A 72,089-nucleotide genomic window follows, 5' to 3' on the forward strand; every position below is an offset into this window, starting at 1 on the left:
AAAATTCGTGTAGCAGTGGTTCACTAGCAGTGTTCTTTGAACGAACGTATCTCTCTGTCCGGATATCAGAATTGAGTGCCATCAGTGGCATTCAAAACTAGACATCCATAGTTTTCTAAAGGTGTATAATGCACCTTCTAATTTGAAATGAGTCATCTGTAGTGATTGATCAAAGTCGACTGTCCTGTATGACTGTTCAACCAAGAGCAGAGTAGAAGCTGCAACTTGTGGCTCTATTTTCTCTCATTTTCAAACTGAATTTCAAAATAATTTGTTCTAAAAAAAATCCTTTTGAATCTAGTTTCAAACGCCACTGACCATTCTCAATTTTGAGTTGTATAGAGTGAGATATAGTCCAATTCCCGTACTATACCAAAGCTGGAAAACCCTGATTTTTGCTAGCCGATTGGTCTAGTCTGACTTGGGACATGTTGTTTCGAAAATTTTGGTGTCAAACACCTACCAAAAGTATATTAGATGTTTCCTGGACCTTAGTGTCATCAATAAACCAAATTGGAGTTGATTTCGTTGGGAAAAATGTTTGAAATAGGAAAAGGAAGCAAGAAGGCAGATTTGTCTTGAAAATTCCTTGAACTTTGGTAGTTTTGTTAACTACCTCCTCGTCCGAATTTTCGAATAAATTTTGATAGAGGAATATCCCTCATATGGAAGTCGAATTGTACCAAATTTTGTTTTATTCTAAAACCATTTCGATACCCAAATGATGTCCCAAAGTTTACTTTCAAATCTGGAAAATTCACTGTTTCATAGTGAAAATTTACCAACTTTGAGCTGCTATATTTTGGCACTCAAAACTTTGAATTTAGTTCCATTTGTTGTGTTTAAAACCTTGATTAGAATTCTCATTGTGTTACAAATTTCAGAGGCTAGTTCACTTTTTGTGAATTTTGCCGAATTTTCAAAGTTTGCCGAAAAACATGACCGAAACTGTCTTGTATGCTCAAGTCAGCCACTTTGAGCTGAAATTTGAATGTTTTTCGTTTAGAATCTTGGAAAGGTGTCTTCTACGAGCTTTTAGTATGTTCAACCAAGATTCCAACGGTATAAATTTTTCCAATTTTGGACCTTTTGGGTTCAAGTTCTGGTTTTTCTAAGTTTGATATGTAAAACTGAAATTTTCCGACTCGAAGGGAAATGAGTTTTTAGAAACTCTTCACTACCCTTCAATATTGATTGACTGTTTTACACTTGATTTCAAAGAGGAAAAATCATTTTTCCTTGTGTTATTAAACCCCACTTTTGAGCCTCGATTTACGAGTAATTAAGGCTCTCTTTCATGATATTTTCTTAGATTGTACAAGTGTCCAATCTTCCTTGTTAACAAGGGATTTATAAGCGATAGTGTGTGATAGCCAATTATTATTTGCTCAGGCATTCAAGGGGACCTTCAAGAGGACCTCACAGCGGACGTCTAAACACTTGATTGAGCACTACTCCCTCATTTTTGATTTGTGAGTGTCAAGTGCATGTTTTGTTGCAATTATGTGAATTGCTTCTCATGGACTGAATAATTGATAACTGTCGAGTCGAATGTGTACTTTATCGCACTCGTTCTCTTTTACCTGAACTATATGACTGAACTGAACTGCTCATAACTAAATTGTATTTGGATGACTGGATGTCGTTGGAGTCAATCTCCTCGACTTATAACTTAACTGTGGGGACGCCCAAATCTCAATTGGCCGACCTTGCGACTCGATCCAGCAAGGGCTTGGTCGAGGAGCTTGGTGAACCATGAGATAACTATGAGCTTGATCTTTTGAGAGATCTTGCTTGGCCTACTCGCGTAGTAGTGCATTTTATAGAAGTTCGGGCCCGATGCGGTGTATGGTGGACGGAACTGTGAAGTAAGTGGAGTTCTATGAACTTAAAATGCCGACCCGGTTGATGGAGTGTCATCGCGGGAAGGTATTCGATTGAAGTTTGGCGAAGCAAGTGCAACTTAGCTCCTGAGAATTTCAATATCCTTGAATTGTTTCTGTTTACTTTTCCTACTTGAAATGTCAATTAATTGAATTGTACTGTATACCTACTATGTAAGCATGATTGTTACTTGAACTACGTGTCTGCATGTGTGTTTCTTGGCCTCACAAGCATCCGCTTACCCCGTTAGATTTGTTTTCCTTAACAGGAACTGAAATGGAAGGAGTTATGGGAAAAGCTTACTTGATGGCTCGTTGGACTTGAATTTTAGAATGTATTTTGTCTAGACATCCTTTTGGGAAGTTGTATATTTTGGAAAGGGAACGTATTTTGAACTTGTGACGTAAGATTGAACATTTATGTATAGAAATGACTTCATGCCTTTATTCCGATTTCATCATTAGTATTGTACTTTAAGTTTGGACTGGAATTGTACTGAGTCCTGGCGAGAGCCGGGCAGGCGTCCCGCCGATACCCTTTGGTTCGCCTTAGGGAGAAGTGGGGGCATCACAAGGGCACTGAGGAGGAGTCTTTCGAGGAGGATCCTGAGGAGGACCCTGAGGAGGAGGTTTCCCCTGATAGTCCTGCAGAGGATTAGACTTAGAGTGATAGATCTTTTGACTTGTATAGTTAAGATTAGCTGGGGTGGTACTAGTTCAAAGGCCATTGTATTTTGCTTGATTGTGTGGTCTACTTTTGAGGCACCTAAATCTACTTTTGACGTGCATGACTAATTGCACTTTTGTGGCACTTGTGTCCCATATTTTTGTAAATGCCACATGACTTGCTAATTGTATGAACCTTAACGTGTTAATATATGATAGTGATTGTTATTTCCAATGGTTTCATGTTGGCTCTTATTTTGAGTATTTTCCTTGCGTAATTATTTTATTTCTTGTATTAGGCATAACTAGGATTATGGACGGACGAAGGAGTGGTAGAGGGCATAGGCGTGGGGTTAGGCAAACCCAACGTCAAGGGGATGATCAGGGATCGGCAACTGGACCGACCCAGGGACAAGAAAATATAGAGGGTAACCAAGTGGCTACTGCCATTAATCTGATGACTGATATTCTAGAACGATTAGCAGAGCGACAGGGTCCAGGGCCACTCAACCAATCCGAGGCCCAGGATAGAGGTGATGATAGGGCTTTGGAGAGGTTTCTGAAGTTTGGTCCGCCTAAGTTTATTGGAGGACTTGATCCAAAGCCCTAATTCGGGATCAGATCCTCCAATAAACTTAGGTGGGGCAAATTTCAAAAATCCCTCCAAAGCCCTATCTTCCCCTCTATCCTGGGCCCCGGGTTGGTAAATTGGCCCTGGACCCTATCACTCTGCTAATCGTTCTAGGATATCAGTCATCTGATTAATGGCAGTAGCCACTTGGTTAACCTCTACATTTCCTTGTTCTTGGGTCGGCCCAGTTGCCGATCCTTGATCATCTCCTTGAGGTTGGAGTTGCCTAATCCCACGCCCACGACCTCTACCACTCTTTCGTCCATCCATGATCCTAGTTATGCCTAATGCAAGAAATAAAATAATTACGCGAGAAAATACTTAAAATAAGAGCCAACATGAAAACATTGGAATTAACAATAACTAACATATATTAATGCTTTAAGGTTCATACAATTAGCAAGTCATGGGGCATTTACAAAAATATAGCACACAGGTGCCACAAAATACTTTTAGTCATACATGTCAAAAGTAGATTTAGGTGCCTCAAAAGTAGGCCACACAGTTAAGCAAAATACAATGGCCTTTGAACTAGCACCACCCCAGTTATTCCTAACTACAAAAGTCCAAAGATTTATCACTCCTAGTCTAATCCTCAGCAGGACTGTCAGGCGGGACATCCTCCTCCGGATCCTCCTCAGAAGTACCCTCAGGAACCGGGCTCTCGACTATCTCCACCACCTCATCTATCAACATAGTGGTATCAGCCAATATCCCAGCAGCCCGATCTTTAACCTCCTCGACTACCCTAGCCAGTCAAGCTCTAGTCCTCTGTAGCTCATCAGGAGCGGCCTCAGCGCTAGCCAACTCATCTACTACCGTCCCTTCTAGCTCCGCAATCCTAGTACCCTGAGCGTCAACCATGGCGCCCAACTCCTCAATCTCTTGGAGTAAAGCTCTGTTGGTATTCACCAACTGACGACGCTTATCGTCAATGGACAGTACTAGATCATTAGGGTAAGCGTGTGTCGCCCTACAGGGACAACGGGGAAACCTAGAAGAAGCCGAGAATCGAACGTGAGCCCCTCCACCAAGTGCTCGATAGTAGCTAGGCCTAAGAGGATCCACGTGGCCATTAGCATGTCCATTACCATTAGCAGCGTGTTCTCCATTACCATTCTTCATCCCTACAAAACAACCACAATTTCTGGGTTAGAAACTTAAAGTCACAAACTCGCTCAAACATTACTTAAGGTATAACTAAGTTATCTCATTCCTATTCTCGTGATTAAAGTCTCTAATAGATCTCTAAACCTAGTGCTCTGATACCAATTGTGACGCCCCCACTTCTCCCTAAGGCGAACCAAAGGGTATCGGCGGAACGCCTGCCTAGCTCTCGCCAGGAATCGATACAAATCCAATTCAAACTTAAGGGTAAATAACTAAATAATAAAAGTCAAGGTGAAGAAAGTCGCTTCCTTAATGGAACATTCAAATCTTATATCATAAGTCACCAAAAGTACATCAACTTTCCAAAATACAATCACTAGAAGTCGACTAATCAATTACATTCAAAATCCTTATCAAAAGTCCATCAAGTTGGCTTCTCCAAGATTCTTTCCATTTCGACTCCTGTTAAGGAAAACAAAACTAATAGGATGAGCTAATGCTTAATGAGGCCTAGAAAACATGCAAACACATAGTTCAAGTAGCAATAGCACTTATATGAGAAATAAAGCTATAACATTCAAGTAATTCACAATTTGAAATAAAACACACTCAATAAGGATACAGGAGCTCTCACGAGCTAGATTCCACTTGCTTTGTCGAGTCTCGATCATATACCTCCGCGTGATGACACTCCGTCAACCGGGTAGGTATATTTAGTTCGTAGAACACCACTTTACTTCATGAATCCCGTTCACCGTTACACCCCCTATTCCAGGCCCGCTCATCATTTAGAAAGGCGATACTACTCGAGTATGCCAAGTGAGATCTCTCAAATAGATCAAGCTTTACGAATATCTCATGGTTCACCAAGCTTCTCGACCAAGCCCATGCCGATTCGAGTCACAAGGTTAGCCTATGAGTTGGGCGTCCCCCGAATACGAATATAAGTCGATGAGACAACGCTCCAATCGACGATCACAAATACGATTCACAACCACATCACTTCACACAAGTCGAATATCAATTCACATAGCGGAATTCGATCATAATTTCATTTAAAAGAGAACAATTGCGATAAAGTACACACTCATCTTGGAAATTCTCATTCACATGATTAACAAGAAGCAATTCACGTATTCCACAACAAATCATGCACTTGACACTCACCAAGTCAAAAAGTAAGTAAGTGGCAAATAAGCTTTTAGACATCCGCTCCGAGATTTTCTTGAAAATCCCCTTGAGCGCCTGAAGAATTAACGAGTACTATTACTCACAACCATGCATCAACCAAGAAAGAATGTACACTCATTTAGAATCAAGATAAAGTCCTACATGAGAACTTCATTCTCTAAGAATCGATATTTAAAAGTGAGGATTTAAAGTTACAAGAGAGACTTGCCTTTTCATGAAATCGAGTTTACAACGGTCTATCGATATCAAAAGAAAGTGACAAGTTCTTAAAAACTCATTCCCTAAGAAATCGGGAAATTTCAGCTTTACATGACAAACTTGGAAAAATCAAATCTTGAGTTTAGCACGTCCAAAAATGGAAAAATTTATACCGTTGGAATCTAGGTTCGGAGTACTAAAAGTTTTCAGAAGACACTTTTCCAAGATTGTAACTAAAAAGCATTCATAAATCAGCTCAAAGTTACAGTTCCTAGAAGATAGGTTTGAACCAGTCTTGGTTTTCCAGCAATCTTTGGAAATTCGGCATAATTCACAGAAAGTGAATCAGCCCTTAAAATTCATAAAACAATAAGAGTTCCAAACAAGGTTTCAAACACAACAAATAGAACTAAATTCAGAGTTTTGAGCATCAAGATATAACAGTCTAAAGTTAGCTTATTCTTGCAAACTGATCGGTAAATTTGCAGATTTGAAGAGCAATCTTTGGGGCATCATTTGAATATCGAAATGATATTGAAATTACACCAAATTTAGTACACTTAAACATTCATATGTGGACTACCTCTATATCAAATTATAGGCCAAAAAATCACATGGGAAGGTAGTTAACAAAATGACTAAAATTTATGAAATTTTCAAAGCAAATCTACCAACCCACTCTTTCTTTCTTTTCAAAAGTTTGGTACAATGAAATCAGCCCCAAATCGATCCATTTTGAAACCAAGGTTCTAGAAATATTTAATAAGCAATTGATGGGTAATTTACATCAAAATTTTCGAAACAAAACATCCCAAAATAAACCTGACCATTCGGCTAGCAAGAAGGGAAAAACTTTCCAGTTTCAAGCTTTGTTGCACTTTTAAAATCAGACCACATCTCACTCAATACAATTTCAAATTAAGAATGGTTTATGGCGTTGTAAACTAGGTTCAAAATGCTACATTTCATCAGAAAGAGTCATTTCCAAATCAATTCACAAGTGAGAGAAAATCAAGCCACAAGATGCAGCTTCTCCATTCCTCTCGAACAGACAGTCACAACAGGATAGTCAAATTTACTAAATCATTACGGTTCATTCAGTTCGAACTAGCAGGTGAATTTTATACCGTTAGAAAGCTATGAATGTCTAGTTTCAAATGCCGCAAACAGCACTTGATTTTGACTTTTGTACAAAGAGATATATTCAGACAAATAACTACTGTTCGGCTACATTGATCACCTATTCCAGATTTCTTTCTTTTTCGAAAACCCTAGTTTTGAGCAACCAAATGAAATGATTTTTGAAAGGCACATTCTACACACAATATACAACATATTACCATCAATTTCACAGCCAAACAAGCATAAAAATTTTGAATTAAAACAGAGCAAAATGGACAGAATTTTCGGCCAGCTCACTAACCAAAATTTTCCAACTTTCTCTCTATTTTCTAACCGTAATCCTTTCATTCATCACACAAACAACATTAACCAAGCAACATATCCTCAAGGCAGCTACCTACAAACCTCCTCAAGACCGCTAGCCTAGAGATTAAAGCAAGGTAAATGGTTTCCTCAAGTTCTCTAACCTATTTCTTGCTTAGGGTTTCAAACCCATGCAAAACTAACCATGATTCTTGAAGAAAATGGAAAGACTAGAAGAGTTAAAGGGTTACTTCTAACCCTAGATGAAAATTCAGATTTTCCCACCACAAATCCTCCAAGAACCTCCACAATATGTTGTCTTTCTCCAAGCTAGAACTAATCTCCAAAGGTTTTGTGAGTTGGGTGAAAATTTTCAAGTGAAATGGAAGCAAAATTGGAGCAAGATGAAGAGAGCTTTCTTCCCTCCTTTTCTTTCTTTGGGTCGGCCGAACAAGGAGTGAGAGAGAGAGTGTTCTGAGTGATCAATCTTGCTTTGGAAGCTTGAAGAAAATGTGACCAAGAAGCTTTACAAAAGTCAACTTTAAATAGTGTGGTACACTACCACTTTTCTCTTTTGTTTGTTTCACTCGTGCACTAATCCTCCAATGTAATTCCTTTAACACTGTAATTACTCACTCTTACGAGTCTAGCATAAATTTCTCAAATCCCCACTTAGTCATTCTAACGTGAAATACGCGAACTTTCGATTCGCGCGCGATAGAGCGAAATTTAAAAGCAATTCATGCAACGATAATATAATTAACTAACGCTAGGGTAAATAATTATAAAAATAATTATTTTAAGAATAAAAACATGAGTTCTCACACACTACATGAGTGAGTGTCCAATAAAGAAGAAGAAGAAAGAATGGAAAGTTGAAAGAAAACCAAGATTCAACAACTTCCAAATCACATGGAATGAGTGCAACTACAATGGTGAAATTGAAGAGGAAGAAGAATCTGCTCAAATGGCTTTTATGGCCATTGGAGATAATAAGGTAACAACTTGTAACTCTCAACTTGAAAGTGATGATGAAACTGATGATGATCTTGAATCCTTCATTGAAAAATTGCATGATAGTTTGAAAGAATCTTATGATAGAAACAAGGAATTAAAACACAAAGTTGGTTTTCTTCTTCAGGACAATGTATGCCTTTTTCAAGAAAACAAAAAGCTGAAAACTAAAAATGATTACTTGAAAAGAGGGTGAGATTGATCTACAAAATGAGATTGATAGAAAAACAAGGCTTTGTGAAATGTTCAAAGAGAAACAAGGTGATTTGAAAAGAAGAATGGACAATCTAAATGAGTTTCTCCAAAATAAAAAATAAAATCATTTTCAAGGAAATAGATCAAAGTCTCATCTTGGCACTCATGAAAAGAGGTTAAATTCTGGTGCAAATAAATTTACTATTCATAAGAGAAGAGAAGTAAGATCTATTAAACCTTTTCATATAAATAACTCTTTGGTTATGTGTAATTTTTGTTGTCAAAAATTTCATATGAAAAGTGATTGCTATATGAGGAAGAACATGAGAAGAGGCATAAAATGCATGTGAATAGTTAGACGTAATGCTAACTCTCAAGGAACCAAAAATTAAAGGGTACCAAATATTATTTCTTGAACTCTTGTGTAGGTGAATTTGTTGAGCATCATTAAGAAATCAAAGTGGTTCATAGATAGTGGATGTTCAAGACACATAACCGGTTCATTAAGTTCAAACCAAAATCAAGTGGCAAAGTGACATTTAGAGATGATATGAAAGTTAAAACAATTGGAGTAGGAAATGTTGGTAAGAATGGTGAGACTTTTGTTCATAATATTCTTTTGGTTGATAATTTGAGATATAACTTGCTAAGTGTTAGTCAATTATATAATAGAAATTTGTTTGTTTTGTTCAAGAAGCATGAGTGTTTAGTTCTTGATTCAAAGTTCAACATCATTTTCAAAGGAAAAAGATTCAACGACATCTATATTGTGATTCTTGAAAATATTAATTCCTCTAACTTTCAATGTCTTAAAGTCTCAAATGAAAATCCTTGGTTGTGGCATAGAAGGCTTTGCCATTTCAATATGAATTTTTTAAAAGAAATTTTCAAAAAGGATCTTGTTAGAGGTGTGCCAAAAATTAAGTTTGAAAAAGACAAAATTTGTGATGCTTGTCAATTTGGCAAACAAACCAATGTCTCTTTTAAACCCAAAAATTGTGTTTCTACTTGAAGACCATTGGAGCTTTTACATTTTGATTTGTTTGGTCCTACACAAATTGCTAGTTTGGGTGGTAAGAGATATTACCTAGTAATTGTTGACGATTACTCTAGATACACTTGGGTGGTTTTTCTTGCTCACAAAGATGATACTTTCAAAATTTTTGTTTTCGTATTTGCAAAAGTTCAAAATCTATTTGGTTTGAATATTGATAAAATTAGAAGTGACAATGGTTCGGAATTTAAATTTTGTGGTTTTTCGAAATTTTGTGATCACAATGGAATTACACATGAGTTTTCAATTGCAAGAATCCCTCAACAAAATAGTATTGTTGAAATAAAGAATAGAACTCTTCAAGAAGCCGCAAGAACCATGTTAAATGAATGCAACTTGCCAAAATATTTTTGAGTCGAAACCGTAAATACGGCATGCTATGTAATGACTAGAGTTCTTTTGAGACCAATTTTGAACAAAACTTCTTATGAGTTATTTTTTGGTAAAAGGACAATTGTTGAATATTTCAAAGTTTTTGGTTGCAAATGCTTTATTTTAAATATCAAGGAGCATCTTAGAAAATTTGATAAGAAAATCGATGAAGGTATTTTGTTGGGTTATTGTGAAAACAAAAGAGGATATAGGGTCTATAATAGAAGGACTCTTGTTATAGAAGAAGCCATACATGTCACATTTGATGAAACTAATGATGATATTTTTAAGAGTTGTTGTGAAGATGATGATGTAGGTATTCAAGAAGGATTTATGAAACTCACGGTTCAAGATGAAGAAAATACTCCATTAGAAAAGAATTCAAGGGAGGATGATCTTCAAGAAAATCAAGCGTTAGAAGAAAATGACAAGGGTGTTAGTATACCTAAAGATCTTCCAAAAGCTTGGAAGTTTGTTCAAAATCATCCCAAAAAACTGTGAGAACCCGTAAATTTCCCTTAGTGTATATTATTTTATTTTATTTCCTCGCATGTATTTTTCTTCACTATACCCTATTATTTTGATTTTTTCCAAAGATTTTATAAGTGAGTAGAGTTTTTAAATCATTTTTCTAGGTTAAGTTAGTTCATATTAAGTTTGAAGCATATTATGGACGTGGGACCCGCTAGTGCGGTAAATGCAATATATTTTTGACAACTCGTTGGAGTTTTGTATTAAGTGATATTATTTTACAAGATGCTAGGAGACAATTAGAGGTTAGCTAGATAGATTAACCATTGGAAGAAAGAAGATAAGCTTAAAACATAAAAGGAGCCAAGTGTCACCACACTATTGGAAGATGGACTTTGACTAAGTTTCTTTACCTTTACTAAATCACAAAAATTGACCAAAATTCATCTCATTTTCTTCATGCTATGGCCGAACCTCTTAGAGGAAAAGAACAAGAGAAACTTTCAACCTCAACTTCATTTTCTTGCTCAATCTTGAGTTTCTACCATTAAAATTTCAAATTTCTCCATAGAAACTTCTTGCTATGAAGGATTAAGTGGGTTGGTGGAGTTGTTTTTGTAAGGGAAGCACTAACCTGTCACTCTTCTTGAGGTTTCAAGGTATTTCACTAAAAACTTTCTTTTTACTTCAATTATTTGGTAAGTAGTGGTTTAGAGTTGTAAGTTGTGTAGTTTTATGGAAAAGGTTTGTAAAGGAAGTGGTGTAATGGTAAATTTCAGATTTTCTAGTGAAATTTCTGCCCTTATTTGATGCCTAAGTATTTACCATGGATTGATAGCTTTGTGTTGTGTATTATTGAGCTTTTATATGCTAGTTCTAATTACCTAATGAAATTTCCAGCTTGGGTACAAAAATTCCAGCTTTAGGGTTTCTACTTTGGTCTTGTTTGTGGTTGGTTTTGGAGCTCTCACTTAGTGAGATATGAAGGGTATTTAATGGTTTATGATTTGTATGTGAAGTTGTGGCTGAAATAAGATGAGGTTGGGTGTTATTGTTAGGTTGGAAAAGTAAAGAAAAACAAGGGAGGTGCTGTCAAAATTTTCATAGGAACTTCTGTGCAGTCCCGGGAAATCTGCTATATCTTGATGTAGAAATGTCGGAATTGAGTTCCGTTTGTTGCGTTTGAAACTAGATTCATAGAACTACAAACCGTGAAAATTTCAGACCCTGTTTCTATTTGTACGATTTATGGTGATTTTTCAAATTTAACTGAAAATTGCACCCTGTTCTGTCTTTCACCGGATGAAGCAGCCACTTGAGGCTCGAATTTGACTAACTTGTGGTCTGGATCTTACAAATGTGTCTTCTGAGCAATTGTACGCCTTTGTGTCTATTTTCTAACGGTATAAATTTTACCTATTTGGACTTAAGAATCTTGAGATATGATTTTTCAAATGGAGGTGTGCAAAACTGGAAAATCCTGTTTTCTTAGAATTACTTTTACTTTCATTTTGCACCTTAAGTTTGGAGTTAGTACATCATTGTAGGTATGGTTGTGGGTAGAAGCAAAGGGTTTTTGGATCGTTCATGCTTTTAGGACCAACTAATACCTTTTCACTCCAAAGCTATACCCTTGTGTTGCATTGGTAATTTACTTGGTTGGGCATATGACTCGTAATCAAGTCTCAATTGTTTTACCTTGGTGGTTTAGGACGTGCCGGTGATCCGAGTACTTCGGGAGGAAACGTTTGAAGTTGTTTGTTTGAACTGGTGAGTGTATCACTCCCTTCATTGTTGCTTAACTTGGTAGCTGTACATGCAATCGGTGATTTGAATAACTGTACTCTTTGTTTACTCTGTTGGGGACGAAGGTGTACTTTATCACACTCGATCTCTTATCTATATGCCTATTCACTGTATACATTTGACTCTGTTATCTATGCTTAATCTGATGTCATTTGGACGTTGTATCCAACAACCTTTCTGGTAACGCTGAGCTCAACCTCCTTGGTAGTCAATTGAATTGAGCCAGCAAAGGGCTTGGTCGAGGAAAATTGATAAGCCATGGGGATGATTTCTAGGAATCTTTGGGTATTGAGACTCTTGATTCCGGTATACTCGAGTATTACCATTTCCGTTCTTGTTTGGCGTTCGGGCCCAGTAAAGGGGTATGATTGGTGAACGGGATTTGGCGTTAAAGTGGTGTTCTACTGGACTGGTTTCCTTATTTGAAAGTTGACGGAGGGTCAACGTAGTCGGATCAAGTACTGCAACGGGGATTTGGCTCCTGAGAGCCACCTGTATCCTTTCTATCTAAGTTGTTTGCTCATCTCCTTATTTGGTACACCTATGTGATTAATTGAGCATGAAGTTCCTTGGTTCTTGACTGTTATTATTTTTGGTACCTCATTGAGCGTAAGCTCACCCCCTTCCCGTTATCTTTGTTTTCCTTATAGGGAACAAACTTTGAACTCATGGTTTTTGGAAGAAAAGGGTCGAGCTAATGTATATGAGATTTTGTTAAGCTCTTTCGCAACCGAAACCCTAATTGTATTTTGAATAGTAAGAATACTTTGGCTTGTACTTTAGTTAATTTGTTCAAGACTCCAATGTAAATATATGTAAGTAAGTATTTAACTTTGTTTCTTAATTGTATTCATTTGAGATGTTATGTTTTTATAGCTTTGGTGAACGTCTATGTAACCGTTGGTAGATCGGACGAGCGCGGCGTTTGAACGAGGGAAGAAAGAAAATTTTCTGGCGGGAACTGTTCATCGAATCCGGCCGAGTATCCGGTCAGTTTCTGGCCGGATTAGCAGGGGTTTTGGAAAAATTTTGGATCAACTACTGCCTCCAATCCGGCCAAGAATCCGGCCGGATTGTGCGTGGCGGTTACTGTTCATTTTTTTTTGTTTTCGTTTTCCCTTTTCCTTTTCGTTACAGTATTTAATCGAAGTATCATTGTACCTTATGGTTTAGAAATCATGTTTTCAATGTAATAGTCTCCGATGGTTTGTTTTCTTGGGTTTCTATCGTGCGTACTCTAGGGTTTGTGTGATTCGACTCCGTAGTCCTGGCGAGAGTTGGGCAGGCGGTCCGCCGAGCCCTTTGGTTTGCCTTAGGGGAAGGTGGGGCTGTCACAAAAACTCATTATTGGTGATCCATCTGAAAAGGTAAGAAATCGATCCTCATATAAACAATTAATGGATAATTTTGCTTTAGTCTCTCATTTTGAGCCTAAGAATGTTAATGATGCTTTGAAACATGAAAATTGATTTTTGGCCATGCAAGAGGAACTAAATCAATTTGAAAGAAATAATATTTGGACACTAGTTAAAAGACCTTAAAGTCATCCTATTATTGGTACAAAATGGGTTTTTAGAAACAAATTGAATGATAAAGTTGAAGTTGTTAGGAATAAGGCTAGACTAGTGGCTAAGGGGTATGCTCAAGAAGAGGGAATAGATTTTGATGAAACATTTGCTCCCATAGCTAGACTAGAATCAATTAGAATGCTTCTCACATTTGCATGTTTCAAAGACTTTAAATTATTCCAAATGGATGTTAAAAGTGCTTTCTTAAATGGATTTATTCATCAAGAGGTTTATGTTGACCAACCTCTCGGTTTTGAAAATGAGACATATACAAATCATGTATTTAAACTTTCAAAAGCATTGTATGGGTTAAAGCAAACTTCAAGAGCTTGGTATGAACGTTTAAGTAGTTTTTTGGTTGAGAATGGTTTTAAAAGGGGTATTGTGGATACCACTTTTTTCACTATACAAAACTCCAATGATCTTCTAATTGTGCAAATATATGTGGATGATATTATTTTTGGTGCTATTAATGAGTGTTTATGCAAGGATTTTTCCACTATTATGCAAAATGAGTTTGAGATGACTATGATGGGAGAGTTAAATTTTTTCCTTGGGCTCCGAGTGTTTCAAACTCAAGAGGGTACATTCATTAATCAAGCAAAGTATACAAAGAAACTTTTCAAAAGATTCGGAATGGAAGATTCGAAACAAGTTGGAACACCTATGTGTACATCCACCAAACTTGACAAAGACGAAGAAGGTATGAAAATTGATAAGAAGAAATATAGAGGTATGATTGGAAGTTTACTTTATTTAACTACAAGTAGGCTCGATATTATGTTTGCCGTTTGCTTGTGTGCTCATTTTCAATCTTGCCCTAAAGAATCTCATTTAATTACTATTAAAAGAATTTTTAGATATTTAAAGGGAACCTTGAATTTTGGTCTTTGGTATCCTAAATGTCATGAATTTGCCTTATGTGGTTTTTCGAATGCTGATTTCGGTGGGTGTAGGATAGATAGAAAAAGTGCTAGTGGAACATGTCATTTTCTTGGTAATTGCTTGGTATCATGATTTAGCAAGAAACAAAATGCTATCTCTTTATCTACGGCGGAAGCGGAATATGTAGCCACCGATGCATGTTGTGCTCAATTGTTATGGATGCAACATACTTTGAATGACTTTGGACTAGTGTATGATTGTGTGCCTATGTATTGTGATAACACGAGTGCCATAAATTCGACAAAGAATCCCATTCAACACTCTAGGACAAGCACATAGATATAAAGCATCATTTCATTCGTGATCTTGTCCAAAAGGGTAAAATTTGTGTAAAATATGTTTGTTCGAAAGACCAAATTGCTGATATTCTTACAAAAGCTTTACATTTGGATCAGTTTATATTTTTAAGGACAAAATTGGACGTTTTGGAAAAGACTATCTAAAATTTTTTTAGTCAAGCTTTATCAAACGTCCGACAATTGATGAATGGGCGTCCGATAGTGTTCTAAGCAATTTTCAGAAAAGTTTTGCATCGGATGGTGGTGTCGGACGACTCTCTTCGTTCGGCCGTCCGACACTCAAAAATGGCGTATTATAAAGGGCTTTTCTCTTCATTTGGTTCAGCTACATTCTCTCTCTCGGACGCACCCCTTCTTTTCCCTCCAACTTAAAAAATTCAAATTCGTTTCGTTTCAAGACAAATTTCTAAAAATTGATTCCACAAATAATCTCATAACCTCTTTGCAAACAGATTAGCATCTAAACTTTCTTCTAACTGTCAAACATTCAACTGATCCTAAATTTCATCAGAATAGTTTTTTTAAAAACTAACCCACTTTGGCAGATTTGAGCATTCATCTTCGTCTAGATAGTACAATTAGTCTATTTCATCCATATTCTCATCACATTCTGCAAGAAAATCACTCAGCATTTCACTATGGTGCGATTGAGAGGCGGGTCTTCCAGTACCGGACGCACAACCTCACTCAAAGATGAAGAAGTTGAGGTGCCATCAACAAGGAAATCTGCTCGTCGGTGTGAAAAATGCATTTCCAGTGATACAAGGAAATGGACTGATCAAACCGAATCACAATCTACTACATTGCCCAGATTCATCGATGATGATGCCAGAGATAAATTTGAGTGGATTCACAAAAAGGTTTCATCACTCAAAGAACCATCATTCCCTCTGAATTCCGTAAACTTGACTTAGAACCTGTTCCTAAGCTTTTTGATTTCCAAAAATGGTCTCATATTCTGTCTCTACCCAACACCTACTACCCTGAGATGTTACATCAATTTTTTGCCAATCTTAGGAAGGATAGCTCTCATACTGAACTCATTTCTCGTGTTAATGGAGTGGACGTTCTTCTTACTCCTGATATTGTCAACCTTGTTTTGAAAACAAAAATTGAAGAAGGCTGTCGTAGTAAAATTGCAAATTTTTTCTCATATGAAGAATTTCCAACTGCTTATCATCATTTTCACACTAAAAAACTGATGACTTACTTTCATACTCGCTTTAACACACCTGCTGAGGCCAAGTTGAAGGATCTTAGTTCTCAAAATCTGATCATTTTTGCAATCATTTCCAATCTGTTAGTTCCTACTGATGGTCACAGGACTGATGCAAACAAAATAAAACTTTACTTGTTTTATTGCTTTGTTGAGAAAATCCGAATTGACTTTGGTTTCGTCATGTGTAAATTTCTGCTCAAACTTAGTACTGACAGCCGTAGGAAACTTTTTTATGGAAAGTTTTTAACTCCAATTTTTGCTCATTTCAAAATTTCTTTCACTCGAGTACTTCCAAAAAAAACTTTCTCTTCTGTTTTCACCAAAGCATATTTTGAGAGAAAATATATCAGATTTTTTGATGGCCACTGTTGTTATAAGGAAGCTATCTTGGAGTCTCGAACCAAAAGTCGTCATGAAACCTCTGTTACTCCTAGACCTTCCAAACAGCCTCGTCTTACTTCACTCTTTTCCATTCATCCTCGCAAATCCTCTTCTCAACCCACTTTATCCACTAACGAAGTCATTAGGCAACTTGAGGATCTCAAGAATCATGTTCTTCTTCTTGAAAATGGTCTAATGATGACCATGTCTCCTGAGCAACAGGCTGCATTCTTGGATAAAAGAAATTTGCTTATGCCTCCTGTCCCACAAGAGGAAGAACCTACACATGAAAAGAAGCCACGAACTGATTCCATTCCTCCCACTGCTGAAGTAGATGTCTCGAGCTCTCAGCCTACTGCTCATGATCCTCCAATTTCAGAAAAAGGCAAGGCTCCAGCCACTGAAGGAAGTGAAGCAGATGATGAAGAGACTGAAGACAAATTGGATCCCTCTCCATTTTGTCTTGCAAGGAAAAGGCCCGGATCGTCTAAGATCACACTTTAGGCACTCTAGGGTCATTTGCACTTCATATTAAGATGCATTTTCAGTTTTCTTTTGTAATGTTTTTTATGTTTCTGATGTTCCGTACTGTGTTTCCTTTGACGTTTTTGAATGTTACCATTAATGACTTTTGGCTGATATGAATGTTGGTATCATTGATCTTTATTAATACCCATTGCTATTATTTTTCTGTTGATATTGGCTACTTTTTGATTTTATGATGACAAAAAGGGAGAGAAATTACTGAATGATTTTGAATTGATTATAGATGCTATGTGTAAGGGGGAGTTTTTGATGATATTATGATGGAAATTACTTTGCTCATGGCTTTACTCATGTTGATACTGAATGACTTTGAATTGGTTATGGATGCTATGTGCAAGGGGGAGTTTTTTTGCTCAAAATTTTTTTTCAAAACATCATCCATTGTTTTGTCATCATCAAAAAGGGGGAGAATGATGATCTTAATCCCGATTTTTTTGATGTTTACAAAACAATTGGATAATACTAATATTTTTTCAATGAGAAAGCTTTTCAGCTCTGAAAAATTTTGATTCAAAAAGCAATTGAAAGAAGAAAAAGGAAGTCGAAAGCTGTCGGACGCTCACAATGGCAATACCGGACGTCCGATAGATAGGGCAGATACCGGACGATCATATCGGACAAAGAACATCATCACCGGACGTCCGAAAGAATTGAAATGACTTTTCAAACTCTCTGTCCATTTTCTGACGCAAGCATCAGAAGTATCGGACGTCCGATACTCCCAACGGCTAGTTGACTCTTCAGCTACCTTCTATCCATTGGAAGTCTTAATGAAGCACTTTCTCGGTCTCACATAAATAGTGTATGGTCAGAAACTTCAAAACAACTTTTTGCACAATGAGAATACAAAAGATCAAGAGTAGTTTTAGTGAGAAAATACTCTCCAAGGAACATTTGTACTCTTTGCAATGTAAGATTCTTTGTAAGCTTTTCATTTGTGAGAGAATACTTCAATAGTGTAGCTTTGTGAGGGTTATCCTGAGGGATTACAAAACTTTCTAACTTGACCGAGTGATGCTTGGGGCAAGGAGGAAGTGAGCTTTCCTTTGTACACAAGATTGGTTGTATTTCATCAATTTGAAGAAGCTTGTTTTGTGAATTGATCTTCGAGCTTAAGAGGAGCTTGGTAGTGAATTGGTTTGCAATTCTTCTCTTTTTATTTATTTATCACCTTGTGATCCTTAAATTGCATATCTCTTCTACTTCTCTCAAGTGATATTGCTCCTTTATTGATTGATTCATTGTGTGATCACTTAGAAAAGAGGGTAAATTTTGTATTGAGCAAAAAGTGCCCATAACCTGATTAGTTTTTTTAATCAACCTAATTCACCCCCTTTTTAGGTTGTCTTCGGGTCTAACAGTCTCTTAGGGGTTTTGTCACACGGTTGGCGATGTTCATATCAGAGTTTCTAAGAATTAGAAGTTCTATGTTCTAGTCTTACTATATGTGAGTTTAGCCTACAACTACATGTTAGTATTCATCCTACCATTTGTTAATTAATTATAGTATTGTTGAAATTGGAGAGAACATCATGATTTGTGGGTTGACTTGATTAGGTCTCGAAAAGAAATCTACTACCATACGACACAAAACCAGCTAGAAGTAGAAGGCATGTTAGAGGTATGCTAGGCCAACATCAATGGCCTCTCACGGCCAAACTCTTAAGTCCCTGCCTTTTACTGAGATGTTTTTGGCCTTCCGCAATTATGTTTAATGCTTAGCCCATAGGATCATAGCCACAAGAGATGGAAATGAGGAAAGCTCGGAAGGAACGAGAAGTAATTTAGAGACTCATGTTTATAGAAAACACACGAAACTTTATTGATAGGAGAATGTTACAAAGCAAGCCTAATCTTAAGCCTAATCCTAAGTCTAATCTTAACGAAGCCTAATCTTGATTACAAGCATAGGTTCCATCCTCTTTTATAGGGAGAGTGGTGGATAGAATTACATAAGCCCTGACTTCTAGATATGGTGACTCACCATATCACTTGATGACTCAATACCTTAACTACATGCCATATGTCTAGCTTGGTTCATGATTCATCATACATGCTAATGACTCAGTAGGACACGTGTCGGACTAATACACTAACCAGACAATGACTTATCACTCAACTGCTAACTCAGTAAGACACATGTCAAATTTGCTGATGACTCAGTAAGACACTTGCCAACCCTCTTGATGGTTCGGCAAGACATTTGTCAATATTCAAACTATCTTGACTATGACTCAACATCTTATTACATCATACATGACATCAGCTACTATATTACATCATTCATGACATCACATGTCCATGATGTCTTTGAGTCTTCTTTTGATTTTGGCTATATGCTACTACTTCTGTCTATCTGGTCTAATTTGGACCACTGTTCTAGGAGGTGATCAATTAGATGGTGACATGTCAGTATCATCAGGGTGAAGGGACCAAGATCATAGGGATCTTGAGAGTCCTGCATAGCATGGCATATCTGGTCTGCATAATCACCCTTGGCCCTTTGCACTTGATCCCAATGTACATGATTGAATTTGTAGTTCCACGAACTATGACTTCTTGGCCAAATTTCTAGAGAAATAACTTTATTTTCTTGGAAGAGCTGGCATTGAGCTTTTGAGTATTCTATTTCTATAGCTTGGATGATGTAAGAGAAATGGTGGTACATCAAAAATGATTGTAGTGCTTGTACTTCTAAATCTTGATAGTGAAGTAGCTAGTATAACTGTGCGATCATATAGTCTGAGTGCTTGGTAAAAAGTTGGTTCCAGTAAGAAAAAGGCTTGAACTAGGTCAAGAACTTGACCAAATTGTGAGAGAGCCCCTTCCTAAACAGCGGGTAGTGAAACTCCATAAGGATGTAGAATTGGTGGCATGGTACCAAAAACACCATAGCAAGGGCTAAAGAAAATCCTTGGGCTAGCAAATGAAGATCTAGGAGAAAGGGTAGTTTGGATGGACACCCCAATAATTCAAGATAGATTCACCATAATTTCTAAAGATTTCAAGTTCATGGAAAATCCGTTGCTCTGTAAAGTGTGACTATTTCTAGGGAATGCTTAAGGACAGAAACTTCGAAGGGTACTCTAGTGGAATAGAAGATGATGCTAGAGAGAACATCATGATTTGTGGGTTGACTTGATCAGGTCTCGAAAAGAAATCTGCTACCATATTGAATTTTTCTTTGATGTGCTTGACAACAAAAGAATATTGTGAAAACCACATGGCCCATCAACGGAGTTGTGGGTGCGGAATAGTCTTCTATCTAAATTGAAGCATCTTAGAAAACCACCTCATGTCCATTTTTGCTAAGAAAGAGTGACCGATCAAGTAAACTGAGAACCGTTTAATTCCATATTTGACCGCCAATATTTCCTTGAAAGTAGAATGATAATGTTACTCCGATTCCTTGAACTTTCCACTTGCATACCCACATAGTTTTCTGTCTCCATCCACTTCTTCTAAGAGGATTATGCCCGAATATCTATCGCTTGCGTCAGTCTGCAGTAGGGCTGCAAACGAATCGAGCCGCTCGCGAGCGGCTCGACTCAAGCTCGATCAATATCGAGCTCGAGTTGGTTCGAGTCGAAATCAAGCTCGAACTCGAGCTCAAGATATTAAGCTCGTTAGCTCGCGAGCTCGAGTATATATATATATATATATATATATATATATATATTTTAAGTATATATATATTTTTTTTTTAAGTATATATATATATATATTTTTTTTTATTTTAAGTATATAGATATTTATTTTTATTTTAATAGTAAAATTACATTTATATCCTTAATATTTTATTATTTATTAAGAAAAAAATATTATTTTATTTATTTTTAAAAAAATAAAAATAATTATTTTTATTTTTTTCGAGCTCGAGCTCGCTCGAATCAAGTCGATCTCGAGCTCGAGCTTGAAATTGTCGGCTCGTCAAGCTCGAGCTTGAAATTGTCGGCTCGTCAAGCTCGAGCTCAAGTTCGAGTTCACTAAAATTATGTCAAGCCTATCGAGCTCGAGTTCGAGTTCACTAAAATTATGTCAAGATTCGGCTCGATTAGACCAAAACTTGACTCGACTCGGCTCGTTTACAGACCTAGTCTGTAGGATCAGTTTTCCCGTGTCTAGCATGTGGAGTGTAGAAAGATCCTGTAGTTGGGCCTTGAGCTATTGGACTGCTTTTGTTTGAGATGATCCCCATGGAGGTGCATTCTTTTTTAGCATTTTGGCCAAAGGGCTGATGAGCTTGGCTACATGAGGGACAAAATCTCGGACATAGTTAACAATTCCAAGAAATTGTTGGATCTGCATGAGGGTGAGATTGTCATCTAGAAATTTGAGTGGTTCTTGACCAATATGGGCTTCTAGGCTAAAGGATTCACTAGAAAAGTCCATGCCGAGGAAAGAGAGCTAAGACCATTTTCTTTTCGAAAAGCATGACGCCGAAACCTTTGACTATTTAGGCAAACTCCTCAGATCACTTGTTGACATGGAATGCCTCGCAAGCCATTAGGAGTCTGATTTCTTGATCAAGTCTGAGAGTAGCAGCTCATGGCATTCTGGTTCTACCATCTATAAGTGTTTAGGATTCATTCTAGAATGGCTGGCCTTTGTAGGATTGATATCCTCATTCTTCTTGAAGGGAAGTCAAATGAAGAAATGCGGATTCTTCCATAATGGATTGGAAAACTTTTGGAGGAACTCAACATGAGAATTCGCACAACATTGTTCCACGATGAACTTGCGAAAATTCTCAATTTGTTCAAGTGACTATTGCAGATGGATTCTGGGGACTTCAATAAATGACTTGAAGAACTTCTTGGACTTTATCCAGTTAGGAAGAATATGGAATCTCTTTGATTGCTATTAGAGATCAAATCCAACAAGAATGTCTTTACTAGTTAAATCAGAACCAATGATCTTTGTCTGGACTATGCAATCTAGAAGGATTTGGACAATAATGGACTATTTAGTGATTAGCTTTGTATCAAAGATCTTGCCATCAGCAGTGTAAAATAGATGTTTTTCATACTCCCAAAGTTCTTCAGGAACGATATCCGGGTTCATCATTGACATAGTAGCTTCTGTGTCAAAGAAGGCAATGACTGGGATTGGTTTGTCATATTTGGATGGAAGAACATGAACCACTATCTGAGGCTGCTTCATGACTGGGAGTGCAGTACCTTGTGCTGGAATATCCAGAGAGATATGATAACACAGCTTTGAATCATCATCCGGGACATTTAATGCCAAGACCATCCGATCTGAGGGTCCGTCTTCCTTTGAGAAGAGGGACTCGAGATCATTTTCAGGACACATAAGAATTTTAGTCTGTTGCTGGATATCAGAGATGAGATGAACTCCTTTCTTGTTCTGAGGGAAATTTTGGCAAAATGCCCCTTCTTGTGACAGATGCATTTGTGACAGATGCATTTGTCAGTCTTATGTTTGCAGCCGCTGTAACAAGTCTTTCTCCTTCGAAAATATCTCCATTTCCGTTTGACTGGCACTGAGTGGATGGATAGACCTTTACTCTATTGAATCTCCATTTTGAGGATCTGCAAGAAGTGCATCTTCCCTTGATTTCAAGGTCAGGTCGCTTACATGCTTGATCCAAACAAGGATCTCCTTTGAGATATTGGCACACAAATGTGTCGCTTATGACATATATCGTCCAAAGAATGGAAGGCAACTTGGTGAATTTGTCTAGCAGTTCATCCTAAGATAGATCCATATTTGTGATGAATATACAGCTCTGCTCCTTTGTAAGAGGCTCAGGCAGCGAGCTCAAGAAAGCTTGCTTCAGACTTACTTCTGCACCAAAGGTGTAGAATAACTGGATCATTCTTTTGAAATGTTTATCCAAATTTTTACAATTGTAGGAATGGCATTTCATGTAGAAGAACCCTTTTCTCTTAGCCTCTTTATCTGCTGTAACATCTCCAAGGAAAACCATATGAAGAACACCAAGGACTACTGAGAAATCCTGCTGGGTGAGAAAATGCATCTTGTCTGTTTCTCCTAGAGTTGTCCACCAATCTTTGAGAGTACCAGTAAGTCTAGCAATGAATTTAGAGAGAATTTCATAGTTACTTTCCTTGACTAATTTCTTAGTAGACATCCAGGCTTGAAACTCTTGAAAGCGCCTGGCCCATTTTGTTGGAGGAATATCATCAATCATGAAGGCTTGAGTGCCTATTTTGCTCTTTCCCGATGAATGGGATGGTTCAATAACTTCTTCTTCATCAGGCTCGAGATCTATGATAGTTTCATCAGTAGTTCTCGCCATGTGGATTGCTGGAGCTAGTTCTAAGTTTGGAACTACATCTACAAATTCGCTAGATGAGGATTCTGAAGATTCTGGTGCCAAGGACTCCTCCGAGGAGGGTTCTTAAGGACTAATAGTATGAAGAAGAGAATAAGAAATTTTAACAAAAGTGGAATAAGGATTTTTAAGAGGTAGGGAGGTAGGATTTATCTGTTCAGGTTCGATAGCAACTTCAGGCAAGTAGCCTAGCCTATCTAAATTAGATTAACGGAAAGAGAGAGTTCTAGGTTCAGTAGCAAGAACATTAGAAGATAAAGAAGCCATGAGTACAAAGATTTCCTTTCTTACCTCTCTCAGTTTCCACTCAGCCAATGACAACAAAGGTATGGCTCTCCTTGCTCCTCCACCAACGAGAACAAAGGGCTAACTCTGACACCAGAGAAAAGGAAGTACATACAATGTTTCTCCTAGCAAGTGGGCTCGATTGATTTATGATTAGTTGCCACAGGACTTTCATATTCTCAAGAAAAAGATAATTTTTTCTTTTTTAAGAGAAAAGGTGGATCTGCATTTTTTTGCACTTTAGCATATAATGCTAGTTAGTATAGCCCTTGCTGTGTTGCACTTTATGGTGCTCTTCTTTATTGTGCAAATTTTAGATAACCAGAACCCAACACCAATTTATAGTTATATGTCACACCCCAAAGAGGGAAAAAAAAAAGGTGATGCCACTCATGTTGCAGTATTTTTATTTTGTTGCACCTTATGCTTCCTTTCTTTTCTCTGATTCACATGGGCTCACCATAATCACCATGGCTACCGTTACCACCATCACCAAAACCACCCAAAACACCATCACCATTGTAGCACTACCAATATAAATCACCATGCGTTCAAGGGAAAAGACCAAGAGAGAAAACCCATAGGGAAGGGAAGTAGAAAAAAGGGTGCAACAAAAGAAGTTAGGTAACCACACATGACCAAATAAGTGAGGTAACCACACATGACGAAATAAGTGATGGGTGAAGAGAAAATATGAGAATAAGAGTTATAACTTGCATGGCAGAGAAAGGGATGGGGACAAGAAAAATGGAAGATGAGAATATGTTTGACACTCGGATCGTATGGTGACTCGACCAAACTCAAAGATCAGAGGTCAATTGGTCGAATTCGGTGATGTCATTTTTGTTTCACCCTCGTATCACTTGCCCATCAAATTTGTAAAAGATAACCAAATTGCAAACTTTACGAGTGACAAATGAATATCAATCATTTAAAAGGAATTTTATGTAAAACATAACAATCAATTTTAAAATTAATTGTTAATGTTTCTAAAGTTCCAATGCACATTTATGAGACTAAATTTTTTTGAAAGGACAAGTATTGAACACAATTGAGGTGCATTTATGATGGTATTGTTGCATAGAGAAATTGCAAAAGAAATTTAGGAGTGCAATTATAGTTCTTCAACATATTAGGGGCCAAAACAAAAATATTAGAAAGTGTTAATCATAAAAGGCAATCCCTTGTCTTACATCGCCTTCTCCAGCATTCATCTCCTTTTTACGGTTTCCTTTCTTCCCTTCTCCCTTTTTTTTTAGTTTCTAATTTTTTCGTTGTTTTCGTTGTTTTCTTCTATTTTTTATTTTACATTCATAGATCTTTTTGAAGATGACAATAGCCATAGAGAATGTTGTAAAACTCAACTCGAGCTAGACTATCGAATTGATTGACTAGTGGACCAGTCTACTTTTTTGTCTAAGCAGGCCCTTAAACCCAATAGAGGTAAAAAAAAAAAAAGAAAAAGAAAAAGACACCAACTCAGTATCACTTGATCTAGAAAATTCATAAAATTGAATCGTTGAACCAAAATGGTTTTTAATGAATTGACTCGTTTATTACTCTAATTCAATCCCAAAATTTTCACTGTTGATTAACTAATCTCATAAAGGTGACATGCCTAATTAATCCTCACCAAGTACAATGCATGAACGTGAAAATTACATTTATTGCTTTGTCCAACTACTCTCTATTTCTCTCTCTTTTTCTCATAATTACATTTCTTTCCCATAACGGATTATATTTCTTTGTCATTGTCTTTTATTTCTTTTTCATACCTATTTTACAAATTCCTCTTCATATAATTACCTTTAAATTTAGAATGTAACATAATAATGTAGGAAATTATGTTTTTGTATATTTCTTTTACCTTTTGTTCAATGCAAGAAACTTTTGAAGCTCAAAAACGCAATACTTAAAAATATTAGAATGTAGATTGACATGATTATTTTTAAAATGGAGTAAATTTTCTACATCTATTTGCATAGTTTTAATGTGTCAGAGTTATTAGTTGTATTGACGAAGTACTTGTGACGTTAAGTGCAATTACGGCTAACCCAACATTTTAACTAGCAACCTTTAAACTAGTAGTTTTTTCAGATCAATGAACAGTTTAGATTTCAAAACCCAGATATATATATATATATATATATATATTCTTTTTCTTCCATTCTTGCCATTTGCTTCGAACTTTTCTCTTGTGAATTTCAAATCTTTGTTTGTTGGAAATACGAATTAAGTTTGTTATAGATGAAGAGAATTTTAGGAAAAAAAAAATACATCAATTTTGAACAAAATACATCAATAAAATCGATTTTTACCAATTCCTAATTCAATTGAGTTTTGACTGAATTTAATAGAGTTTATATTGAGCTGATTTTTTAAGTAGACTTAGACCGCAAACCTAGTCGATTTTTCGTTCAATCGATCGAATCGATCGGTCAACTCCAAGTTATAAAACATAGAGGAGGTAGTGAGGTAATATTGACGATAAGACAAATAACAAACAAGAGGGTAAGAAGGGAATACCATATAGTTGAGGTAGAAAACATGTGATGATGGACTTAACACGAATTATTGTGTAGAAATGCATTAATTTATACTCATATGACATTTATCAGCTCTAGAGAAAACACATTACATCTAGTAGTGGTAGGTTATTGAAGGATATGATTCTTAGCTTCATTTCTTAGCTTTAGTGTGAGATTGTTCTCACTTTTTTTCTTACAACATAAACAAATATTCCTATACCTTCTTTCTCCCTTCTTTGTGTTTTTTCTTCATTTGTCCATTTCTCTAGTTTCCGTTGTTGCTCTAATTTTACTCCCAAGGCTCCATTGCCCGTGCTACATTTCAATGTTTCCAAAATTGCAAGAAAAGTCAAAGACACGAATATTACACCTTGAATCATATATAGGTCTTGAACATGCTTTTTACACTAACCTAAATCTAAAGATAAAAAACACCTACATAATTAGGTACCTACATTCTCAACTCCTTAATTTTTTCACCTTCGTTTTCCTTTGATTTTTCCCTAGTGGATTTTGTAGCATGCTTCGAATCAATAACGTCTTGAGGCAGTAGCATCATTTGAATGACTAATATCTTCCCCAGCCCAAGTTTTTGGGCAACAATATCCGTTTCACTCTTTTTACAGGAAAAATTTAGCAAATATCAATTCCTCCAACTGTGTTCTTGTAGACTTTCCCCAGCATGAACACGCACTTATGTGTGTATGACCAAAATCACAATTATTAGCTATATGAGAAGCTGCAAGGCTAATTTATTAGCACTATGTCCAAAAACCTCTCTTAGAATATGAAACCTGAGGCTCTCTTTCTTCCAAAACGTAACCCACAAGATCCAATCATATAATGTATCCTTGCAAATCGATATTGGAAATGACAAAAAAAAAAAAAAAGGAAACATAGTAACAGTGTATCCTTCTTTACAGTTGCGGTGCTCAGCACAACAAAAATAACATCTACGAATTACTGTACACAATCTTGCAGCCTAGCATTGGAAACTGCGAGCTTCCCCATGTAATTTACAATGAAAAACTTTAAACATTCTGTAGTTTTTTATGCCAGATAGTTGTATATTTGAGGGTTATTCTTGTCGCGCTCGAGGTACTCCCTGTCTATGAGGCTTTCAATCCTTTTCTTCAAATCAGCTGGTTTTATTGGAAACTTGAGCTGTCCATTAAAACATACTTTCCACGTTAAGAATCAGTAGATACTTCATTTTTGCCAAGAAAAATTTATAAACACTTACTTGAAAGACTAAATGTTTATTTTCTTATGTTTTTCAACTACCTTTGATCTTACATACGTTCTCTCCAATACAGTGCTACAGTAATATTTTCCAAAAACACTCAGAAGAAACAATCGAAATGGTTATTGCATTTGGCAAAAAGGACTAGTTTGCAGCCAATATGCTTTCTTATGAAGCAACAGCGAAAAAAGTGGTTTCCCGGAAAAAAGTGGTTTCTTATGCAGCCAATAGCCTTACCAGTTTTCCGGAAGAGAAACTAAATAGCTTTGCAGCACACACGTTAGTTGAAAATACTGAAGCCAGATATCAACATGGAAAATGGCAATTAAAGATTCTTTACCTGTTGAAAAAGTTCAGTTATCAAGAGAGTATGACTCAGCACTTTTCTGGTTTTCATTATCCGGACAATAGCTGCATCAACCTGCAAGCACCATCTACTTTTTCAATGTTCCAATCATGGGAATATATAGGATGATAAAAACTCCTCCATCAAAATCTAAAAGAAAAGCTTAGGACACATGAAAATCGTAGACCTGATATTGACGGTCCTGAAACACCCTTTCAGTGGTGCTTGTGTTCTCCTCTACCGTTTCCTTCATCTGGATTGCATTCACCTGTATGTGTTTAACAAAGCATGGCTTCAAGTTGCTACATGAGCACCCATAATTGTAATATTCTGCAAATTCTAAACAAGATTAAGCTTTAAGCTGACAATAAGTATCCCCTACTAGCAGTGTCCCACTTTATACTACTTGATACTCATCCCAAAATTTAGCTTCAAGTGACAATATAAGCAGCAATAATAAGGGTCCCAACCGTGACAGCATTGCATTTGTCACATCTATTAGACAACAGATCAGCAGTAATTTTCATCAACAATATAAACCAGATGTACCTTTATACGGTATAGAGGAGCAGTAAATTGATCATTGAACATGAAGGAATCATCATCTTCTACTTCTCTACCTTTAGGAATCTGTCAGGAAGCTTAGTTCTTTTAGTAAATGTAGTGCTGAAAATGCTTTCAATTATTTAAAGAACTCAGTACCAACAAAGAATGAATAAATCCTGTGACAATTGCACACCTTCTGAAGAACACGAACTTTTCCACATGCAAGTGATTGAAGAGTCCTCCTTAGCTCTCTGTCCTCAATGCCAGTGGATTCCTTGATGTCTTGAAAGCTAAGCTTCTCGGCATCATTAAACAGCATTAAAACAACAGTCTGCAGGATGGAGCACATAAACCAAAAATATATAAATATCTGTTAATCCCCAGAGTATCAGCTAAACAGAATGGACAAAACTATAACATTAGATACAAATATTCAAATGAAACCAACCTGAAATAGGGAAACTGCCAGCTCCTTTTTACCTTTTGGGAATTCTGCTTTCAGCACACAATGCCCCAATGAGTTTTGCCACATCAATCTTCTCCCACTGTACTTGCTTAAATAAAATTCCTTGAAAATATCCTGTAGAAACCATCATAAAGACAAAATATTATTGTAAATAACTGAATAACGGTGCTAATAAAGAAATTGCAGTCATGAGCTGTAACATACCTGATACACATTGAGTTCATGGGGAAGCCGAACATCCATTGGTGGATATGTTGGCCAGTATCTGAAGCCCATCAAAGAAAGATGAATTTCACAAGCTTAAAATTTAAACCATAACAAAAAACGTGACCTTAAATTGAAATGCTGTATAGTGCACAATTCACCACATACCCTGTTGTTAAGACATGGACACTCATCTCAATTCCAGATGGGAGTTTTATCCGAGCTTGGGATGATTGCTTGAATGATTCATTTATTTCTTTCGATAACTCAATGTCCTGGATAATATTTTTGGATTTCAAATAGATCGGTGTTATATGTTTATCATCCAAATTCTATCATCAAAGATACTGTCAAGGCATAAAAAAGTAATTGAAAAGACTAGAAGAATATATTGGGAGTTGAACTTGCCATCCAGGATGATGCTTATCATTTAACCATGTCATTTAGTTGCTTTTCCTCTTTCTTCTTCTTTTTATTTTCCTTGGCAGTTAAGTCAGGAGGACAAAAGGGAAAAATTGCATTTCAGAAACAAAAAGAACAACTTCTATTAGTGCAGTTGGATAACTACCAATGACCACACGTGACATCAGTTATGTGCCTACCTAACCCTATTGCAATTGCCATGTGAATCAGACATTTTTTTGAGAGTAAAATCCCAGGCTGAAACTTGAACTTTAAAACATGAAAGAAAATAATAGTTTTCAGTTAAGTCTAAAGATGGAAAAATCCAAATTGATTAGCATTTATTTATTCTGCATCAAATAACTTTGGAGGAGAAAAATGTTTGAACAACATGATGTTACATTTGAATTAGCACACACCTTGAACATTCCTTCAAGTTTATTAGTAAATTGGCTGCCACACTCTGTCTTTAACTGCAATAATGACAGAAATCTATGAGTGTTGCCACAAAAGCAAAATATTGAATACACTGTAAAAATTTCAAAGCCTTCACCTTGGAAATCATGGACTTCTCTGCATCAATGGATGCACTTTTTCCCAACAGTAGCCTTTTGGCAAGATCTTTCTTATAGAATGCTTCAAATACATCTTTACCCTAAGAAAGAAAAAATGCAAAAGATGTACATCAATGATTGATAAACATTAATGAAAAAAAGAAATTGGTGCAAATAAGTTGGTGTTTTTCCACCTGGTTTCTGTTACTTGCTATTTCATATTTACCTGTATGAACCTGAAAAGAACCAAAACTTTATCAAGTGTACCCTCCAGTTCCTCCTCTGAAGTACCCTTATTCCCAGCGCGGAGCTTCTCGTCCAAAAATTTGGCAATTAGCTCAGCAGGTCGGTTCTAATCAAACGCCAAAAAACCATAATATCAGCACATGACATGAAGTTAACAAGGTCACAATCACAGGCCATTACTTCATTACTTCATCAGAAGGATGCAATCCAGAAGTTTAGTGGGATTTCTAAAAATATATATTAGCTCATGGTTTTCACCTAACGAGGATAAAAACAAAGCTCTTTGACTTTGTATCCACATGTCCACTTGAGAAACCCAGTCAGACAAGTGAAAGTCATAACACCCCAATGCCCCTTAGCAGAAGGCACACCCACATAAGGAGAAAGATGAGTGAAAATACAAGAAAAACTGTAAGTTCAATTCAATCTGATTAAATCTTCAACTTGGAAACTATGCGATGAACACCAGACACATCTTTCTAGGACATCACCAAGACAACCAGTACTTTCTTAAGGAAACAAGGATTTAAGTAGAAGAGAAAGTGACTCATAGTTATGCATAAAACAGAAAACAAGAACCATTTCAAATAAAATTTATGCGTATTTCCTTAGTGACAATTGAGAACACTTGAGTCAGTTAATGGATCGTGATCCAGGAGAATCTTAGACCTTAGTCTTCATTTATTTATTATGGTGGTGGTTGTTGTTGTTCCATTGTTAGATATTATGTGCTCCTAAAAGTTGCAGAAACTTCAGGAGATATTTTGTTTAGCTCATCCATATGTCCTAGGCATGTGACCAGTTAAGTGTATTTTTGTCATTTTCTGTCACTTTACAGCAGCAATATATTCAGAGCCCCATAAATAGCCATCTTATGTACTGCTGCAGCCAGCAGATTTCATAATCACTAAGACCTAAGCTTGGTATCAACTTCTTGGGCTCCTTTCGATCGTAGAAGCTTTCTCCTTCAACCTGTGTGATTTTCCTTCATCAATTTCTGGTCTTCAAAAGCTGCTAACTAAATTTGTTCTCAATTTTCTGCACCAGATTGGTGACCTCAAGATTCGAAATTTGTTTACAAACCTCTATCCATTCAAAACTAAAACAAGCTTTAGAACAAAGACACTTGGACTGGGTCAATGGGCGATCATGAAGGCCCATGGCCTAGGTCCGGTGACTTCCATTGCACTTCGGAGGGGTGCTAGCTTAAGGTCTCTGCCCAAGTAGCAGAGCCTACGTCATAATTTGTGGCACTGGGGGCAGGCAAAGGTAAAAACATTATTTTTTATCATGTCATATACATTTTTAACTACTAAAATACATTTCCAAAGCACATTGTCTAACCCTTCAATCCACTGTGTCAATGTCAATGAAGTAAATATTCATCTAAATTATTTTTCCAGCCAATCGCCTTCTCTAAGGATGAGATTTTAAAGATTAAAAGCAAAAGGACATCAGGTTCCAAGATTATCATAAGGGTACATAGCGTCCAATAAAAAATAGATATATAAAACCCACACCAACCCCGATTCCAATTCCAATTTTGATGAAGCTAACAATGCACATGATACAAATATCTAAAGAACCAGAATTAAACCCACTAGAAAAGAAAGATAAGGGAAAAAAGAGGCAGGTTAGGCCTGTCAATTGGGCCTTTTAGGTCCGGTGTTGCGAAGCCAAGTCCAGGACCAAATATAAACCCCATAATCCGATTCCAGCCTAGCTCATTTGACTGTTATAAAAGTAGAGATTGATAAAAAATGGATTAAGTTGTTTTCTCACTACTTTGTCCTTCCACAAGATTCACCAGGACTCCTCTCTCTCTCTCTCTCTCTCTCTCTCTCTGTGGCCTCTTTTCCCTAAACATTCCTGTTCATCCATATAGTTCGCAGATGCATGATTCTTTCTTCCTCGTAGGTGAAATCACAGCCATTTTGTCATGCCTATCTTGTCCCACATCAATTAGGTATCAAGAGAGGAAACATTCTTGTTCATTAATAAACATGGTTACTAGCAGAAAGTTAAAGTCCTGATTAATTTCAAGGAACTCACTATTTTTTTTCCTAGGATGTCCTGATAGGTCATCCTAGAATAACTATAGATAGCTCGCTTACCAGGAATATTACTTAACTACCATAACCTCACGGCTTAAAACAAAACCCCATTTCGTGACGTGAAACTGGTAAGGTCGAACTGATGAAATACAATGCGGACAATATATTTATAATTGAGGAAATGAGAGAGCTATTCATAGAAGAGTATTTGCCTTCTTATCATCATGAAAAAGCTATTAGGAGAGTTTTATGGTCTCACTGAAAGCACTTTGTTAGAGGACAGCTAAGTGCAAAGGTTTACTCAACTATTAACCCAAATTGTTCAGGAACCTCTTACCCAAAAAAATTGGCAGATTTGTAATCTTATTTAGTCAAATCGAGTTATAAAGCTGCTAGCAAATCAAGAAAGGTCAAAATCCAACAAACAGCTATCGTAGACAGCACCATCACTATCCTCTGATCATCCAACAAACACCTACCATGGACAGCATCAATTTGGTTAACTATCCTGTGGTAAAAGCTGAGAATTCTGCACTTGGAGCTACTGATTCTGACAATGAGTTTAACCAGAACTTTCCAAAATTGGCTGTTAAGTTTCACGAGTTTCCAAGGAAAACACAGAAGTAGCTCTAAAAGATTTTGAAGAGCCTATGTTGGTCGCAGACAAGAATTATCTAGTGAAGAAAGTTCCCAAAAATCAAGTCTGCAGAATACCTTGTTCCAGCCAATGAGGCCAAGTTTGCTGTAGCAGAACACGTGAAAGAGGCGGTCAAAGCATCACAGATTCAGCAAGTTTGCAAGCAAAGCCAAGAAAGGTTCTCTAACAATCTATTTGTTCCAAAAATTGACTGCTACGTCACTCAAGCTCAGGGATGGGTGTCACATAAGAGGGTGTGTCGAATTGTCAGATTCCTTATGCAGTGAAATTTATGATTTGCAAACCTGGCTAAATTAATTCACTTTGGATTCAGGATATGTATGAAATTACAAGTAAATTTATTAGGACAATCGGAAGATGATAAAATATGTGATTATTTCCCAATTTTATAGATGTGAGGAGTTATAATATAATTTATTATAATTATATCGATAGAATCTAAAGTACTACAAAAAAGTTGTGGGAGCTTTATATTTGATTAAAGATCAGAGAAATTAGTGTGCAAATAGCTTTGGTAAAATAAGAAAACCTTATACAACCTCCTCCCAGCCATCAACCCATCATCTTCTATTCTAGAACCTTCCAGAAAAAGCAGCGAACACCACTTCTTCCCCTACAATTAATCTCTCTTCAGACCATTTCCTATGATCATTTTAACGCCATTCTCTCCGGATGAACTCTCTCTTCTCTCCCTCAGCAATGGTCACCTACCTCCACTTCTGGTGACACCAGCCGTGTTGTACCCAATGTCCCACACTCTTACCGATGTCATATCATATCGACATGGGTATGTCAGGGTAAGGTGGCAAGTCTAAGTAACATAGATTGACTGTGTCCCTCAAGAGTTGTAAAATGTTCATCCTCCGAAGCCCCAGCTTTACCGGCTTCTCTCTAAAGTAAATGGGAAGAGAAGTATCTAGGATTGCAGCTGTCCTTTCAACTTACATCAGACCTTTGAGTTCTTTATCATTTAATGCTCAAAACTCGAGGTTGAGTTTTTCTTTCCAGCTATGAGAGAATGATATAGTCAACAAACAGCTCAAGGAAATTTAAGATGGAAGATTATATGAACTTTCAATTAGCAATCCTTCAAATTTTAGTAGCCTATTCGGTAGTTCAAATATGTCAATTAAGAGTCTTTGTTTAGTGCAATCCTAGTAGAATGTTTGTTCTCCTAGTTTAGGTACTTTCCAGAATTTTTTGTCCTGAGGTGTATTTTTGTCTTTCACATTTTTGGTGAGAAATTTCCAACAAACTTGTAATTGAGTACTATCTAGCTATTTGATTATAGTTGTTATACGGAAGTTCTAGAAAAGATTTACAACAATTTTGCTCATGTGTACTAAATAGAAATTCTATTCATCATAGGGTTCTATCTTTTAGGTAATTTATAGCTTATACATTCTATTGTTACAAGACACGTGGAGATTAATCAATAAAGAAATGAGTTGTTTGCTTATTAGTCTGTTTGTTCTTTCTCAGAATTCCCCTAACTTCCCATCCTTTCACCCCCTATTATCCCATGTTACTGTTTACATGCAATACACGGGTCAAAAAAAGGCCACACTTCTGCTAGATCTAGCAGATGAGATCACCCATATCTTGTCCTACATCACTATATAATCAACTTCTATGCATTTTGTGTCAAAACGCACTCAAGGGAAAACTAACTCTCTTTATCATCAGTCTAGTACTCCTACAAGTTTACTTCCAACAGCACTTCCTTGAAGCAGGTAGTCATATATGCTATCAGCAAATAATCACAACTGAAAGAAAAATCATTAGGTGAAACCATGATACCTGCCGCAGATTAATCAGATGCTCGAATGCATCTTTGATGGTATTGCTAAATGCCTCATTCTTAGAAAAGCTTTCCTCCCATATCGTATCAAGCGATGCCTTGAATTCTAGTAGGCTGGATACCATATCTTTGTCTTTTTCCTCATCCATGACAATGCCCTGCCCAGTTCTTCGGATGTAAGAGCTAAGGGCCTGTCTCAAGGACTCAAGGGCAATAACCCTAGAGAAGAGTGTATACACCCTTTGAAGGTCCTCGTTGCGATGGCCATCCATCAGCATTGTGAAACCCTGGAAAGCACAACAGTTCAAAGATGTAAACAAAAACATAGAAAGACCATCTGCAACACAGGAATCAGAATTTAAAAATCATGTTGCACACTTTGTCAAGAATTGCAGCAATATGTCGTTCAAGAAGTTGTCTTTCTGCAGTAGCCACCAATGGCTTTCTTGTACTTCCGTCCAGGTAAAGTAAACACCTTTCATGTTCTTCATGCAACCTTATCTGCAAGAAAATAGATACTAGCACATTATAAAGCAATCATGAGAAACAAGACTACAGAACATAATGGTTAACTAATAGATGATTGAGTCACGGAAAAAATTAACGCCTGATTTCAGAAAGAAAGCAGACCTCCACATGCTTCAAGTAATCTGGAACATCTGATTGCTGCATGTACTTAACACCTTCAGCAGCATAGAACTCAGATGTGCGATCCAGAAAAGGCTTCTCAAAGCTTTCAGAGTAGATTCCCAATGCAGTGAACATCTTCAGAAGATGATTGAGGAGAGTTCTATCAACCGCTTCACCTAATCTGCAACCCAGAAAAAAGGGGGGTTGCCAAATGGTTAAAAAGATGACTGAGAAGCTTTGTCATAAATGGTAAAATCATCAAGAAAGAACATTGTCTCACCCTCGCTTCTATTTTTCATTTGCACAGTATTCATTACTTATTATCAGTAGTTTTTCTCTTTTCATTCAATAGATGTTCCCAATTCAAATTCAGAGTTGACATTTGGAATTAATGTTTTCATTTATTTTTATTTCAACAGATTGTGCTGAATGTGTCCCAACACCCTGGATTCCACAAAATAATTCATATTTTGCAAACAAAACTTTCTTATTCCTCAAAAAATATAACAACGACTAACATTATGATAAAGGGAAAATACCTAGAAGGTCATCGAACCAGCACCATTTATTATTTTTACCATTGAACCATTTTGTCTTATACCCACTAAGTTTATAAAAGCCATCACAATTTAGCTGTCAACTTATTCACCTCTACAAAATATTGGGGTGAATTAGTCAACAGAGGAAAAATCCAAAAGAAAAATGCTGTCTTTAATCCTTTTCCCTTTTAGCTTCTCGTCCCTCTTTCTTCTATCCACTGCTGAGATGTCCAGCTCCCACTCCCTTTGAAGAGAGGTCCTTTTCCTCACCTTTCAACCTTTTTCCACCTCTTCCTTCTCACTGCACACTTGAAATTCTGCACCGACCTCCTTTCTTCATCCTTTTTTTCCCACTAAAATTTAACCACCAAAATATAGTTCCAAGGCAATGAATAGACACCTTACACGTGTCATGCTCGCTAACAGTCCATTAACACCATGAAAAGATGAAGAACAAAAATTAAGTCCTTGTCAAAGCAATAACAAATTACAAGCTCAAAGTCAGCATTCACCATGATTATATACCAGCTGTTTGGTTGGGGGAGGAGGGGGGATAGGGGGTCCCCAATGGGTATGCTAATTAATGATAGTCATTATCAGCATTTGGTACACTACTATGACAATCAATCTATGACAATGGAAGACCTAAAAGTGTGTTTGCCATTCCAGACCAAATTGGACACTTTTGCTCCACTATCACCAAAAAATGCTCCAAAGTAATATCTTTTCTTTTTCTTTTCTCTCTCGTCTCTCCATTCTCCCATCTTTCCTCTCTCACATCTCATCAGTTGTCTCTCTTATTCCTCCATGTTTCTTGCAAAAGCTTCAAACCCAATCTCATAGCCCAAAGCTCCTCTTGTCAAATTCTCCAAGAGAGTAGTTGACTCCTTATATTCAAAATTCACTAGCCAGGAACATGTTGAGCAAGTTTAATCAAAGAAGGGTAGGACCCCTTTTCAAAATCACCTTCAGAAGCCTCAAACCTCAATGGGATATGTTCTGGAAGAACAATCAGGTCAGACCCTTTTGGGATTACTTCAGTTGCAATTAGGCCAAGTCCATCTAGTTGTTGTGCTATCTTCACTGCCTTGTGGACAAACCCACCTTCTCTTTTAACCCATTTAATCAAGTCTGGTAGCTGCGCGACCAACTGGTTCGGGAAGAGGCCGGCGGCAGTGGTTCAATTGTTAGTGGTGAACGTTTGTTTGATCACCAGTGGTTCTATTCCGTTCAAGATTTGAAAAACTTTCAAGGCTAATGATTAGAGATTGTTTATTGGAGGTTGGCTTTTCTAATATGCGTTGAATTTTAAATTGGGATTGTTGGGTTCTTCAGAGATTATTTGCAGATGGGATGCTGAGACATTGAGGAAGAAGGAAACATGGTGAAAGAAAAAAGAAAAGAAATATTTAGAAATAAAAAAAGTGAAAAAAAAGAAGAAAAACAAAAATAGATTCTTATTGAAGAGACAAACCAAACAAGTGAAAAGGAATACCAAAAACCCATTGCAATTGAGGAGGCTTTTGATACTGATTATCATTATCATTCCCAAGTAACAACCAAACAGGTGGTTAATATAAGGAACCAAATTATGAGCTTAAAGTAGACCAACCAAATTCATGCTAAAATGCTCAAAAGAGCATGATTTTCTGCTATTTTTCCTTCACCCATTTACCTGTGCTGGAGTAAGTTGGAGAGAATTGGGAGACCAGAAGGTGAGACAAAGTGCTGGGAGCCTATAGGGTATGGCTTAGAATAACTCTGTTTGCAGAATTAAAAGGAAAAGGTGAAAAAAAGGAATCAATGGTTTCATTGTGTTTTCTTTTTTCCCATATTTTCTCTGGCGTGTAATAAAATTCCCCTAAACTTCAAAGAAAAGATGAGACTTGACTGCTAAGTTGGAGAATGGCCAAAACTTCCAAACTTTTAGAAGCTTTATAGGTGATTTGAAATAAAAGATTCGTTTGATGGCCAAAAGTATATCATGGAGATAAGTGGCAGCCCAAATACTTTGCAAACAAAAAAAAAATGGAAAAGAAAAATTAGTTTAAATGAAGCTATCAGTAAGGGGTATTTATTTAGTAAACTAGTTTGATCATGCTAGACTAGTCAATGGAAAGCGATCTGGTCCATCTATCATTTATGTAGAACTAACGAAACAAGTCAACAACAATTATTGGCAAAACGTAACGAGTAAATTGCACCAATCTAATGCCTCCCATTTGATTTTCGATACATACAGCCCATCCTAACAGTAGTATCAGAGAAAAGTTTCAAAACAAAAAAAAAACACTCACGTATAATGATTATGGCATCCTCTTAGCTATTGGATTCAAAGGGTGCCTTTGGAACTAAAAACCACCTAAGGGAAGGTCACTGAGATTTCAAATACCCAGTGGAGGTCCATTTCATCATGACAATAAACATCATAAGCCAATGTCATTTCCCCATCTGAAAGCTCTAGGCTTGTTAAAACAAGTCAAGATCAACCAAAAGAAGAAACTATATCATTGCGTTAAGGCCAAAAAGAAAATGCACGTATGAAAATCCCATTAGTAATTCCAACATGTAACATACTATTGCATTAAGGCCATAGGGAAAATCCAAGTATCATAACAATTCCATCAGTAGCAATTCCAACACAATATATGCCAACATAGCCTTCACAACAATTGAACACTGAATAGCTCAAGAGCATCAGGCATATATTTTCCCAAACAATGTGGAGGCGTGGGTCAAGTGTGCATTTGATCTAAATCTTAGTTCATTGTTCACTTAATAGCTTGAAAAACCCGGTTACATACAAACCAGGTTAGACAGACAGGCTACACAACTAGTCAACTCTAACCTCCAGGAAATCCAAGATTGAGTTCCAGAAGTTTGCTCCAACTTCAATTAAACACACCTTCAAAATTAAGATCTTTAATTGGGAGTTACATAGTCCAAAACAGTCTTTACAGAGTTTAATTCATTAATCATTTATTTTTCTTAATGCTTTCTAAGTGTTAAGAGAATATAAGTATTCTTGTAGATAATAAATTAGTAAGGGTATTCTTGTAAATAGTTTGTTAGGTTTGTACTCCTATAAATACTAGTTGGTCACTCATAATACAGTGACCAGATGATTTTCCTCCCAAGATACCTGTTGACATGGTATCAGAGCAAGAGTCCTAGGGTTCAGGTTAAACATCTAGCAAAAGACTGTTCACGGTGGCATTGTTCATGGAGGCACTGTTCACGCCGTTACTGTTCACGCACACTGTTCACGCGGTACTGTTCACGGCGCACTGTTCACGCGTACTGTTCGTCTCGAGTTTTGACCCTGTCTTTGGTTCGACGTGCTATTCGTCATGGTTGAAAGGTTTGTTAATGCGGTTACCACTGATCAAATTGAATCGAGTTTTTCAGCACATGGGTCCCAGAAGACTGTTACTATATCTGAGGAAGATTATGTTAAATTCCTACAGTACCAAGCTACAAATCACACATCTCTTCCCTCTGCTTCTTTAGCACAAAAAGGTAATGACTCATGGATTATTGATTCCGGGGCTACTGATCATATGTCAGGTACCTCTAAAATTTTTTCTAATTTTCAAGAGTCTACTCCCTTTCCTCATATTACTTTAGCTGATGGATCTACCACTAAAGTTAAAGGACTAGGCACTGTAGAAATTAATCCATCACTTCCGCTGTCTTCTGTTCTTTACGTACCCAATTTGCCCTTTAATCTAATGTCTGTTAGTAAACTCACTAAATTTCTACAGTGTACAGTTACTTTTTCTCCTGATTCTGTTGTCATTCAGGATTTGAAGACAAAGAGGACGATTGGTGGAGGGCATGAGCATAATGATCTTTACTTTCTCAACTTTAATGGTCCGATAGCATGTCCTGCTACTGTTTCTCCTCTTGAAATTCACTGTCGTTTAGGTCATCCGTCTTTACAAAATTTGAAAAAGTTGGTTCCTACTTTGAGTCAATTATCTTCGTTAGAATGTGAGTCTTGTCAGTTAGGAAAGCATCATCGTGTTTCTTTTGCTCCTAGAGTCAATAAACGGGTTTCTGAACCGTTTTTGTTAGTTCATTCTGATGTTTGGGGTCCTAGTCGAGTCACTTCAAAGTTAGGTTTTAAATATTTTGTAATCTTTGTTGATGATTTTTCAAGAGTTACATGGCTTTATTTAATGAAAGATCGTTCAGAACTATATTCCATTTTTTGTGCATTTGTTACAGAAATAAAGAATCAATTTAGTGTGCCTGTACGTATACTTCGCAGTGATAATGCGAAAGAATATTTTTCCACTCCTTTTAATACCTTTATGACTAAGTCTGGTATTATTCATCAGTCCTCTTGTCCTCACACTCCACAACAGAATGGAGTTGCTGAAAGGAAAATTGGACATTTAATCGAAATTGCTCGAACACTATTGTTGCACATGAATGTGCCCAAACAATTTTGGAGTGATGCAGTTCTAACTGCATGTTATTTAATTAATCGCATGCCATCTAATATTCTTGGAGGTCAATTACCTCACTCCATTCTTTTTCCTCATGAACCTGTGTTTAAATTGCCTCCTCGTATTTTTGGATGTGTGTGCTTTGTTCATCAGCTTGCTCCGGGGTGGATAAATTAGATTCTCGTGCTATTAAGTGTATTTTCTTAGGATATGCACGAGCGCAAAAAGGGTATAGATGTTACAGTCCAGTTTTAAATCGATTTTTTACTTGTGCTGATGTTACTTTCTTTGAATCCACTCCGTATTTTATCAAGCAAAGTATGTCTTGTGAATTAGACCAGTGTCCCTCTTTTTCCTCTCCTGTTTTACCAATACCTTCCCCTTTATTACCTGAGTTGTCTAGTCCACCAGATTCCATAGCTCGATTATCTCGTCCTCATCTTCAAGTTTACTCTCGTCGTTCCATGGTTGAGAAAGTTCCTGATATGCCACGCACTTCACCAATTAACTCTCAATCTTCAAATCCAGGTATGACGCCCTCCTCTGAGTTAGATCTTCCTATTGCTTTACGCAAAGGTAAGAGACATTGTACTTCCCATCCTATTTCTAATTTTGTTTCTCATACTCGTCTCTCTATGTCATATTCTTCTTTTGTTGCTTCCCTTGATTCTATCTCCATTCCTAAGTCTATTACCTGTGCTCTTAATCATCCTGGTTGGAGATTAGCTATGCAAGAAGAGATGTCTGCTTTGGAACAAAATGGTACTTGGGATCTTGTCCCTCGTCCTTCAGGTAAGCCTGTTGTTGGTTGTAAATGGGTGTACACTACAAAAGTGCAGCCTAATGGTTCTATTGATAGATTGAAGGCTCGTCTGATAGCTAGAGGATTTACTCAGGTGTATGGAGTAGACTACTTAGAAACATTTTCTCCTGTTGCAAAGATTACCTCTGTTCGTCTTCTTATCTCTTTGGCAGCAACTTATAATTGGCCATTGCATCAGTTGGATGTGAAAAATGCATTTCTGCATGGAGATTTGGAAGAAGAAGTATATATGGAACAACCTCCTGGATTTGTTGTTCAGGGGGAGAATCCGCGGTTGGTTTGTCGTTTGAAAAAATCCTTATATGGATTGAAATAGTCTCCGAGGGCTTGGTTTGGCCGGTTTAGTAGTGTTGTCATGAAGTTCGGTCTGACAAGATGTGGAGTAGATCACTCTGTATTTTATCGGCATTCTAATGCTGGTAAAATTTTATTAGTTGTTTATGTGGATGACATTGTGATTACAGGTGATGATGTTGTGGGGATCCAGAAACTTAAATCCAATCTGCAGGCAAACTTTCAGACAAAGGATTTAGGTCATCTACAGTATTTTCTGGGTATTGAGGTAGCTCGGTCTAAATATGGGATTTATTTATGTCAAAGAAAATATGTACTCGATATGTTGAGTGAAATTGCGATGTTAGGTTGCCGACCTGTGGATACTCCTATGGATCCCAATGTGAAATTAGCAGGAGATCAAGGTGCATTACTTGATGATCCTAAGCAATATCGAAGACTTGTGGGTAAATTAAATTATCTCACTGTAACGAGACCTGACATTTCGTTTGCAGTGAGTGTTGTGAGTCAATTTCTTGATACCCCTCGTACTAGTCATTGGGATGCTGTTATACGGATTCTCAGGTATCTTAAGAGTGCTCCTGGAAAAGGGTTGCTGTATCAAAATCATGGACACACTGATATTGAAGGATATAGTGATGCAGATTGGGCTGGTTCTGCCTCAGATCGAAGATCGACTACAGGATATTGTGTGTTTGTTGGTGGTAATTTAGTGTCGTAGAAGAGTAAGAAGCAAACAGTTGTATCCAGATCAAGTGCAGAATCTGAATACCGGGCTATGGCTCACACTGTGTGTGAGTTGGTTTGGTTGAAGAGCATGTTACTGGAACTTGGGTTTGAGCATAAACAGCCTATGAATTTAGTGTGTGATAATCAGACGGCTGTTCATATTGCGTCTAATCCAGTGTTTCATGAAAGGACAAAACATATTGAAGTTGATTGTCATTTCATTCGAGAGAAATTGCTTGACGGGGTCATCAAAACATCTCATGTACCGTCTGTAGATCAATTGGCTGATGTGTTTACCAAGAGTTTAGGGGGCTCTAGAGTGAAATACATTTGTAACAAGTTGGGTGCTTATGATATATATGCTCCAACTTGAGGGGGGAGTGTTAAGAGAATATAAGTATTCTTGTAGATAATAAATTAGTAAGGGTATTCTTGTAAATAGTTTGTTAGGTTTGTACTCCTATAAATACTAGTTGGTCACTCATAATACAGTGACCAGATGTTTTTCCTCCCAAGATACCTGTTGACACTAAGATTTTCTGGTTTTAATGTGTAGGTGTATTTTAGAAATTTAGCTTGTTGAAGGAATTTTCTGGTTATGGAAACTTTCTGGCTTGGTAAATAGTATTCAATAGTTACCTTACACTTGAATAAGAATCTTTCTGATTTAATACTACGAAAAGTATCTTGTTTCTATTATAGCTTCAGAAGGAATTGTATAAATATTGTACTTCTCCAGAAAGAGAAGACAGCTTTTGTTTGTCAATAAAATCCTCAAGACTTGTTCCTTTCTGAGGTTGTCTGATGCAATTTTGCCATGGATGTGATGTCTAAAGGTTTGTAGGAGTGATTCCTAGAGATTGCTAATCTGAACATCTTCATCTCTCATTTTCAGCAGCTCCCTTACACTTTCAGTTCTGAATTTATTTGTACTTTTATGCCTGCAAATTTTGCCAAATGACATTGTGATTTTCGGTAAGTTCTAAGCCCAAGAAACTGTTCTAAAAAAAATGCTAGCCTAACCACCAGGAAGTGCTCTGTCATTCGATAATTTCATGTACCAGACTTAAAAAATACAGTAACCTCTTATAGTTGCAAATTCTGACATACTGAGAGCTCAAATCATCTCAAAGGCATACTTTCATTTGTCAAAAAACTTTCATCAACAGAAGAATCCTGACCAGAAAATCTGAACCTCTTTTTTTCTTATGTCATGGGAGACAATATCCATTATATAAACCATCATACAACCGAAAGATAATATCTTACAGTTCAAAAATATTAAACAAAAGAAATTATACTGATTATATAAACCATTTAATGACAAAATAGTAACTTTAATTCATAAGTTCATGTAAAAGTCAAAGAAAACAAGATTATGTTAAAACAAACATAATGAATCAGAAAGATGTACACTGGATGCATATGTACAAACAAATCAGATGTAATTCCTGAACAGTAATCAATCCTGAAACATGCTTGTCATATGTTTATTGTCAGTAACCCGAAGTCTAAACTTAATATGTAGAACATGACCGATTTGGTTCCAAGATATTTGTTGCTCATAATAGCTTATTATGTCATTCGCAGGCATACACAATAAGAGCATCAAATGGATATGCTTACACTAGAATAAAGTTCTTTTGAAACTCTTTTTTTTTTTTAAAAAAAAGTAAATAAATAAATGAAAACTGCCCCTCAGGCGTTTTTTGCTTATCACTTTTCCATTCTGAACTGATGGAAAACTACATAAAAATTTGGCCAACCCTTAAAAGGAGAAAATTGCCTGAATGACCTATTACCTGGTCCACCTTTCGTCACTAAACTATTACATTTCCGAACCACTGCTAAAGTATTAAAAGCAATATAACTTAGCCCATTCTGTTGATTTCAGGTGTTACTCCCATTAACTGTGTCATGTTTAAGGGTATTTCTGGTAATAATAAAAACTTTAACGAAAACAAAATCATCGATGATCTTCTTTTTCCCTTCTATTTTTTCCATTTCAATGAGCATTAACAATTTATGTCTGCTCCCATTTACACATTGCCAGCCCAAAACATCAGCAACATCCTTTTCTTTTTGCTTTCAGTTGCTCTTTTTTTTTTTATAATAACAATCTTATGCCTGTCATCATAATCTTACCGGTCTTTATGTAGCCAATACCATAAACATTTTTTTCCCTAATCTAGTTCAGATTTGAGAGGGAACCAGTTGGACGCATTCTTTGCAGATTCAGGCTTAAGCGTGGAATGCAGAAAACACATTAACTTTTTCTTTACGAAAAAAATTCTCTCTTCTTTTCTGGGACTCAAAGAAGCAGAAGATTCAATCGGCCTAAAGAATAACAGCTAAAGATAATGAGTGTCTGCTTCATGTTTGTGTTATGGTCCTTATGGACTAGAGGTGAAGAAAGGAACTCCTTGAGAAGCAGCTGGTTGTAAGAAATGGATCAATGGCAGCATTGGTTTTGGTAGCTGCACTGAGAGCACCAATGGTGTTGACAAAACAAAGGTAGCATTGTTCTTGGCAGAGATTCAGGGAGGAAGAGGAGAAGATTCAGCAATAAAAAAAATCCAAATGAAATTGCCTTATAACTGATGAGATCATCAAGTTAAAAGCTAAAATTAATGGAATGGCTTAAAGTAAAACCACTTTTCTTAGTTGAATGCGTGATACAAATATGACAACAATTTAATGGCCAAAAGTGGAGAACTAAAACATTATAACCACCATTCAAGCAGCCAAAGAGGAGATCATTTGCACGTACCCATTTATGAAACAAAACAACAAAAGCATGAAAATCGACATCCTTAGAAAGAACCTCTAAAGAACCTTTAAAATTAGATTGTCAGACAATTCAAATCAGGTTAGAGATTGTTCAGTTGATTGTCCTCAATATGTCAATGAAAATAGAAATACACAAACAGTTATCACCAAATAGTTCTCTAGAGACTGAAAATTACCTTTCACTCTCAATCATTTTCAGGAGACCGAACACCGTTTTATGTTCTACCTCTGATGCTAGAGAAAGATGTTTGCGAAAAAGCTGCAAGCCCATATCCCACAGTGAACGCACATTTGGAGTTTGTTTCACATATGTCCTATCAAGATACAAAGCTATACCACGGATCATCAACATCTGGTCACAAAAGTCCTGCCAGCACTTCTCAACAAGGGACAAGAAAACCACCAAATCCTCGCTCTGCCCAACCAAAGATTGCAGTGCAGCTGATATGTGTGCTTCACACTCCTTTTCAATTCGTTGATAAAGATTCCCCCCCATTTTGTGCAGACACAGGTCATTTACCGCCTATCAAGAATAAAGTCAGTAACATGACGAATTAGACTTATAATCTTAATATGCAAAAGAGATTAATCAAAGACACCTGGTACAGCTTTTCCAGGTCACAGGGATCTGGCTGCTTCAGGAATATAGCACTGATAGCTGATTTTAGTGTTGCCCAGGTGGTTTCTTCAAAATTAGAAGGCAGCGTTGGCTTGCCTGTAACCACAAAAATGCGGAAAATGAACATATGAGGGTATTCCCTTCAGTACTTAGGTTTCTCAAAAGAGTTTACATTTGCTAAAGCAGGAAAACCTAATTTTAAAAAAATCACCTTTTCCATGAGATCCATACATACACAGACACATATTCAGGTTTCCAAATTACAGCACCACTATCTTTCCTGGCCTTGATCCTTGATTTAATAATTTGTTCCATGTAATGAAAATTTCTCACAAGGTTTTTAAATAAAAAGAATGGTGAAGACGACAAAAATAAAAGTAAATAGAAGTTCTGACCAATGAATTAATAGTAGTAGAAGAATTCTTGAAAAGAAGATAACCAAGAAAATGAAGGGAATAAACACAAGATCGTAAGGATAGGTAAAAACCAGAAGAATTTTTATAAGGTAAAGAATATTAGCGCAAACTTCAACAATAATCATCATACCCTCCTGCCCAGGGAAATGATTTGATGGATTGAGAAAGTTAGCACAAATCCATTAAATTGGTCGCAAGTTACCACATTCACTGGTACTTTAGGTGACTATTCAATTATGCAAGATGCAACATCAAATGATGCGTATGAGTTGCAATATGGTTCTCTTAATTAGGCTTAGCTATTATGAACCTCAATGGTCAGCTAGGAATGCTGCAAGTAACTTACCTGAGACAACATTTACCATGAAAAGCATTTTCATGAAGAATACTCTTTTTCACAGTCAATTTGAGTTGTCTAGTTAGTAATTTATGTGTATTTCACTAATAACGTATAAGGGTACCATTCACAATATTCCCCCATCACTAACTGTTCTTTCTATCAGAATCGCCACTATGTACCAAAATTTCTACCACCTCCCCAACCTAAAACTCCCAATCCAACTGCTGTACTACCCATGAGAAGAAGAAAGCTGCAGAAAAAGACCAGTATAACTACTCAAGCAAACAAATGCAAATACTCGATAAAGAAGTCACAAAATGCACAGCAGAAGAAGTTAAGCCATAATTATCTGCACATGGAGCTCATTGAACAAATTTTGAATAAGTCTCTATTCTTCCATTTCTGCAACCATATTCCAAGCTGTTCCCTTCCTCCCCAGATCTGAAGTTTGCAAAAATCCATAGTTCTGCAATTATTTATTTGTGTTCAACTTTCACGTGGCAAGACATATTGAGTGGATGCTGATCTGCATGTGATACACTGGAATCAGAAGTATCAGTTCTTTATATTTGTCATCTTCAAAAATCCATAGACAGCCAATACTGCTGCCTCGCAATCCTAAGGTGTATTTCGTCTAAAATTTTATCAAATTACATTTTCTATAGAAAGTGGAAAGCATCGGAAGGATGCGGTTTAGTTTTGCGTGAAAACAGAAAATAACTTTGACTGATATGTTCAAGCAGATCATTTACACCCATTGTTGTAAAATCACATCAGCAGCGAGATATTTCCCTGGACTCTAAAGTAATCCCACACACATAAATTAAAAAAAAAACTACTTTTTAAAAGAATATTTAAAACTGAGTATTTCTTTGTTTTTAAAGGAATTGCAGGTACGCTTCTTCCATGACCCTCAAAAAGTATGTTCAAGCAGATCATTTACACCCGTTGTTGTAAAATCACTTCAGCAGCGAGATATTTCCCTGGACTCTAAAGTAATCCCACACATATAAATTAAAAAAAAAACTACTTTTTAAAAGAATATTTAAAACTGAGTATTTCTTTGTTTTTAAAGGAATTGCAGGTACGCTTCTTCCATGACCCTCAAAAAGTATGGGAACCAACAGCTGTCAGGACAGAGGTTTTTTTTTCTTTGGGTAAGCTCCTTTATTTTATAGGACAGAGGATTACTGCATAAAATCTGCAGCAAAATCCAGTAACTTGAGCTTTTACCCACTTTATTCTGCAAAAACCATGAACCTCTCTAGTGCCAATAACCTAAATCAGTTACATTTGCTATGTTTCAACATTTCAGACAACTGATGCATTTCCAGAATGTCAAACCCATTTTTGGATCATTTTGCGTGATTAGTTTAGAAGTTCTATTAGTCTCCCACTAATTCAGAAGTTCTCGTACTCATAATCAAAGGACTACATCAAATTAATGACATCATAGTTCTCAATATTTTAATTCACGTAATGTCCAGTTGCAAATCTAATTTTAATCAAATATGCATTAGTTCCGGTAATGACCTTTACTTAACAAGAGATGCATTTACAATAAAATAAACAATAGCATAAGGTGATCTGATGAACTTAATCCCCGGCAATCGGAAACAGAACCAAGGCCTATCACTAAAGATAGAAGATTCTACCCCACTGAAGAATAAACAAGCACCAGTGCTCTATAAAAGCTACAAATAGCATCAAAGGATTAAGAAAAGCAAACAGCAGGAGTTTACCGCAATTATTGATATCCATCAAGTAAGATTAGTGTATTCCCCTTAATTCTCAGCAAACAAAGTCGTTTGATGAGTCTAATTGGTCTGGCATATAGTACACAAGTACTTCTAGTGCACAGAGATTTACAGGTAGCTTGAACCATGGCTATAATTCAAAATTGCAAGCAGAATGAAAAAGAAAACTTTAGACAAAATCAAGTACTAGATTCCCCATTTCCGCTCCAAGTATCTTTCTAGGCATGGTGCCTAGCACTCGTCAACTCCATAGTTGGACAAATACAACCACTTTCAGAAAATTGCTTACAAACTAATCCATTGCAGATTGCCCAAATCAAACACAGCCCAAATTTATTAAACCTGAACAAAAGTCAATTCACCTCTCAATTTCAGCTCAAACACCACATGTAACTTAAGTTACCCCAAGTTTCTACGAACTCTGCTATAGAAGTCCCAAGTTCCTAGACAATTAATACTCCGATCACAATTCCACCAAAACTCACTCAATCGACAATCACTTCCAACAAAAAATTAATCCCCCAAAACCCTAGTAACCAAATTTCACATTACACACCTAAAGCAGAATCCAGTAATCCAATCAAATGTCAAAATTCCAAAAAGTTGTAACTGAAATAGATCAAAGCAAAATTAAAAAAAAGGGAAAAAATTAATCGAATGAGTATAACCTTTGAGAAGCTTAATGACGAGCTTCTTTTGGGGCTGAGGAGGGGTAGCCTTCTTCCGAGACAGATTAGCAGTGCCAGAGGAGGCCCCCCGGGACATAGCATTACTGTTAAAACTGCTTAGATTGGGGTCCATAACGACGTCGCTTGAGAGGCTACCAGGATCTTCTTCTTCTACATCGAGCATTGAGGCGTTATTAACGTCGATATCAGGGGAGAAGTGGACGTGCGGAGGCTGGCCGTTCTTGTTGTTATCCAGAGAGTAAGCTACGGCCTGAGACTTGGCCTTTTTCATCGCCGGAACAAGAGGTTGTGAAGGTGGTGGTGCTGCTGCTCCGCCGCTGGCCGGGGATGGAAGCAGCAGGACGAGGTGGTGTTAAACGGAGATGAACGCTTATGAGGGTTGGAGGTTTGGTGGTGCTGCGTGGGATGAGACATAAGAAAAAAAAAAAAAAAAAAAAAGTGTTTAAAATGTTTAATCCAAAGAGCTAGCTCATTTCTATTTCTTACTATAAACAAAACGAAGAGAGACGCTATGTAACGCTTGGCTTGTTAAAGATGTAGCAGTAACTAGTAAGCGTGAAAGCTTGAATTTCAGTTCTGTTTTACTTTTGTTCTAGAACAATTCGAGGGGACTCCACCGGACATGTCTTTTAATATTTGTACACTAGGTACCAAATACGTGACTGCCATATTTAGGGTTAATACTTAAAAAATATACACTCTATAAACGATTAAGACTAGTCAATTTTAAAAATTCAAAACTTCATGTATAGAGTGACATTTTACACTGCATTGCTCTTTGCTTGCTGAAATTATATTTAGTTTACAATTATTGCCCTTTTTGTGTTGAAAAAAATTGAAGTCCGATTTAATCTCCGTCCTTTAAGATTAAAAATAAGGCAGTGTATTAACACTTTTTAAAAATTTTGATTAAATATTTAATATTTAACTACTTTGACTAAAAAATAATAATACTATTTTAACAATTTACATAAACAAAAATAATAAAAAACTAGAATACAAATAGATATTACCTAATATTTCCAAAATTTTGCTAACTCAATTTATTGTTGTTATTATGTTTTTTGTCCTTATTATTTGATTTAAAGTCCAATAAATTCAACAAAACTACATATATAAGTAAATGTTCAATCAACAAAAAAAATAAGAATAATAAACTAAATGAAAACTTCAACTTTTATAAATTTCATATTTTTGTACAATAGATACCATAAACATATATATTTTTTAGCAATAAAACATATATGATAGTAAGTTATTAATAATTTCATAAATAGAAGGGCCAACAATGTTATTGCACTCACTTTTTATGCAATTTTAACTTTGACTAATCTTATGTGCATAAAGTATATATTTTTAAGGTCGAGAGTTTTAAAGTGACTATCTCCAATGTATAGGGAGATGGAGTGTGATTAACCCATATTAACTTGCTTTTATTATTGTTCACACTATACATATATAAATATAAACCTACATGCATCTATAATTATGTGTATGTGGGTGTTTATATAGGTATAGGTCTATGTATATATATATATGTATGTGTATATGCAATTATGTATGTATATATGAGTGTGATTAACCCATACTATATGTATATATATATATACATACATATTAGGGATGGACAAAAATGCCCACTAACCTAAAAACCCGCAATATTCGGTATGATCCTATCCGAAAAATAGAGTACCCAATCCGTATTATTTGATTGGGTCAAAAGAAAGTAGAGTATTCCTTTATATGTGGGGTGGGTTAGGGTCACATGATTCAGAGCTCATAGATATCTTACCCGCCACACATATATTTTTCTTATTTTTTATTTTTATACACATATTAAAAATAATATTTGTCATTGAACAAATTACATTACAATTATGGAAGACTATAGTTTGTTTACAAGATTCATTTGTAGAGGTCATGATCTTGTATTATTTGAAAAAGAGTTTAATTGATGTGGAATATATATTTAAAAAGGTACTACTTATTTCAAATTTTCATTAATTTTGAATTCTTATAATTTTTTCCTTTTTCTTGCATTCTCTTCACATGTTTGTTTCTTGGTAGGAGACTTTATTTTTAGAAAAAAAAAACTTTATTAAGTCTTAGATGAATATGTAAAATACAAAATTAAATTAGTATAAATTATTTTTTAAAACAATTAAATGATAAGTGGAGCAAGGTAGGTACTCATTGACTTGTCCTTCTCTCAGCAGGTACCCACTAATATGTGGGACGGCTAAGGATCAGAAAATGGCTGACTTATAAGATGTAGGTCAAGTCAGTCAATTGCTGCTGTCAGGATGAAGAAATGAATTCCAGCAATTAAACCAATATATAACGATGACGTTTTGTACAAGTGCTCAAATAAACCAGTAGAATAAAAGAGTAAGTAGAACGACGTCGTGGCAAGGAGAATAATAGAATCAGTTGGATTAGTTTAAGTCTGTTAATCCATCCTATTTGTAAAAGGGTGATTGGTTAAGAGGGGGGCTAAGGGAATAACATATTGCATTTTCTCTCTCTCTCTCTCTCTCTCTCTCTCATTTTCTCATTTCCTCTCCCTTTCTCTTGTCTATATCCTTCTTTTCCCCAATTCTGGATCTTCAATCTGAACTAATTCAACAATTAAATCCCAAAATTACAATCAATATCCTGACAAGTGGTATTAGAGCAGGTTGAATCCTTGGAAGAAATCAGATTCTATGGCAGAAAACACCGGATTTAAGACACTGGAGAAACAAATCAAGAAGCAAGAAATCAAGCTTCAAGAGGTAGTAGAAGGTCTGCAAGCTTCACAACTGCAACAACAGCAAATATGGAATGAGTTTCGTACCGAACTAGAAGAAAGCAATAAAAGGATGGAAGGTTTGGTAGCTAAAATGAAGCAAGAGTTAAGTGCCTTCATGAGAGTAATAATAGGCAAGGGAAAGGCTATTCCAGAAGAAGATAGGCAAAGAAGTGAGCAAGCACCACTCTTACCAATTCCTCCATTAAATCAAAGACTGCAGATTGGGTCATAAAACAATATGACAGTAAGGAAGGAAGCAGGTAAGTTTCTGATACCAAATCCTCCAAAAATCAATCTGCCCTTGTTTACTGGGGAGAATTCTGGAGAATGCATCAGAAAATGCAATGAATACAACTTAAACTACCAAATTCCCGAAGAGCAAAAAGTGGAAGTCATAGAAATGTATTTGGAAGGGAGGGCGGACAAATGGTTTCAAGGAGTTAAACTGGAAAAACCAGGGATAACTTGGAGAATGTTCGAAGAGCTGCTATATAAGATATTTGATAATAGAAATGGCAAGGACGTGGTAGAAGAATTCAACAAACTGCAACAAGCTAGAAATGTGGAAGAGTACCAAGAGAGGTTTGAAGAGCTCAAAACCCTTATGATGATTAAGAATCCGCATCTAGATGAGGAGTATTTTATATCTAGCTTCATCAGTGGGCTCAAGGATGAAATCAAGACCATGATAAGGATGTTAACACCTACAACTTTGTCTCAGACCTTTGAAATGGCTACGTTGCAAGAAGATGCATTGAGGCTTCAAACCAGAACCTCTAAAGATGGCTGGAAAACAATTCCTAAAAACATATTTGGAATCTCTAGGAATTCTTCCCAACAACAAATCCACAGCTCATACTGTAAAGTGCCTTCTACCTGTACATTGAAGAACACTTCATTCAAAGGCAAGCCAATTTCTTCTACAGATTCTGAACCCAAGAAGATCTCAGCTCAAGAGGTACAGTATAGAAGGAATAATGGACTTGTTTCAAGTGTGGAGAAAAGTTTGGATAGGGTCATCAATGCAAATTTGGTCACTTAAATTTTCTGATCAATGAAGAAGAAGAGGAATCTGAATTTGAGGATGCCCTGGGGGAACAAGATGAATCCATAGGGAATCCAGGACAAGTCATGGAGATGTCTTTACATGCATTGTTTGTGGCCATGAAGAGGAAAACAATAACGCTAATAGGGAAGCTAGATGGTGAAGAGACGTTGATCTTGGTTGACACTAGGAGTTCAGATAGTTATATTAGTAGTGAAAAGGTAATTGCCTTTGACATTCCATATTGACTAGTTGATCCTTTCTCTATAATTGTTGGGAATGGAGCTTGTGTAACCAGTAAAGCCATATGCCCAAAAGTAGTGTGGGGAATTAACCAATACAAGTTCTGTTATGACCTCAAGGTGATGGATTTAAGTAGTTGGGATATAATATTAGGGGTGGACTGGATGACTCATTTTAGCCCAATTACTTTTGACTTCCATCAGCTGACTATCTCTTTGCACAATCAAGGGGAAGTGGTACACTTAAGAGGACAAACAGAAAACTGTGATTTAGATCTTATTAGGGGTGGTGATCTGAGAAATTTTATTGAATATAAGAAACAGATGTGCTTAGCTATGAGAATAGGGCAGGATAATCCATCAAGGGAGTATGTTATGCCTACTGAAGTTCAAGAAATCATTGAGGAGTTTGCCAATGTCTTTGAGACCCCTACTAAGTTGCCCCCTACTAGAGAAATAGATCATGAAATTCCATTGAAACCTGGGTCTCAGCCCTTTAAAATGAAGACGTATAGATATCCTCACTCCTAGAAAGGTGAAGTAGAAAAGCAAGTAAAAGACATGTTGCAGTATGGAATAATCATCCATAGCAATAGTCCATTTACTTCACTAGTGTTACTAGTTAAGAACAAAGAAGGGACATGGCATTTCTGTGTGGACTATACGCATTTAAAGATGACTATTAAGGACAGATATCCTATTCCAAATGTGGATGAATTGATCAATGAACTGGCAGGGTCAAGGTATAAAACCAACTGGATCTCACTTCTGGCTACCATCAAATCAGAGTCAAGCCCAAGGATACTTATAAAACTGCTTTCTAGACTCATTGTGGCCACTATGAATTCCTTGTGATACTTTTTGGGCTGACCAATGCACCAGCAACATTTCAATCTCTTATGAACCAGGTATTTCAACCATACTTAAGGAAATTCGTGTTGGTTTTCTTTGATGATATCTTGATTTATAGCCCCATACTAGAGTTACATTTACATCATTTGAAGACAGTGTTGTTTGTCCTGAGAGAACACAAACTGTTTGCAAAGAAATCTAAATGTTCATTTGCCCAACAAACTGTGGATTATCTTGGCCACACCATAACTGAAAATGGAGTATCCATGGACCAGTCCAAAGTTGAAAGTGTGGCGACCCCACTTCCCCCTAAGGCGAACCAGAGGGTTGGCGGGCTGTCTGCCTAGCTCTCGCCAGGACTCACACAAGCAAACTATCCAAATCCTTCCGAAGAATAACCTAAACTATTACAACACCGTTTCCTTCCAAATAGGCTGATGACTAAAATCACATTAACTTCAGAGATAACAACATTTTTAAGATAGCCAATCGTCGACTCTTAAATACCTTACGCGTTACAAACCAGGCAACAAAAACATACAATCCAAATACATTAGTACAAGCCAAATAACAATTCCAGGGTTTACACTTTTCCAGCTTCAAGAGGCAATCCAAAATAAAAGATACAATGTTTAACTCAAACTACATGCATAAAAGTGAAATTAGATTTCAAGTCTTGCTCAAGAGCCAGGACCTGTCAAGGAAAACAAATGAATGTGGGGTGAGCTAAAGCTCAGTGGTGCCCCAAAACATGCAATCACGTAAATCAAACAGCGAGTAACAATTTCACAAATTAAACAATTAGGAAAGCGTATAACAGCACAAGATAGGATACAGGGCTCTCAGGAGCCATTCTCCACGCTTGATCAAAATTTACCGTAGTTGACCCTCCGTCAACTCTCACTACCTAAGGTCCATGTAGATCTTTTTATTTTTCTTACCTCCGGCCACCAATCATACCCCTTTACCGGGCCCGAACGCCAAACACGAGAGTGGTAATACTCGAGTATACCTTTTTATAAACTAGTCGAGAGATTCACCCAACGACGTCACAACACGTAGTTACCAGGTCAGGATAAGAGGCCCTCCCACCCTAAGGTGTGGTACATTCCCCTGCCTGGTGATTTAGTACTTGAGATAGGATAAGAGGCCCTCCCACCCGCAGGTGTGGTACATTCCCCTACTCAGTACTTAGCAAGTGCGAGCAAGATAATCACAAAAACACTTCAAGCAAGTCACCACTCGAAAGGCTAGTGTGATAAAGTACACACTGCTCACTTCGATGGATCAGAAACCATTTTCCAAATTATCAAGTATCGAGTCAAGAAAGCACTTTAACCAAATAAGCATAGAACAAGCAGGGACAGTCACCAAGAGTGAAGCTCAGATGTCCAGTTGGGAATCAAAATTCCACGTCCTCGCTATACCCTAGAAAACCAAGTTTTAAAACTATAAGTTTTCTATACAAACTCTTAGTTTTTATTTATAAAAGATTATCTAGTATTCAACTAGTTTATTTTCTCGAAGTAAGTCGACAATCTTCTCAAGATTAAAACTTAGTAAAAGAAATAAAATGTTTCATATGGTTTTCTTTAAAATATTTTTCTTTCTAAAAGTGCAACTAGTATTACTCCACTTGAATGAGTTTTCTTGTCGAACAAGTTTTCTACGCCTTTTGTTTAAAACTATTAAAATCTCGCGTTTTTGATTAATTTCCTCCAAAACAACTAACTAGGAGCAATTTTAAGGAAAAGTAAGTAAAAATAAAATAAAATTGAGGTTTTAAAAGTCAGTGCAATTATTTTCTAAAATAATAGGCTAGTTTAAGCAAAGGTAGAATTAACTAGTTGGCAAGGTTTTAATAAAATTCTAGAAAATAATTTCACAAAGGTCTCAACTACTTCGGCCAGTCACCATATACAATTTCAAGCAATAATATAATTTAACCTATAGTGCTTTGGTCGTAGTTATCTTCAGTTTTTATTTTAGCTCCACAAGCAAAAGGTGACTAGCAAGCAATAAGATAGTCTTAAACGTCTAGTAGGAAAAATCTCGACCAAATTCGAGGGAAACTGATCAAATGCTCAACCCCCTACTTGTGGCCGTATTTTAAGTTTTCTCACAACATTCAACCAAATACACGTTTCCTTAAATAATCTCTTCGATTAACGTTCAAATTTTCGTGCATGTTCAGACTAAGCCAATATAGAAAAATTGCAATTCAAACATCAGTTTCACTAGGGCTTCATCAATCAGTAGCCCTAGGCTTTAACAGATTCAATTCTAATCAAATTTAAGCAGGAATAGTCCAAGGCATCAAATAAATCCAACCACTATTTATCAACTTTCCAAGTGCATTTCGGCCAGGCTACTTAAACAATTTCCCCAAGAATTTAACGCTGGTAAAAATTACTTAAATAGCCAAGAGCTTCATCAATCATTAGCTCTTCGCGTCCAACAATCAACTCTTACAACAGATTAACCAAAAATTTAACCCAAAAACGTAAAAGAAAGTCACGGTGGCTCAACTTCACAAGAAGTTCTAAAAATTCAGATTTTTCCTTTCTCTTTATTTTTTTTCCTTTATCCAAGGCTCATTACAGCAGCATGCATGGTTAGATTAACTGATTAGCTATCATTTTTAATTCCAAAAGCAGATTTTAATTCAGCATCAAGTTCGGACAGTTTCAAGAGAAAGAAAAACAGGTCATCAATTGACCAAAAATTTTCCCACTTCTTCTCGGACAGCTCGCATGCAAACAGATTTTGTATCTCTTTAATTTTCTTGTTTGATCACCACTAATTAACATCGTGCAAGGCATAATTAACCAGATTTAATCCAAAGCTAGGTTCGGTCATCATCAAGAAAGAAACATCAATCAGAATTTTATTTCCTTCCTCTCGGATGGCTTGCATGCAACCGATCCTGTTCTACCTCAATCTTCTGGCTTAATCAGAGCTATGCAGCCTCATGCAAAGCATAATCATCCCATTTATAATTAGCTAAACGTATATCTAAGCTCAGATTGCATCGAATTAGCAGATTAAAGCTACAAATTTCCAGCTTAGCTCTCGGCAGTTCCTATTTCTCTTACAATCAGAATTTCTGGTGCTTTAACTCATCATCCAACCGCATCACCCTCACATGCAAACTTCTAAATAACATTATCTACCTATAGTTAGCTAATCTAAGACTAGGTTTTACCTCGGCTTAAGGCTTAAGTTGCGCGACCAGTAGCTGCAAATTTTCTCTCCTCTCGGCAGTGCAGAAGGCAGCTCACCGTTCCTCCCTCTCTTGCTCAGCTTACACACGGCACAGAGGAGGTATTAGTTCTCCGTCCTCCTCACCAGCTCACAGATGGAGTGCGGAGGAATCAGCAGGTCTCTCTCTTCTCCTCTAGCTTGCGGACAGAACGAGGTATAAGGATCTCAGCTCTTGCTCACTTCTGATCAGAAAAGGAAATGGAAGCTCGGCTCTCTCTCCCTCTCTCTCTCTCACGGTCGATATTAACGAGGTAAGGAAATGGAGTGGAACGTTGTTGTGGTCTAAGGTGAGATGGTGGAGAGGGAATGATGCGCGGTTGAGAGATTGAGTGTTGGAGTGGAGAAGATTGCATTCGGCCGAGTGGAATGTTTGTGTTATAAGGGTGTTTGGGTTTGCATGGTTATTTGTGAGATAGTGGAGGGTAGTTTAGTCTTTTCACATCTCCTCCTAATATCCCCTTTAAGTCCTTAGTTCTATTCTAATTGCAAAGTTTTACCCCAAATGTAATTTAAACACTTAATGCTATACTAAGCTCGCAAAAACTTAATTATCGAGATTTTTACGTCCTAGGCGAACTTAGTATACTTGTATCGATTTTATCTAGAATTTACCAAATTCATCTTAATACTAAGGTTTCTATTAACCCTTAACGTTATTAACGGTTAAATTGGCGATCGGACATAAATAAAAAAAATAGTTATTAGGTCAAAAGTGATTTACCTTAGTCATAACAAAACCAAATAATTTAATAGTTTAGCAAAATTGTATTATTTTTCACTTAAAATTATTGTTACGCACTTATTTAAAAACAAATAAATAAATAAATAAAATAATGCTAGAATTTATTAAAGAATAAGAAATGCAAATGAAATATGCACTGAGGTTCATATATATATATTTCGAGGTTCTCACAGAAAGTATCATGAACTGGACCCTAGTGGGATATCATTTTATTATTAAAACTTTTGGACTTGAAAATTCGTTTATATTTTCTTCTAATTCTCTTTTATTTTGAATAAGTTTATTTATAATTCCTTTACTACTAATTTACTGCCCTTAATAGTTGTAATAAATAATAGAGTCGAGAGTTTTACTTTTACTTTTATAGTTAGTGTATGTTAGGGTTTTGGTGCATTGCGGTAGTATGATCAATTAGTGAGGTGTGTGTACTAAATTTGGTGGATAAGAGCGGGTGTCGAGTAAGAGGAAGTATGTGATTAAAAGTGCTAAGAGTTAGTTAGTGAATCATAAGTTCAAATAAAAGTACAAGAGAGGCAAAGAAATAGGCTTGAACCGGCTCGCGCCGTTTGTTATCGGTCGAAAACACCACTTGACCAAGACTTTTTTTCCCTAATCTTCTTATTTTTCTTTCATAAACATTTCCTTCATCTTTATCATCCAAGTGAACCAAGCCTTCTTCATTTTCCTTCCATCTTGGCAGAGAGAGAGAGAGAGAGAGAGAAGAAAAGAGAGAAAACTCTTCAAGTTCTACCTTGCTTTCTAGCTTGATTTTGTGGGAAAATCAACCTCAATCCTTAAACCAATCCATAGAAGGTTGCAACAAGGAGCTAAGGAAGCTTGTTGTGGAGTTATTTGGAGAGGAAAGCCTTGGTTTTTCACTTTCTCTTGGAGGTTTGAAGGTATTAAGTTGAAAAACTTTCTTTCTCTTTCTTATCTTGCAATTTATTGGGAAGATGACTTGAAATTGGAAGTTTTATGAAATATAACTTAGATTTGTGAAGATTGGTGAAATTTCCAGTCTAGAGTTTAATTTTCCAGCCTTGCTTTGTATTTTTCAGCTATGATATGATAGTATCTAGTCTTGTTATGGACTTGTATGAAGATTTGTAGGTTTAATGTAACTTTTTAACTTCCAAATAAGAATTTCCAGCTTTAGTTCTAAAATTCCAGCTTTAGTAGAGAATTTTCCAGCTTAGATATATGATGTTTATATGCTAGAGATAAGCTTAAATTAGTTGGTTTTGTAGCCTAGTATAAGAACCCCTTTTACCTTATAACTTGTGGAGTTGATTTGGGCTGTTTTGACATGAAACTTAGCTTGAGAAATTTGAGGAAAAGTTAAGGACAAATAGGGGAGGTGCTGCCCAATTTTTTTTCTAGAAGGGTGAGTAAGTGAAAGTGGAAGTAGAGGTGTGATTTGAGATCGATTTGGACCTAGCTTGCTTAAGGATATTTAGGTCGACTTTGATGGTGATTCATAAGCTGAAATTTTGCCAAAAGTATGCATTTCTCAAAGACAAAGTAACGGTCACTTTAAATGAGATTTTCTAGTCGCATATCACAGGCTATAAACTTAAAGGCATCAATCATTTCTTTGCCAAAACCAAAAGAGTAGGCATGTATTTTCTTAGAGTTTATCAAGTATTATAATGACTATTTAAATGAGTTTTATTTACTTGGTTTATCCTTGATATTAAGAAGCGACAGACGTATATTTGAAACCCTATTTGATTACAAGTTGCTACCCGATATTTTATCGCAGATTTTGGCTCTAGCCGGGGGCATGACCTAGGCTTGATTTGGATAAGCAATAAATCATTAGTGAGTGTCTCCAACTGCATGACCGAACTTGATACTTAAATGCAATATTTTCTTGATATGATTGGATATTTCTTGACTTGTTTGGTCGGGCAAGAGTGTACTTTATCGCACTTTCCCTAATGTGATTTATTACTGTGCACTGGTTACACATGGTTTGATGTACATGTGTATGATTTGAATACTGCCTGGGATCCCAACCCTATTGGTTAGTTGGTCGAATTGAGCCAGTAAGGACTTGATCGAGGAGACTGGCGAACCATAGGTACTGTTTATTGTTCATTGCGTAATCCACTGGATATAGTCCATTGGATTCAATATACTCAAGTATTACCACCACAATTAATATTGGAGTTCGGGCCCGGTAAGGGGTTTCATTGGTGGATGGTGATTGGAGTAAAGTGGTGCTCCATTGGACTTGTTATACTACTTTGAAAGTTGATGGAGGGTCAACTATTTCTTGGCAAGCTGCAGCCGACTTAGCTCGCAAAAGCGACCCGTATCCTTATATTTGGAAATGTTGAATCCCTGATTAACTGGTTGCTTGTAGTGTTATTGCTTACTTTCATGAACTTTTGTGCTCACTCACTTTGAGATTTCAAGTTTTCTATGATGGCCAACTTGCTACTTGTTTTGCATGAAATTTTGGAATCTCACTGAGGTTTAGCTCACCCCATTAGTTTTGTTTTCCTTACAGGGGGAGCGAGCATAGGCGTGAGGCGGGAACAGGCTGGTTTTGTTTAGACTTTTGACTTTTTTAATTATACTAGCGCTAGTGCTCGATTAGGGTTAGAAATGCAACTAGAACTTGAATCTTTTGTTATATCTGGGTATGTATGAACATTTGAGATAGACATGTGTATGAATGTACATCCTAAGTTTGGGAACCGTTGTTTCATGTACTTTTGAAGTTATAATTTATTTTCTTGAAGTTGTGTGAGTGAGTTCTGGCGAGAGTTGGGCAGATAGTCCTCTAAACCCTGGGATACGCCCTAGGGAGAGATAGGGTCGTCACAAAACTGATCATCAATCTTTGAAGTACTTACTAGACTAGAAGCTCACTACTGCATTGCAACACAAATGGTTGATTAAGTTGTTGGGACTGGATTATGAGATTCAGTACAAAAAGGGAGCGAAATACAAAGTAGTAGATGCACTGTCTAGGCTACATGAAATAATCTAGACCAAGCAGTTCAGCAAGGATCATGTTTGGCTCTTTCCACTGTTAAGCCATTGTGGATACAAGAACTCTAGGGGAGTAATGATTCAGACACTCAATGCCAAAACATTATTTCTCAACTAATACTAGATCCTGCTGCTCACCCACCGTACAAATGGAACAATGGGCTGCTAAAGTACAATGACAAACTTTATGTGGGTTGGACCAATGGCTTGAGAGAAAAGTTAATTCAGACCCTTCATTCATCTGCAATTGGATGTCATTCTGGACAAAGAGGTTGCTGGCAAAGGTTAAAAACTCTATTCTATTAGCCTACTATGAAGCAGGATGTCATTTGATTTGTTCAAGCTTGTGACACTTGTCAAAGGTTTAAATATGAGCATGTACACTATCCTAGTCTATTACAACCATTACCTGTTCCTTATTTGGCATGGACTCATTTGACTATGGACTTCATAGAAAGTCTACCAGAATCACAAGGCTATGACACAATAATGGTGGTGATTGATAGATTAACCAAGGTGGGCCATTTCCTGGCTTTAGCTCACCCCTTTACCGCCAAATAGGTGGCTCAACTCTTCTTGGATCACATCTTTAGATTGCATGGACTTCCGGAATCCATAGTGATTGACAGGGATAGAATATTCACCAGTGCCTTCTGGCAGGAGCTCTTCAAGTTAGCAGGAACTAAGTTGAATTATAGCTCTGCTCACCACCTTCAATCAGATGGGCAGAGTGAGAGACTTAATTAATGTGTTGAATCTTACTTAAGATGCATGACTGGAGAATTGCCACATAACTGCAGCAGATGGCTAGCATTAGCAGAGTAGTTGTATAACTCCTCTTATTACTCTAGCTTACAGATGACTCCGTTTGAAGCCTTGTATGGCTATAAGCCTACTCCTTTGCCTCTTGGCCCTCATTTTGATACCATTATACCAGCCATAGTTTAATTACTCCAGGAAAGGCTAAGGATTTCTAGCAGCATAAGAGATCATCTGACAAAAGCACCACAAAGGATGAAATTTTTTGCTGATCAAAAGCGCATAGAAAGAACATTTGAGGTTGGTGATTGGATTTTTTTAAAAGCTACAGCCTTATAAACAGCTATTAGGAAGTGTCTCAAACTTTCAGTTAGGTTCTATGGCCCCTTTCAAGTTGAAGCTAAGATTGGGCCATGTGACAGTCCCACCTCCCCTAAGGCAAACCAAAGGGTTCGGTGGACTGCCTGCCCAGCTCTCGCCGGGACTCAGTCGTTCCTTAATCAAATCCGGAATACAACCAAAGGAATAACATACCACAATCCAAAACTTAAGTGAAACTTATATATACATTGCTATCTCAAAAGGAAGTACAACCATCAAATGTACAAAGGTTCTCACTTCACCATACAACCAGCCCGTGCCAAGCACTAGGGCGAGAACCATTACAAAAACAAAGAGCTAGACCAAGCTAGTCTATACCAAGCTCTCATCCTTGCGTGCCTTCCCCTGTTAAGGAAAACAAAACTAAAGGGATGAGCTAAAAGCTCAGTGAGGTTCCGAACACATAATCAAATAATCAATCCAATACATTAAACATAGAGCATCAATAATTCAAGAAACATTTACCATGGAAAGCGATATTAACACATACATTAAAAGGATACGGGCTCACAAGGAGCCATAATTTCGTTCGTTCGTTCGTTCTCCTGACATTTCCCCTTATTCCTCCATTCTTTTGAAAAATGCATTTTGTAATTAAAACCCTCGTTCGTTCTTTTGTTTCATTCACCCCCTCCTGGACGTTGGCCAGGCTCCACCAACCTACAAGGTAATACTCGAGTATACCGACGTTCACACCCAGGGTCACCATATCGCCCGACCGAGTCCGCTTCTGGCTCGAGTCGATCGGTAACGAAGGGCAGGGCCCAATTCAGTCAAAAGGCTTACATCATGCGCAACTAATGTTTTAATCATTAAATCATTGAAAATTTCACGTTTCATTTAGGTCGAGTGCGATAAAGTACACGCTCGCCTAGAAAATTCATTTTGGAAATCATTGGAAACATTTAACACATTATCAAACAATAACAACAAGTCATGAAGTCAAGGAAAATATAACAAACAAGGAACACTTACCTATTTACGCAAAATAATATCCAAAATATCCTTCCGGATAATACCGTCAGTCACCAATGAACCCTAATAAAATGGAGAAATTTGGTCAATTTTGAGTTTTAGTAAAGTAAAAAGGTCTTGGTCAAAGTCCAACACTTTTGATTAGCCAATCACAATTAAGCTTAGGAACTTCATGGAACCTTTAGAAGTCTAGCAATTTGTGATTAACCAAAGGTCACACTATGGCCCCAACTTCTTTTAATCTTTACAATTAACTCCAATGAGTTGTCAAAAATATACCGCATTTACCGCACTAGCGGGTCCCACGTCCATAATACACTTCAAAATTAACGTGGACTAATTTGTATCAAGAAAATGATTTGAAAACTATATTCCCTTACAAAAATGTATAGGAAATTAATATATTGAAGGAAAATATAAAAATGGAAGCAAAGAAATAAAATAATACTAAGAAAATGTGAAAATTTTTGGGTTCTCACAGGCCAGTTGCCTTTCGTCTCACATTACCAGCAGGAGCAAGGATTCACCCAGTCTTCCATGTTTCATTGCTCAAAAAGAAGATAGGACTACTACAACCAATTTCAGCTACCTTGCCTGAGCTTGACAGTGAAGACCAATGCCCTTTACAACCAGAGTCCATATTAAAGAGGCGAGTAATCATGAGAAATGGGCAACCAGTAATTCAATACTTAATCAAGTGGCTAAGTGATGAAGAAGCTTCATGGAGGATAAAGATTTCATACAAGCTCAATTTCCTCATTTTCAGTCTTGAGAACAAGACTTCTAAAAAGGGGAAGGCAATGTTAGGATGAAAAAATGAATTCCAGCAATTAAACCAATATGTAACGATGAAGTTTTGTACAAGTGCTCAAATAAACTAGTAGAATAAAAAATAAGTAAAATGACGTCGTAGCAAGGAGAATAACAGAATCAGTTGGATTAGTTTAAGTCGGTTAATCCATCCTATTTGTAATAGGGTGATTGGTTGAGAGGGGGCTAAGGGAATAACAGATTTCATTTTTGCTTTCTCTCTCTCTCTCTCTCTCTCATTTTCTCATTTCCACCCTTTTTATCTTGTTTGTATCCTTCTTTTCCCCAATTCTGGGTCTGCAATCTAAACTAATTCAACAATTAAATCCTAAAATTACAATCAATATCCTGACAGCTACACAAAGTAGGTAGCAACTCGTGCCCACCTCTAATACATATACATAGATGCATAAAATAATAGTGAGTTATAAATAATTTCATAAATAAAAGGGAACGTGTAGGGAATTCATCATAATATGTTCTATTCCATTTGTAAGCAATAAGAACAAATAAAGTTCAGTTCACTAGCAAGGCGTCATGTTTTGCCACATGTCAAATTTTATATGAGGAAATAGGGTTGGGTTGGGTTGTGTTTTTTATTCCTTTGTTAGTGTTTGTTGTGTGTGAATTTACATTTTTATGCATACAAAACAAAACTTTAGTGTCTCAATGGTAACTTACTATTGAAAAGTGGGTTTATAAATTAATAACTCAAATTGGACTAGTATGTGGAGGTTGCCTCTACCCATTGAGTCTGATTCTATTAAAATTACATTTGAATATTTTACAATAAAATTGAGACGATGAATGGTTTTGAACTATTGAAGGGTCAGTTGTAAATATATTAAAACTAATTTCTGCCAATAGAAAGAGATTTATGGGCCATGTTCTTCCATTTGTCACTTGTTTTTGTGTTCGATTTCTTTTAGCCTTTGGATCTTTAATTCAAGTACTTTAACCTAATGTTGGCATTTGATTACCATGTACTATCCATTTTTCTAAGCAGGAATTTTTCTTTCCATATCACCAAAATTTTCACACTCTTTTCTCATAACACCACTCTTGCTACTTGTTATGCGTCCATTTTTGTCTTAGTTTAGTAAGAAGTGCTTCTTTCATCTTTTTATTTTTCTATGTAACTACATCTATCCATGAGCAATTTTTCATCTTAAGTTTTCCTTTGGCCTAAACATTTCTTGATGTTTTCTTTTGTTTTGTTGCTTATATAGATGGATGCTAATTTTGTTGGAAAAGGGTGTAGCTTTCTAATTGGAATTTTATAGTAGATGAAAAGCATAAATAAGCCAATTTATTTTATTTTGATTAGGCTATGATGATACAATTTTCTTCATTTTAATTGCATTTTAGGCTTTGAATTGGTTGTTGTACCTTGATGAGGCAACCCTGATGGCATTCGGGGTTGGTTCTCCCTCAAGTAAACTAGGGTAGTAGCCACAGCCATATCCTTTATCTTTGGCAAATTTTGTTAATAGACTTGAGCCTTACTTTTAACTGTCATAATCGATTACTTAGTTTAATCAAAGATATGGCCATTGATTCAATTTTTTGTTTGTATAATAGTCTTCGAATCATGATGATTTTGATAATCTCATAGGTTGTTTTTCAGTTTTGAAGCAATCTCACTAGAGCTATGCTAAAGAATTTTCAAGTGTGCTACTTTAGTTTACAATTATAAACTATTCTTTAGATGATGTTTTACTATGACTTTACTTTAGCTTTTTTTCTTTTTCTTTAGACTATAATGATCCAGCTAGAGAAATCACTTGAAGTTTTAAAACTATTCGTATAGCGAGCCTGATAAGTTTACATCAACGTGCTTAAAACTTTTGAGAAATGTTGAAGTTAAGTCCACATTGTGAAGAGTAAAAGAAATATATGTAGAAACTATAAAAGGTTAGAATATAAACATATGTAGGTATTTGAGAGGGTTGAGAATTAACAATTGCAAGCTTGTATCTCTTCACACATGTAAGTTAGGTCTGCAATTTGATTTTAGCATTATCAAATATGCTAATTTAAACATGAAAATAGCGAGAACTTTTGAACTTTGATACTGTGGGAGTTTTACCACTTTTAATTTTGAATTTGGACCCTAATTTTATATTTTTAGGCAAATTATTGAGGATAATGTTATTAAGTATAATTGTTTATCTTTTTTTATTTAGTCTCCGATTCTTGATACTTTGTTTTCTTTGTTCATCAAAAAATACAGTGAAAATTTATAAGTGTCATATATACATGTTTTAACAGGTGTATTTGAATCCAATTTTTATGTATTTGCATATAAAAGTTGTTCATTTTAGGGTTTTTCATAGGTTTACATGTCTTAAGTGTGGCTTGAAGCAAATAACAAACTAAAGGGCCAAAGTAGTTTTTTTTTTTGCATGTTGTGATAGGTTTTGGATTAAAGAGTTAACTCATGCTTACAAGTGCTCAAAAAGTTATTAAAGGAAAGGGTTTTGCATGTGTGAGGACCCGAAAATTTTCTTATTTTTATCTTATTTTACTGGCTTATTTAAATATTTATTCACCCGTTTTCTCCGAATGATTTACTTCAACCATTTTAAATCCATTTACATGGAACAATGTCTCGCTTATATTTTTAAAACGTCCCGTTATCAAAATTAATTTTCGGAGGCTCGTTTAGTAAGGAATAACGAGTACACGTTTTTTGAGGCTATGTTCTGTCCGAGAGTGCAATAACCTTAGAGAATTAAGAATGATCAATAATAGACTAAGAAAAGTTAAGTGAGAGATTAGATATGAATGAATTCAAATTAAGCTTTTATCGCGCGCGAATCGGAAGTTCGCGTATTTCGCATCGAAACGACTAAGTGGAAATTTGAGAATAATACTAGACTACTAAGTGTGAATAATTATAATGTTAAAGGAATTACATTTGAGAATTAGTGCACAAGTGAAACAAACAAGAGAGAAAAGTGGTAGTACGGAACACTATTTGTAGTTAACTTTTGCAAAACTTTTGGCCACAAATTTCTTCAAGCTTCCAAAGAAAGCTTCACACAACACAAACCAAGACTCTCTCTCTTCTCTCTCATACCTCTCTCGGCCGATCTCTCAAGGGAAAGGGAGGAAGAAAACTCTTCTCATTTTGCTCCATTCTTGCTTCCATTCCACTTGAAATTCTTCACCCAATTCACATACTACTTGGAGATTCGTCTTGGCTTGAAGAAAGACAATCTTTTGTGGTGTTTCTTGGAGGTTTTGTGGTGAGAAATTTCTGGTTTCTTCAAGGGTTCAAGAGGTATCCTTCATCTCCTTCAAATCTTTCCATTTTCTTCAAGAATCATGGTTAGTTTGCATAGGTTAACAACCCTAAGCAAGAAATAGGTTAAAGGACTTGAGGTAAATCATTTATCTTGCTTTAATCTCTAGGCTAGCGGTCTTGAGATGGATTATAGGTAGCTGACTTGAGGTGTAGTTGGTTGATTGATGTTGTTTATGTGTTGTATGAGATGATATTGGTTAGAAAGTGAAGGAAAATGGTGCAAGAGAGCTGGCCGAATTTCTGGTTATGATGTTCTGTTTTAATTTCAAATTTTTTATGCTTGTTTGGTTGTGAAATTGATGGTTATATGTGTTATATTGTGTGTACAAAGTGTCTCCCAAAAATTGTTTCATTTGGTTGTTCAAAACTAGGGTTTTCGAAATTGAAAGAAATCTGGAAATGGTAATCAGGATGTCTGAACATTAACTCTTTGTTTGAATGTAACTCTCTGTACAAAATTTGAAACTGAGTACCATTTGTGGCATTCAAAACTAGACATCCGTAGCTTTCTAATGGTATAAAAATCACCCGCTAGTTCATTTTGAGTCATCCGTAGTGATTCGGCAAATGTTGCTGTTCTGTTGTGACTGTCTGTCCGAGAGGAATGGAGAAGCTGCATCTTGTGGCTCTATTTTCTCTCACTTGTGAACTGATTTTGAAAATGATTCCTTATGATGAAATGTGGAATTTTGAACCTAGTTTCCAACGCCGTAAACCATTCTTAATTTGAACTTGTATTGAGTGAGATGTGGTCTGATTTTGAAAGTACGACAAAACTGGAAACTGGAAAGTTTCTCCCTTCTTGCTGGCCGAATGGTTAGATTTGTTTTGGGATGTTTTGTTTCAAAAATTTTATGTCAATTACCCATAAAATGTTTATTAAATATTTATAGGACCTTGGTTTCAAAATGGATCGAATTTGGGGCTGATTTCGTTGTGCAAAACGTTTGAAAAGGAAAGAAAAGCAAGAGGGCAGATTAGTTTTGAAACATTTTACGAACTTTGGTTGTTTTGTTAACTATCTTCCCACGTAAGTTTTTGCTTGAAATTTGATAGAGAGGTAGTCCACATATGGGAGTTTAAGAGTATCAAATTTGGTGTGATTTCAATACCATTTCAATACCCAAATGATGTTCCAAAGATTACTCGTCAAATCTGGAAATTTCTGATCAAAGTTCAAATTTCAGCCAACTTTAGACTATTATATCTCGAGGCTCAAAACTCTGAATTGAGTTCCGCTTGTTATGTTTGAAAACCTTGTTTGGAACTCTTATTGTGTTACAAATTTCAGAGCATGATTCAATTTCTGTGAATTATGCCGAATTTCCAAATATTGCTGGTAAACCAAGACTGGTTCAAACCTGTCTTCTTGGAACTGAAACTTTGAGCTAAAAAAAAAACGAATGCTTTCTGTTTAGAATCTTGGGAAAGTATCTTCTAGAAACTTTTAGTACTTTGGATCTAGTTTCCAACGGTACAAATTTTTCCATTTTTGGACCTACTGAGTGCAAGATCTGATTTTTCTAATTTTGATGCGTAAAACTAAAATTTTCCGATTTCTTGGGAAATGAGTTTTTGAGAGCTCGACACTTTATCCCGATATCGACAAATCGTTTTGGACCCGATTTCATGGAGGATACAAGTCTCCTTTGTGACTTTAAATCCTCACTTTTGAAACCTGCATTTTGATATAGTAAAAGCTCTTTAAGACATTGTCTTAATCCTAAACTAGTGGATGTTCTTCTTGGTTAATACATGGTTGTGAGTGAAAGTTACTTGTTAATTGTTCAGGTGCTCAAGGAGATCTTCACGACAATCTCGAAGCGGACGCCTAAAGCCTTAATTGCTCACTCACTTTTGTTTTGACTTGGTGAGTGTTAAGTGCATGAATTGTTGCAATTATATGAATTGCTTCTTATGGATTAAATGGTTTATAACTGTTGAATCGAGTGTGTACGTTATCACACTCGTTCTCTTTTAACTGATTGTATAACTGAACAGCTCATAACTGAATTGTATTTGGTTGACTGGATATCGATTTGAGTGAATCTCCTCGACCTACAACTGTAACTGGGGGACGCCCAAATCTCAATTGGCCGACCTTGCGACTCGAGCCAGCAAGGGCTTGGTCGAGAAGTTCGGTGAACCATGAGATAATCAAAAGGTTGATCTATTAAAAGATCTCGCTTGGTCTACTAGAATAGTTGTACCTTTTATAGAAGAGCGAGCCCGGGTTGAACGGGAACTGTGAAGTAAGTGGAGTTCTACGGACCTAATACTAACCCGGTTGACGGAGTGTCATCATGGGGAAGTATTTGTTTGAACCTTGGCAAAGCAAGTGGAATTGAGCTCCTGAGAGCTCCTGTATCCTTATTGAGTGTGTGTTACTATTATTCATGAATTATTTGAACTTACTTGCTTTATTTCTCATACAATTGCCATGGTTATGTGAACTATGTGTTTGCATGTTTTCTTAGCCTCACTGAGAATTAGCTCATCCCATTAGTTTTGTTTTCCTTAACAGGAGCCGAAATGGAAGGAATTATGGAGAAGTCAATTCGACGGACTTTTGATTAGGAATTTAAATGTAATTGTTTAGACAACTTTTGGAAGTTGTATATTTTGGGGAATGTTGATGTACTTTTGATAACTTGCGATGTAAGATCGAATATTCTTTAAGGAAGCGACTTTTCTTCACTTCGACTTTTATTACTCGGTTATTTATCCTTATGTTTGAATTGGAATCGTATCGAGTCCCGGCGAGAGTTGGGCAGGCGTCCCGCCGATACCCTTTGGTTCACCTTAGGGAGAAATGGGGGCGTCACAACATGCAAATACATTTAGGAAGTATGCAGCAAGAAGGAAATCAAGTTGAAATTGTTTTGAAAAAAATTAAGGGAGTTAGTTTCCAAATGTTTGTTTGGAAGACAAGTTTTTTGCCAAGTTTGTCTGCTACAAGTTTTTTAAAAATTTAGCTACAGTAAGCTCAAAAAACTTTTCAAAGTTTTTAAACTATACATTTCAAAATATTCAAAAAGAACACACTTCAAAATTTTTTTTAAAAAACTTCTACAGTAAGCTACAGTAAAGTTTTAGACAAATATCCAAAAAACTCACTTGCAAAATGAGATCATATTCTAGTTTGATATATTTCTGTATTTTAGCTATAATTTGAGTTATAGAGATTGGATTGAGATGGCTCTTGATACATTTTGAATCTAAGATTAAAGGACTTCAATTCTTATAAAGTTATCAAGATATAGTTCAATTATTTTTCTATCTAGAAGTTCAAATTATAGAAATGATTTCTTGGCACTATATTTTGGAAATTTCGCCGCTAATGGTCTTGCAAAGCTTGCACTTCAGACTATGTCTTTGTCAATCTTTGAGGTTTCTACATTGTCGGCAGCAATCATAGGAGTCACGTCTAGATGCTAGGCAATTTCCTTATATTCATCGTGTGGTTGATAAGTAGTTGCTTTTCCCATTGTAGCTTTTGAGATTTTATAAAAATTGAGGTGGCGAACCAACTCTGCGAACAGGGATTGCCAAAAATTTTTTTTTCTTGGTACAAACAGAGTAGAGTCAAGCTAATGAGTATAAAAAAAATACTTTTTTTGGAGACAACCTAATGTTTTAATTAAGTTTATTTATAGTTAAGTACTTTTAATTTGATTTTAAATTTGTTAAAGTAATTTATTTTTGGTGTTTCTTTTGTAGATGAATAGTAAGATATGACTATTTTAAAGTTGACTAGCTGTAAATTGAGCTATAAAGATTGGATTGAGATGACTCTTGATGCATTTCAAAGCTAATATTAAAGGATTACAATTTTTATGAAGATATCAAGGTACAGTTCAATCATTTTCCTATCCAAAAGTTCTAATTACAAAAACAATTTCCTAGTACTACGTTATGAAAATTTTCTAGTATAAAGCTGCCTTGATAGCGTCAAACTAATGACCATAAAGAAATACTTTTTGAGAGGCAACCTAATGTTTTAATTACTTTTCTTTTTAGTTGAGTACTTTTACTTTGCTTTTAAATTTGTTTAAGTGTTTGTTTTTTGGAGTTTCTTTTGTAGCTGAATAAGGGAGTTATCTTAACCCTTGTGTTCTTAAGTTGTTCCATGCTTAATGTAATAGTTCTTTAAATCTTAAGTGAATTTCAATTATTTAAATTGCATATCAATTGATGTATTCACTTAAAACTTCATTTTGGATGCATTTAATTTGAGGTTTTTCATAAAAAAATGGTCAAAATGATTAATTGGTTTAACTAATGGTTTTTTGGGTTAAAAATCAAAACCAGTCGGAATATCATGCAAAAGGAGGAACATCATCCAAATTATTCACACAACTGATTGGGTGCACTAAATTAATCCAAAACTGGTTGCTATCAGTGTATATGCCATAAAGTTAGGGATTTGTTATTGTACTTTAACTATTTATGTATTAATGAATGGCATTTTTATCTTTTAACTGTGATTTTGTTCAATTAAATTAGATAATATCCATAGAATAAACTAAACCTAGTTTTATGTTATCATAAGTGGTTATGATAATGAGAAACATAAACTATGATTTATTCTTAAAGATCTCTGATCATAGTATTATTAGATTGGATACTGTTAATATGGATAGATTAGCAAAATTTTTTCATTAACAAGTAATAGTTTTCCTCTACTATGACGTAGTGACATCAAAATTAGCCATGTGACTGCTTGATAGATGTTAAAATTCACTAGATTGATCCGACTTGAGATTATCATATGGATAAATATTTGAGTTTCAATGATTAATCTCAATATGCCATGTGTATAAGTGATCCTTTACTTATAATTATTATAGTATCTTGAGTGCAAATTGTTATACTTTGACTCGTTTGTTTGTTATCTGTAAATGAATAATTGTATCATAAGAGAATGGGTATATCATGAAACATGGAATGATAGTGAATAATTTATAAGGATTTACCACCTTTAATAGTAAAGGAGTTATTTCACTGATGGCCACTTGTTGAAATACTAGGAGGGGTTCACCATGCAAATGTGCGATGTAAATTTGTAAAATGTAAATTTGGTGAATGGTAGCCCAAGGGGTTTCTTCCAGGCATCCCGGGGGCTCAAACAGGGGGACCCTCTCTCCCCTCTGCTCTTCATTCTTTTTTCCGAAGTTTTTAGTCGAGGGCTGACTAGACTAGTGCA

The 72,089-nt window shown here is 36.3% G+C and overlaps 1 protein-coding gene and 1 pseudogene across 1 annotated transcript; one reads left to right on the top strand and one right to left on the bottom strand.

The window, feature by feature from the left end:
• Window positions 1–26,860: 26,860 nt before the first annotated feature.
• Window positions 26,861–49,129, bottom strand: LOC113783282 (cullin-4). The gene is made up of 17 exons (XM_027329371.1): window positions 48,689–49,129; window positions 45,488–45,603; window positions 45,065–45,411; window positions 35,260–35,440; window positions 35,008–35,130; window positions 34,629–34,916; window positions 30,097–30,222; window positions 29,870–29,971; window positions 29,736–29,789; window positions 29,083–29,189; window positions 28,915–28,975; window positions 28,693–28,824; window positions 28,438–28,575; window positions 28,248–28,328; window positions 27,886–27,966; window positions 27,693–27,773; window positions 26,861–27,273 (listed from the first exon to the last, which is right to left on the bottom strand). Exons 1-17 carry the CDS (start codon window positions 48,978–48,980, stop codon window positions 27,160–27,162), a joined length of 2,424 nt encoding a protein of 807 aa, XP_027185172.1. The 5' UTR covers window positions 48,981–49,129; the 3' UTR covers window positions 26,861–27,159.
• Window positions 31,235–31,370, top strand: LOC113748517 (annotated as a pseudogene).
• Window positions 49,130–72,089: the final 22,960 nt, after the last annotated feature.

Source organism: Coffea eugenioides, chromosome 9 (assembly GCF_003713205.1).
Source record: "Coffea eugenioides isolate CCC68of chromosome 9, Ceug_1.0, whole genome shotgun sequence".
Taxonomy (NCBI): domain Eukaryota; kingdom Viridiplantae; phylum Streptophyta; class Magnoliopsida; order Gentianales; family Rubiaceae; genus Coffea; species Coffea eugenioides.

Bases quoted from the DNA above. Each gene is read 5' to 3' on its own strand.
- LOC113783282 (XM_027329371.1), bottom strand. From the start codon at position 48,980: ATGAAAAAGGCCAAGTCTCAGGCCGTAGCTTACTCTCTGGATAACAAC. The intron at 45,412-45,487 runs GTGTCTTTGATT...TATTCTTGATAG, and splicing joins ACCTGGAAAAGCTGTACCAG to GCGGTAAATGACCTGTGTCT. The intron at 35,131-35,259 runs GTCTGCTTTCTT...ATTTTCTTGCAG, and splicing joins ATTACTTGAAGCATGTGGAG to ATAAGGTTGCATGAAGAACA.